This window comes from Puntigrus tetrazona, chromosome 9, assembly GCF_018831695.1.
Source record: "Puntigrus tetrazona isolate hp1 chromosome 9, ASM1883169v1, whole genome shotgun sequence".
Lineage (NCBI taxonomy): Eukaryota > Metazoa > Chordata > Actinopteri > Cypriniformes > Cyprinidae > Puntigrus > Puntigrus tetrazona.
In genome coordinates this window covers 20,234,703-20,306,791 of record NC_056707.1, presented here as the reverse complement: position 1 = coordinate 20,306,791, position 72,089 = coordinate 20,234,703, and the positions used below count along the sequence as shown (strand labels likewise).

General features: G+C 35.5%; 2 protein-coding genes and 1 long non-coding RNA gene across 6 annotated transcripts; all 3 read left to right on the top strand.

The window, feature by feature from the left end:
* Positions 1 to 4,363: 4,363 nt before the first annotated feature.
* LOC122351563 lies at positions 4,364 to 9,862 on the top strand. The gene is made up of 3 exons (XR_006251770.1): positions 4,364 to 4,614; positions 6,118 to 6,231; positions 8,886 to 9,862. It is a non-coding gene; the product is annotated as an uncharacterized LOC122351563 (long non-coding RNA).
* Positions 9,863 to 11,413: 1,551 nt separating this feature from the next.
* Positions 11,414 to 35,572, top strand: tfpia (tissue factor pathway inhibitor a). 4 transcript variants are annotated; one of them, XM_043248699.1, is made up of 8 exons: positions 11,414 to 11,539; positions 23,651 to 23,854; positions 29,311 to 29,481; positions 30,356 to 30,442; positions 30,657 to 30,725; positions 31,644 to 31,733; positions 34,385 to 34,564; positions 34,735 to 35,572. In XM_043248699.1, the coding sequence occupies exons 1-8, from the start codon at positions 11,458 to 11,460 to the stop codon at positions 34,800 to 34,802; spliced, it is 951 nt and encodes a 316-aa protein (XP_043104634.1). In that variant the 5' UTR covers positions 11,414 to 11,457; the 3' UTR covers positions 34,803 to 35,572. The 4 variants fall into 4 exon arrangements, with proteins under 4 accessions (XP_043104634.1, XP_043104636.1, XP_043104637.1 ...); XM_043248700.1 differs by having other exon boundaries at positions 11,416 to 11,539; positions 23,654 to 23,854; XM_043248701.1 differs by lacking the exon at positions 29,311 to 29,481.
* A 687-nt stretch (positions 35,573 to 36,259) lies between these two features.
* calcrla (calcitonin receptor-like a) lies at positions 36,260 to 57,804 on the top strand. The gene is made up of 13 exons (XM_043249235.1): positions 36,260 to 36,464; positions 48,769 to 48,855; positions 49,925 to 50,072; positions 50,718 to 50,831; positions 51,506 to 51,618; positions 51,723 to 51,814; positions 51,889 to 52,015; positions 52,474 to 52,627; positions 52,708 to 52,768; positions 52,991 to 53,057; positions 53,332 to 53,550; positions 54,811 to 54,852; positions 55,493 to 57,804. Exons 2-13 carry the CDS (start codon positions 48,790 to 48,792, stop codon positions 55,703 to 55,705), a joined length of 1,416 nt encoding a protein of 471 aa, XP_043105170.1. The 5' UTR covers positions 36,260 to 36,464; positions 48,769 to 48,789; the 3' UTR covers positions 55,706 to 57,804.
* The last annotated feature ends 14,285 nt before the right edge of the window (positions 57,805 to 72,089 follow it).

Sequence of the window (72,089 nt, the reverse complement as noted above, 5' to 3'; positions counted from 1 at the left end):
TAAGTTGACCACGTTCTTGTAAAGGTACCTATCGTCAGTGTAATGTCTGTTGGGATCATCACGATAAAGGGTTTGGAGATATTAATCAGTCCGCTAATACTCTACAAGTATGGTAGAACCATCACTTCCACCACAAAAGAAAGCTTTCTAAATAACCTTCCTGACTTATCTCAATTCCTTAGTTCATCCAATACGATGCAAAAACTTGATGATGTAACAGAAACTATGCACTCTCTTTTTCTAGCACTTTAGATACAGTTGCTCCTTTGCACTTAAAAAGATAAAGAAAACAATCTGACTCCATGGTATAATGACAACACACGCACCCTAAAGAGAGCAGCCCGGAGAAATGGAGCGCAGGTGGAGAAAAACCAAATTAGAAGTATTTCGTATTGCCTGGCATGGAGAGTATGCTGTCATACAGAAAAGCATTAAAATAGCAAGATCTGATTATTTTTCATCCCTTTTAGAAGAAAACAAACACAACCCCGGTATTTATTCAGTACAGTGACTAAATTAACAAAAATAAAAGCATCAGCAGGTGCTAATATGCCCCAAGAGTATAGCTGCAATGAGTTCATGAATTTCTTTACTTCTAAGATTGATACCATCAGAGATAAAATTGTAACTATGCAGCCGTCAACTACAGTTTCACATCAGATAATGAGCTTTAGATCCCTAAGGAAAAATTACACTCTTTCTCTATTATAGGAGAAGAAGACTTGTACAAACTTGTTAAATCATCTAAACCAGCAACATGTATGTTAGACCCTATTCCATCTAAACTATTAAAAGATCTGCTTCCAGAAGTCATAGATCCTATTTTGAACATTATTAATTCATCATTGTCATTAGGATATGTTCCCAAAACCTTTAAACTGGCTGTAGTTAAACCTCTCATTAAGAAACCACATCTTGATCCCAAAGACTTAGTAAATTACAGACCAATCTCTAATCTCCTTTTCTGTCAAAGATACTAGAAAGGTAGTATCCTCACAACTGTATTCCTTTTTAGAAAAAATGGTGTCTGTGAGGATTTCCAATCAGGTTTTAGACCGTACCATAGTACTGAGACTGCTCTCATTAGAGTTACTAATGACCTGCTTCTATCATCTGATCGTGGTTTTATCTCGTTATTAGTGCTATTAGATCTTAGCGCGGCATTCGATACTATCGATCACAACATTCTCTTGGATAGACTAGAAAACTATGTTGGCATTAGAGGAAGCGCCTTAGCATGGTTTACATCATATCTATCTGACCGCTATCAGTTTGTGGCATTAAATGAGAGAGGTATCATATCGATCAAAAGTGAAATATGGAGTTCCTTAAGGCTCAGTGCTAGGACCGTTACTTTTCAACCTTTACATGTTACCTCTGGGAGATATTATCAGGAGTCATGGTGTTAGCTTTCACTGCTATGCTGATGATACTCAGCTCTATATTTCAGCGCAGCCTGGTGATACACACCAAATTGAGAATCTAACAGAATGCATAGTCGATATAAAAAGCTGGATGATGAGTAACTTCTTAATGTTAAATTCTGAAAAACAGAGGTGCTAATAATTGGACCTAAAAACCCCACATATAATAATCTAGAACACAGCCTATCACTTGATGGCTGCTCTGTTAATTCTTCATTGTCAGTTAGGAACCTAGGTGTGCTGTTTGACCGCAATCTTTCCTTTGAAAATCATGTTTTTAGCATCTGTAAAACTGCGTTTTTCCATCTTAAAAATATATCTAAATTACGACCTATGCTTTCAACCTCTAATGCAGAAATATTAATTCATGCGTTTGTTACCTCAAGGTTAGATTATTGCAATGCTTTATTGGGTGGTTGTTCTGCACGCTTAATAAACAAACTTCAGCTAGTCCAAAACGCAGCAGCCAGAGTCCTTACTAGAACTAGGAAGTATGATCACATTAGCCCGGTTCTGTCAACACTGCACTGGCAGCCCTATCAAACATCGAATAGATTTTAAAATCCTATTAATTACCTATAAAGCCCTGAATGGTTTAGCTCCTCAATACTTGAGCGAGCTCTTATCACATTATAGTCCTGCACGTCCGCTGCGTTCTCAAAACTCTGGCCATTTGATAATACCTAGAATATCAAAATCAACTGCGGGCGGCAGATCATTTTCCTATCTAGCACCTAAACTCTGGAACAATCTCCTAACTCTGTTCGGGAAGCAGACACACTCTGCCAGTTTAAATCTAGATTAAAGACACATCTTTTTAACTTAGCCTACACATAACACACCAACACACCTTTTATTATTCAAATCCGTTAAAGGATTTTTAGGCTGCATTACTTAGATTTGCTGGAACCGGGAACACTACTCTAAAATACGATGTACTTGTGACATCGTAAAAAGAATAGCATCTACGCTAATATTAGTCCTGTTTCTTTCTCAATCTGTTTTCACAGTTTGTATCCAGACTAGATGGTGGATCAGCACCCAGAGATTATGTTCATCAGAGACCAGAAAACCTAGATGCGCCCGTCGACAGATCACCAGATCCTGATGCACACACACACACACGCACACACTAAGTCATTTACACTACCTGGACACAGCTGCGTTTAAAATTGAACTGGAGGTTAAGTGCTGGGCGTCCGGTCAGAGGAAAACTGACCCCAACTGAGTCTGGTTTCTCCCAAAGTTTTTTTTCTCCATTCTATATGCATGGGTTTTGTTTCCTTGCCGCTGTCGCCTCTGGCTTGCTTGGTTGGGGACACTTAACTTCTAGTGACTATCGTTGAATTGACTACAGAGACCGTCTCTGCATTTAATAAGAAATTGGTCACTCGTCACTATATATCCCTGTCATTATACTGTACAGTGCTTTGATGCAACCTGTGTTGTTAAAAGCGCTATATAAATAAAAATGATTGAAAAAAATGATTGATTCATAAAAGACAAATGGCCATTATTAATATAAATGCTTTTATAATAATAATTATTATTATGACACTTAGGAACCATACACATGCAAATATGCCATTAAATTAATGAAGTTTTATAATTAATGTGGTAACAGTTTGAAGTGTCATATTTTTATAGGTTTGGGAAAAATTACTTTAATCTAAATGAATGGGGAATAAACAATTTTAATGCTCCAAATTAATTTAGGCAACACAATATACTGCATCTCATGAAGATTAATTTTTAAATTTGCTAAAGATTACATTTAACAATATACATTTAATTATTATTATTATTATTATTAATTGGAATAATGAACATTTTGAAAAATTTAATTTCTATCAACATTTACTTTACTGTACATTTAGCTATTGAACACAGAAGAAAATTAATTTTTAAATGTTGGCAACCAAACAGTTGACAGTACATTTGACAGTATTCATATTCAGTAATTCATATAATTTATATTACATATTTCATTTACAAATGTAACATATTTTCCTTAAATGTAGACAAGAGACCATAAGTCTATAAGAAAAGCAGCAATGTCTAAAAACCTTTTGAGCTTTATCATCAATGAATAATTTGATCCAGTTCACAAAGCTGTCCTGAATGATTCATTTGTGAATCAATAATCTAATCTGATTCTTGAGTTTAACTCATTGACTTTGAACCCAGCAGTTAACAGCCCTCTAGTGGTGAAGATAATGAGTGAATATTAACTTAGAGTTCACTAAAAGCTTTTTATGACTACTTTTATAATTCACAATATAGCGCACAAGAGAGTTTCTGCTCCATGAAAGAAAAAAAAAGCCATGCAGGTTCAAAACAACATGGGGGTGATTAAATAATGACAGAATGTTCATTTTGGGTGATCTGATCTGTTAAATTCAATTAAAGTACCCCTTTACTCTTACTCTGTATGAAGCAAACTTTATCAGACTTGCTAAACTAGTATTCCAGATATGCGCTGGGCCTGGCAGGCACGCCTTTGTCTTTGCTTCCTTTTCCTCAAAGCAAAAGTTGAGCTCTGAGAGTTTTCTGTGATTATTCCAAGCAAATGTAGAAAAACACTTTTGGCGCTGTCTCCAGTAAGACATCTAAATGAGAGTCGACAGCTCTGTCTTGTGGGTTCCAGCCTCAGCATCGCTATGTTGTTCCTCCCTCCTGCCTCTTCAAAACCAACCCTGAATCAGTTATTTGCTTCATTAGACATCTTATGGGAGTCTCACTTCAATGGGTATCTGAATTTAAGGAGGGAAATACCGAGATTATCCAGTCCTCTGTGGAATGCGGTTTTTGAGCGGTGCTCATCTGGGTGGGCGCTGTTGAGGTGGCAGCCTGCTAAACAGAGGGAATTTAATGAAAAAAACATTATTCAGACATATTGCATCCAGGCAGAACCGTTTAGATATTAACATACTCGGATATTGTGATGAGCACAAAGTGGCGGAGTGACGAATAGGGCCTCAGAGTAATAAAACATTCACTACATCGCTGCCAAACGGCCACGGTGAGCCACTTCCTCATGGAGACACGATTAACAAAAGGAAAACCTCTCAGAAAGAAGCATTGGAATACTTGCTAAAGACGAATCGCACTGCCTGGATTTCTGCTGGAGTTGTAGCGTCACTTTATCATTTAGGTCAAACGAAACTAGGCCACCCAGTGAGACTGTAAGGTATGCAAACCTGTCAGTAAATGAAATGATTATCACTACATTTTGCTTCGTGCATGATTTTGCACGTACAATAACTTCATATTTAAATAGAGAAATCAAGATTTCACATTTAACGTGTCTGTATTGTCTCTATATTCAACGCACACTGTAAAAATGTGCTTGTTTGTTTAAAAAGATCACCTTCAGTGCCACGGCTAGAGTTAATATTTGTTTTAAAGTAAGAAGAAACGGTATATAAAGGCGTTATTTATTATATTTGGCTCAAGTTAGTGTGTTTATTTGCCCCATGAGGTCCAAACTCCAGCTGTTCTTTGCGACCATATGCTGAAATTGTTGTTTGGTTTTCACAATGATTCATTCGCTTTCTTAAAGGTAATTATAAGAACCGTACTTAATGTTCATCTATGCATAAGAATAAGCGCATTAGGCATAATAAAGTTAGAATTGCACAATCATTAATGGCCTGAAACGTCACTTTCCAGTCAAAACAGCAGTCTCAACTCGGTATTTACGAACAAATTAACGTGTAGTATCTGGAAATTACAAAATCTGAAGTAATGGTGATTTAATTTCTAGCTTTACTATTAATATAAAAGAAAGAAGATTGACAAGCCTCTAGCTCAAAATGTTAAATATTTTTTGCTGGTTAATTTGTAGTACAGACATAAATGATACCTCAATTTCCATAGCTTGCTTTGAGAAAGGTGTAGGCCTACCATTACTTCATAAACTCTAAACGAGCTATAGTTAGTAAAATATCAAAATATTTGCATATACTTATTTTTACATGAAAAAGGTATTTTTTTCAATCAAACAAATATCCTTTATTTCAGGTAATATTAAACATGGAGGTGTTAAAGGAAAAAACTTAACGTGTCAAAATAAATGCTGGTAATAAACCATAATACTCATGTGGAAGGAATTCAGCCGGATATGTCTTTAAGATTTGATTAGGTAAATTGATTAGATTTGATTATTTTAGCTGTTTTGCTATTTGATATTGACAATTTGTGTGTCTTATGTTATTTTAATGTGTTATCTTAATCATAAACGCAATTTTATGCATATACAAATATGCACCCATAGGCTTATGAATGCATAAAATACATTTAAATGCTATACTGCATAACAAACACAATTTCTACCCAGAAACAATTTTAATTTAGAAATTACTAGTAAATTTCACAAGCAATATCAGGTAATACATTTAATTCTATATGAAATTTTGATAACGGCAAAAAGAGTTAAGAATTTAATTCAAGTTCTAGTTAGGTTCTGCCCATGATAAGTCTCTCCTCCAATATATCTTCAAGCAATCATCTCAGATTCATCAGTGATTATGAATTTTTATGCAAGAATCACTACTACGGCGGCAAGCCTTTGTTCTCAACTTCCTGTATAGAATAATTGGCAATGAATTAAACCCTAAAGCCTTTTTACATAACATGAACACAAGACCCAAATACATATTAATCAGTTAACTCTCTCAAATTTTGCTTTAAGGAAATCACAGAAAAGTGGATCCAAGGGCCAAAAAGAAAAGCGATCCTTTGTTTTAGACAAACCGTTGCTCAAGGTGACCTGAAGCAGTTTGTTTTCCATAAGATGGATAAGTGGGTAAGTTGATCTGACACTTTATCCTTTATCTATCCTCTATCTCAGTGTACCGAGCTGTTGTTTGGTCTGATTGCATGGCATCCTGAAACCGTTAGCTGCACTATTTTGCATTAAAAAAGACAACACTTCAGAGATAGTGAGTTCTCACACTTTTTTTCACCGGCTGTCTTTTATCAGTGGATTTAAGGGAGAAAATTCTGTCATCGAGTATCTCTTTTCTGTTAGTAGCAATATTTTGAAGAATGTTGGTAACCAAATAGGTGTGGTAGTCATTGACTTCTGTTTTTTCCATCCTGTGGAAGTCAGTGGCTACCATCAACTGTTTGGTTAGTTTTTTCGAGGCCACGACATACTAAGTCGCGACAACATAATAATATGATGTGGCCACAAAATATTCCGAATATAGTTAGAGCATCATATTATGTCGAGGCCACAAGATCGTTTTGAAGCGGTAAAGATATCCTTATTTCATGGCCTTGAGATGCTATGTTGAAGGAACAACATCCATTTCTCATGTCCATGAGCATATTTTGGACACAAGTTTATTTTTCAAAAAAACCTGCGTGACCATAGCAACCCAGGATTATCAGAGACAGATTTTTATTAACATTAAACATTTAATTTGCATATTTTTTTTATTATTATTATATTCACTTGTTAGGTCTATAATTTTAGATTTATTTCATATAAATATAATATATGTTTCCACTTTTAAGTAGAGTATAGCCTACCTAATTAACTTTCTAATTGAACCAAAGACGTCCCCTCCTGGTTAACAGCATTCTTCTAAATAACTTTTTTAATGCCCTTCAGAAGAAGGAAACTCTGCAGGAAATGGTGTTTATCTTCCCAAAGGGGTGCAAGGTCAACTATAAGACAAAATCAAGAGGGTTTTCACAGTAAAGATTGTAAATTATCAGTGCTGTCAAATAATTATTTCTGATTAATCACGTTCAAGATTTATAAATGCACACACATGCACGCATAAATTTAACCCTCATGTAGGTCTACTGTAACCAAGTCCGGGTATTGACTCTAATTAGATTCAATGTAATTTCACAAAAATTGGATGGCAAAAATAATATATCAAAATATAACCAAGAAATTGTATTATTTTGGGTCTGTGGAGTTGCCTTAGAACACAGAATGTAACAAAAAATCTTTTTACACATCAACGTGTTGAGACTTTGCACGCATGTTCATCACCCTAAATGAGAAAAAAAAAATCACAAAAAAATACAAAAGTTAACTGATATTTCTGTACACTCCAAAATTAAAACGGTTAAAACTGACCTGGAACAGTATATAAAAGGTTAAGACAAATATGCAATATTTATATATTAAATATATTTATGATATCAATTAAATAGGTATAAATGAATACATTTAAATACATGTAAATATTTTTAAATATGTATGCTGTATGTCTATGTATTGATATATACATAATAAATATACACAGTACACATATATTATGTAAACAAAACCTTTTATGACAGCTCTAAAATTACTATTCTGTAATCATTTACTTTTATTTTCAAGGAGTTCTTGTTTCTTCTTTCTTTCATTTCGTTTCACACTTCTGACTTTCATTGTATAGAAAACTGACTTTCTTTCCATGGTGAGTAAATGATCACAGAAATATTTACTTTTTTATTTTTGGGTGAACTACTCCTTTATATCAGCATGAAAGGTCAAACATACATTTTGGTATTTTCTAAGATTAAGCTGGAAAATAAATTACCATACAAATGTTTGCATCTGTCTCAAAATAATGTTAATCGACAGTGAGTCAGCAAGTTATTTAACCTTCCTACCAGTCGCTTTACAGTTTTCACCAAACTAAAAACGTGGTCTCAGTGCTCTGATTTTTTTGTAAATGTCAATGTACTGTATAATGAGATGTAACCTACGTTGCCCACAGGTATACTGTGGCATTAAATGATTGCACAAATAATATAATGACCTTTCAGACACTGAGAGGTGATACTTTCATTCAATATCAAATAGCCACCCTGTTTTACAAGCATATAAAACAACAAATGCGATTAATCACAATATTCCACTAAATTAATATTATCATTTACATGTGTGCTAAATTAGCAAATTTTCTATATCTTGACACAGACGTAATGATATAAGGTTAAGGAATTTCAGCGTGGTTTACCACTTGCCTAATAATAAGAATAACTTTTTCAAGTGTATCATCTCCTCTTTGACTGTATTTCTAAGTAAAAAGATTTTTTTTTTATTATGAGTGGAAGGTATGTTGCAACAATGAAGGGCTTTTAAGGATTTGGGAGGTTATCTTGACCTAGCTTTTATAAGAAGATTATGACGTGAAAGGAAGTAGTGAACATGGATGTAAAGGTGGAAACCTAAATGTGAGTCATTTGAAGACTCATTTTAATGGGGCAATTTTAGACTTATAATAACAATAATAACTACTAAGCTACTTTTTCTAACAGGCTGACTTAAGGAAAAGAATTTCAAACTGTATGTCTACAAGATTCACTTGACTTGGCACATATCTTGGAGTAAACTGTTCAAGTTATTGTAGCTGCAGACTAATTGTATGTGGCCTTGCAGGCTGATATTCAAGGTAATCATCACCATAAATGCATGATAGACTGTGATTCTCCATCTGTTTCCAGGCAACATCATCCAGCACAGCACAGGGGAATGAGAGCTCGTCTGCCCCAATCATATTTTCTACCCTGTCTTCACGGTAAACACCAATCTGTGGGACCCATCTAGGACGAACTAGGATGCATTCACGAAGACATTATCCAGACTAAACACACTGCCCAGAATGTTTCAAGCCTCTCAGAAGAATAACTGTATATCAATAACAGAGATTATGGAGGTATATGATTTTCATATAATTTATATTTATATGTATTTATGTCTATCTATCTATCTGGTTGTGTTGTTCTGCAATACCCTGAGACTGTAAAGCATAAATCAATCTCGCGTCTGTAAATTTGTCATCTTTGCATTGATATGTCATGTGAGCAGTACACAATTTCATGAGGCATAAGGGTCTGAACTGAGGTAGCACATTATGAAATGGAATGTTTTGATACACATTTTAGTTGGTCATTAAAAAAATGAATCGTTTTGTGGTATCCTGGGAAACAAGGCCAAGGGAAATTTTAACTTCTCCAGTTTAAGATAAACCTAAAAATGGATATGTAGAATTAAAGGGTTATTAATACTTAATCTGAACAATAAAAATAACCTTTGTATCCAAATATAGCATAGTTGAAAAACTAAAAGCACATACAAAATATTTGTGTGTGTGTGTGTGTGTGTGTGTGTTCTTCTCAGGATATTAGAGAACAACACAACTTAACATGTTAGTTAGGACGTTAGATAGATAGATAGATAGATAGATAGATAGATAGATAGATAGATAGATAGATAGATAGATAGATAGATAGATAGATAGATAGATAGATAGATAGAGACATAATAGACACATTTTGCATGTTTATTTTGTAAACCTTACACTTAAAAATTGTATTTACAGTTAAGGAAAAAGCCTGAAGAAGAATGAAATTGGTATTAAGGTCACCAATAAAAGCATGCTCAGATCAGACAAATTATAAAAACTCCAGTTCACTTGAATAAAACACTAAAGCAAAAAACACGCTGACCTGAAAAAGCTGTTTATTTATCTGATCTGACCATTGTGTCCTTGACTAAAAAAGTTCTGGACATGTCTGGAGTTAGTGAACCCAGACTTGCTGAGACAGGCGCACAAAAACAGACCTGGCAACCATAACAAAGTAGACTCCTTACTGCTCAGATAATGAAAAACACATAACAGAATTACATCTGTGCAATTCTTTGCCTTAAATGCATACTAATCACATCCCACTAATCACAACCACACAGTGTTTTTTTTTTTTTAAAACTATCCCTTTAAAGCTTTTCGTATCTTTAATCTTCACCTACTGCTGAATAAATACTCTGGCCCATAAAAATCCATTTAGAGAGCTCTAGGAGATTGCCGCTGGATATTACTGCAACATTTGCACCTACTTTTTTTGGTTGTGCCCCTGTGGATTTAAGTGTTCAATTTAAGTTTCATTAATACTTCATCCAAAGGTGAATCATCATTTCCCAAAAGACAGATACAGGCCATCTATTCAAAAGGGCAAGCAAAAGCAGTGAGTCACTAAAGAAATCCTGTTCCAGTAAGTGTCATGGCCGCTATCAGGATTTTAACATGACAAATCAGGAAATAAATATCCTTTTTTCGCAAACCATAGAAACTTCTGACTTCTGAATCAGCAGGCCTACTCTTTTGGGTTAACTGATTGATAACCTAAAAATTTTACAATATAGGTCTGAATGATTCAATGGTAAATGTTAGCAAATCAGCCTTAACTTAATTTTAAACATTCAGACTGATTTTGTTGAAAAACTTGAATGATTCTTATGAGCCAGTTCATTTTAGAGAACTAATAATTAGAGCGCGAACAGGGTAGTTCGATTCCCAAATTATTGACTCTTCTGAGTCGGTTCTCTAAGTGAATCAAAACATACACGGCGAACAGCCGAGCTTGATTCTCAAACGAATGACTTTTATGAATCGGATCTTTATAGAATAGAACTGTAAATTGTTACTTTTTATGTCCGTCTCGAAAAAAAAAATAATGAACCGATCGTAAAGCTTAAATAAGTTACCGACTATAGGCTATAGTGTAACTTTGAGATGCACGTGCGGTTTGCTGTCACAGTGTACAGTGTAATTAGACCGCTATTAAAAAAATAACTAAAAGAAATTGAATAAATTATTATTACCACTTATTTAATGATCTATATGAGCAATTGGATTGCGCTAAGCTGCCTTATTACAAGTAATATTACTACTTGTATGGTTTGTTTGGCTTTATTGACTATTCTAGACTTTAGAAATGATATAAAACGACTAGGCTACTGTGGGCAGATAATATATATTTTTTAATTATTATTATATACATATTTTTTCCCTCAAACGAAATAAACGAACAGGACTGTTTAAAGGAGTCAGAACGAGAGTCACGAAATTCTTTAGAACGCTTAACCAGAACGAACGGTCACCCGGAAGTGCGTGGTACTGACTACCGCGCAGTCAATGAATACTTGGAGAAGTTGACTATTTGGAGCCACAAACTGAACTACAGCCTACTTACTTCCACATAACCCTGGAAGCGTGTGATTGCCTCGCCTGCTGGAATGGCTCCATTGCTGGGCTGGTCGTGCAGACCGCTGCTTCTACTGCCTCTCGTTGGAATATGCTTCACAAAATTTGCAAAAGGTGAGTTATTATTCTTTTATTATTGTTCCAGGTATTCTTTATTACATAAGTTCATTTTCACAAAGGTGAAGCACTACTAGAAGCCCTAAAAGCGTTCCAGACGGTTTACGAACAGAAGACTAAACTGTTATAATTATAATACTTGTTGATATAAATACAGCAATGAAAGTACTTATAATATCCCATTTGCGGTTAGAACATAAAGCTTAGCCTATCCTAACACGACTACTGCAAGGAAATTAGACCGTATTGACAATGACAAGTGTTTAGGGGAGCTAAAGCTACTTTGAAGGTAATGTGACAGATTAAGTTTATATTTTAGATCACGGGTTATTTGGAAAGATTGTAGAATTGCATACTAAATACTAAGTTGCTTGCTGCGTCCCGCCAGTGGGAGTTCAAGAGCTCTGGTGGCTCAAAAGTTATATCTCAACTTTGATGATTAATTCCAAAACAAACTTCAGATTTTTGTCAACAAGGGCTGCGCGCTTCACAGCCGCGATTTCTAAGCGAGATGAAACTGGAGGGATCGAAAGGATTTATGGTCATTAAAATGAGCACTTTCTCTGTTTTGTCTGCTGCAATAAATACGAGGAGACTTTTGGTAACTGGAATTTAATATTTGCATCGCTGTGTGTGTTTAATCCCAGCAGTGCAAACAAACGTGTTGTAGATTGTTTGGCTATAGTTTTAGCCTCGAATGATGTCACCTATCACGTATGACGGCGTATCATGATTTAATATTATTAAAAGATGAAAATGTACCTAAATGCAATTTTAGTTGTGGAAATCTGAAAAGTTATACATAGCGGTATCGCTGGACCTAATGCTTAATGCCACCAATTACTTCATTTTTGTTCTTCATTCAGCCCACAATCAGTGACAGAACGTTTATTGTTGATATTATAATAATAGTATTATTACAGACATTGCCTCTTAATAAAAATATTGTGGTTACAAGACATTTATTTCTTATTTTCTATCCATATGCAAACATCAATTTACATCAAATGTTTCATTTAAATCAGTTGATTAGTTCTCAGTCTGTTCCATTAGCTTGAAATATTAAATCAATGTTTAAAACAAACATATCTGTAAATAACATAAAATATTTTTCTTTCCTCATACTTCCAGTAGCAATTTTCCACCAAGCCCTTGTTAATTCTTGACCCCGCGGCATATGCAGTTCTGATATTATAGTTACAGAGACCGTTATAGATCTCATTATGGTTGGGTATATAACATCAGTAAGATGTGATTGCTTGGTTGTTAATGTAATATTTTCTCAGCGCCCGCCCCCTCGGAGCCATAGCTCTTTAATAAGTTACACATGGAAAACGCTTACACTGAAGAAATGTTTTTGTTCCTTTTGGCTGCAGTCCAAGCATTGTGAACTTTTAGACCCGCTTAACTGCGCCAATCAATATGCTGGCTCTCTATCCTCCATAAATCTCTTCAGCGTCTCTGAATGCGTGGAGGTCACAATCTCAACTCAACACTGTTGCTGTTATGATGAAAGGATTTGTTTTAATTAAATGATCTTTAAAAATAGATTGGTGTATGTATGGGTGCGATGAAATATTAATACTGCAGAACTCTGGCTTACGCATATGGTGATGGTCTAAGATCTGGCTTTTTTTTAGGGAGATTTAATTTTGACATCTTATTTGAAAGAAGATGCTTCTTTCCTCTGAAGACTGCAGTGTGATTAAATATGGTTTATAAAGCCCTTATATGACTTGATTGAGTAACATATCTCAGGATAAAGTAAAGTCAACTGTAAGTTTTAATGACATTGTATTTGTGATACGATGTCAATGAAAAAAATATGCGTAGTACTCTCTTTTTTTTTTTGGAAATATTGTAAATGTAAGTGAATTTTACTTGAATTTAATTCAATTCAATTTATGTAATAATATATAATAATGTTATGTATTAAATTAATTATTGTTATTAAAAGATTAATGTTTTGATATTATTAATAAAAACACCTAAATGCAATTTTACTAAAATTTGAAAAACAAAATAAGTGAGTGATATATATATATATATATATAAAGCGAGTATATATATAATATATATATATATATATATATATATATATATATAGATATATATATATATATATATATATCTTGATATATCTTGATAATTTTATCTTGATTTAAATTGTTGTTATTTTTTTCAGACCACAATCAGAACTTTTATTATTATAATAGTATAATTTATTACTATTATTATTGTTATTACTATTATTGTAAGTATTTTGGTTTTGAGACATTTATTTCTTTACTAAAACGTCTAATTAAAACTGTAATTTCTTTCGTAAGATTCTGTCACTTATGCATTTCATTCTGGAAAAATATAGAAGGAAGAGATGTCTCTTTCTGTGAATAATGGCTCTGCACCCTGATATTGGATGTGAAGCTCACATAAAGAGACATCCACTCTCACCAGATGCAACCTCATCATCCTCAAGATGCTGCAATGCAGAGATCAGGCTTCTGATATAGCTTGACAGTTTGTGAACAAATGATTTATTAGTAACCTTTTCGATGAACAAACATGTAATGAATTCTCATTATTCTAATGACATAACTGACAGTATTATGAATATTATATGACAATGATTATGTAAATGAATACATTCTGAAGGATTTTATATTTGTTTATATTTTAAAAAACACTCTCAGCCTCACAGAGTGTTCTGTTAGCTCGGTACATTTTGTTTGGACGTTACGGCTACTTCACATTAATTTTCATTAAGAAATTTTACCGAACCCTGAAAAGCCATCCTAAGCTGCAAGACACATAATCCTCACTAATTTTTTCTTTCTGGGTTAAATATACCACTATTAGTCATGCCTCATTGAATGAGTCATTAGAGGAAGTCTTGTCTGAGCTGATAGCTCTATCTTTTCCTGGGGTTTGACCCTTTTTCAAGACAAATGGCTCATTTCAGTGTTTGTTGAGACACTTCGCAGAAATGCGCAAAGCTCCTCCTTTACAGGAATTTTGAATGGCCTGTAAAATTGAAAGTGCCGTATCTAAAGTTCCAATGAAACATCATGAAAGGTCAGAGAGAAGTGTGCTCTCTTCATTAAACTATGACAGAGACTTTAATTGCGTCTGTCATTCCTTACACATTTACTCTGAAGAGCAACCCATGCAAGGCTGATACCATTAAATAAAGACTTACATGGAGCATGCAGTGGATCCTAAAATGTGCTCGTATGGCAGCTGTATTTCTCAAACACAGTGTAAAAGGACAACGATATATAGAGCAACAACCCAGGATCTTTGTGTGGGCCGTGAAAAGCTGGGTGAGATTACGGGCGCCTACACACTTTTACACCGTGTCGGTGATGTGAATACACTGATTTCAGTAGCGTGTCAAGAAAGCATATAAACACAAGGGTTTATACGAAAGTGACAAAAGAATTAGCCAACGAGAATGTCAGGGAGGCAGGTACAGTTGTGTATTCCTGCTCGATTTCAACTTAAAGCTTTTCCATGCCCTTTAAAGGAAACGTAAAAGTACTGGGACTGCCATTAAATTTTACTGAAGTTAAAGTATAAAGTCAAAATACTTGAGATGTTAAACTAAAGCCAATATCCTGAAACCTAAAATTAGCGGCTGAAAATCATACAGTGGTTTGACATTTGAATATAATCATTCTTGGAACAATCATGAACCGACGGTGTTCACACTCGATGCATGTTCATCTATCAGCCGTGATAAGAAAAAAACACATTGCTTATAAAGCTGTCTGAAATGGATAGAACATTGTCGTTTATTGCTGGTGGGATTTTTATTAACTTGGTAATCATTGACCTGGTACCCATCCACTTTCATGATGGTTGGAAAAAAATCGTGAAGAAAGACAGGAAGGTTTGAAATAAATATGATATAAAAAACTTCTTTCATTTACCGTTAGTTATGTTTTATGTTGTCTTCTAAAAATGGACCAATTACTCTCATTGGTTTAAATAAAAGGCTATTTCCTGAAGAAAAATATATTTTAATAATGTTTTATTACGCCTTATATAAATTAAATTATAAGATTATAATACTAAAACTTATTTTCGTCCATGTAAATGCAATTGAGTAGAAGTACAAGTACTCAGCTTTGGCAGAACTCAAGTAAAGTACAGATTCCCCAAAATAATACTTAGAGAAGTACTATTACTCAAATACTTTATACCTCAGCCTTTAAAACATATGTTATCGATCCTATTCATCAGATGAATCCCTCGTGTGTAGGCGCTCTAAGACAGCTGTTCAGTGAGAATTATCATCATGCCCACATGGAATTTGTGCCCACAGAGCTCCACAGAAAGCTTAGTAGATTTTAACAGAATTGGAACATATGAAGCAAACCCACACTTTCCATATTTGGCTAATTTGATAAAGAATTCCTTTTTTTCTTTTTTTTAAATCAGTGCATAAAATAAACAGAAAATGTCTGCTGATTCTGTCTGGGCTTGCTGGGCCATATCCTTTATCAAATGTTCCACGATGACTCTTTGTTGGGATGACATCATTGGTTTTCATTACAAAGTAGCTTAACAGTAGGGGTAAGTCAAGGCACGTTCTGACATTGTTCTTTGTCTGCTTTTTAAAGGATCATAAAGGAACTGTATAAAGATCACATATCAAGGCTACGGCATTGCAAATAACCCTCCAGCCTGTTTGTTACTCATAGCACTATAGTGCGGTTGAGTAGTTTTAACACTAGATGGGTTTTGCATTAAAAATACACTATATTAATTAACATCAGAAGTACTGGCGTGGGCTATATTATCAACATTATTTTTTCAGTGTTTTTAAAATGGAGAAACAACGTCTTTTATGACAGGACCACATCTTTCTTCCACGCCGAAGTCACTTCTGCAGGGATGGAAACAGTTATTGGAGCGCACTGTTTTAGTGCTTAAAGTCTTCTCATTTACATGCCTTCAAAAGCGTGTGTTATGTGTTTATGTCAATGTCTGCCTTCAGCCATCATTATCAAATATCAAAATATAAAAAAAAATCACCAAAGTTCCTTTAAGGCAAGTAAGTATACTTGGCAACCATGTTAGTAACACCCCCAGCAGCTATTTTCTATCGCAATAGGCATGCAAGTGCAAGTCCTATCTACTTGAATGTGGAACTGCTTGAATGTGGAAACCGTCATATTATGATTTCTTCCATTAAAGGAATAGTTCGCCCAAAGATGTACTTACCCTCAGGCCATCCAAGATGTAGATGAATTTGTTTGCTGCGTGGTAAAAAATATATTTCAGAATCAATAGTAGAGATGTTATGAAGAGACAGCTAAATTAAAGAAATGGTTCACCCAAAATTGAAAGTTTGCGGAAAATGTCACTTACCCTGAGGCCATCTAGTAGATGCTCCTTCGTCTGAACAGATCTGGAGGAGAAATGGAGAAATTACGTCACTTGCTCACCAGTGGATCCTCTGCAGTGAGTGGGTGCCATCAGACAGTTTTGATGAGAACAGATAAAAGCACAACTCCAGTACAATTTACATCTTGTGAAGTAAATAAAGCATGTTTTTAATAGACAAATATATCACTAAATTCAAACCACTCTTTCTAGCCATAATATTGATTTGCTTTCCCCAATGAAAAAGTTCAAATGTCTTAATGATGGATTACACAGCTTTTCACTTCATAAGATGATAATTGATGGACTGAAGTTGTGTTATTTGTAGATTATATTTATGCATATTATACATATACTTACTTATTCAGATATTTTTATCAGCTGTTCGATTCTGACGGGACCCATTCATTGCAAAGTCTGTGATGTAATGATACATTTCTCTGAATCTGTTCTGTTGAAGAAACAAACTTATCTACGTCTTGGATGGCCTGAGGTTGTGGGTGATCTATTTCTTCAATTTATCTGATGATTTAATTTATCCCTTTCGATATATTCAGTATCAGTTATGAAACTAAACTATAATTTTACCATGCAAAATTTTACCTTTGTACTTAAAAGTGCCAAAAGGATAATCGAAATTCTTGCTTTGATTCAGTTGAACAGTGTTTCCAAAAGTATCCACTTGTTTAATGACGCTGTTCCCATGGTAAGAATTATTGTGAATTATCGAGACCTTGTTTGATCTTGTGCATTAACTCATCAGATCATGACATCAAACTTATAACCGTGCTGAGGTTTCTCTCGTCAAACTCTACTGCACTGACATTTCAAGCTCTAAAATGGTATTCATGCATGCATAGACAAATATTGGGTCTCATCTTCCCTCTGACCTTGAAAGCTTTTGTACCATGATTGATGACATTTCACGACTACATTGTGTTTTCCAAGGATAATCAGTGTCATTCAGGGAATAGTCTATACTCCCCAGTAGTACGCGGTGGAAAATATTTTTTTATTACAGCAGGGGTTTTGGACCGTTTGTAGTCTATAAAAGGGTTATCAGAACATTTTTCATAGATTATATGGAGACAGATTACTTACATAATGTAATAGTGAATGAGTTTTCTACTGCTTGCACTTGTTTTATGTATAGCTAAGCACCTGCTTCTCTAAATTCTTCTCCTGCTTAGAATATTCTCTTGAAAAAAAATATTTTCCAAACATAATTTGGAAAATTTGAGAATTACACCATGAATTTAGAGTTGTAAAAAAAATTGTATGAGTACCCTATTACCATTCCTTGCCCCTCCAAGCCTTTCAATGGGACTAAGCGGGTGTCAACAGTTCAGAAGATGTGAAATAATGAGTGTGCATTTATAATAAAATGACCCTCACACTGCTCAGTGGGGTAAATAAAGGCCTCCCTTAGCGAGTATGTGCTGTTTTGTGAGATAAATATATATATTTTTTTATTACCATTCAGGTCTCGTAGAGGTAGATATTCCAGAGGTCCTTGGTACCTGCTTTTGTCAGCCATGTTGTTTATGTAGTCATAAAAAATACCATATAAAGGGGACAGAATTATGAGAAAGGGTCAAAGGTAAATCATCCATAGTGTTTTGAATGTAACATCACACTGAATGGTTAAAAATGAAGATCTTGCCATTGTAAACACATATACCAGACGACTGAACAAGCAACTGACTGAAAAGGTGTGTAAATATCCTTGTACAATACAAATCTGTATTCAGTGTGAGGCATTTAAACCATGCTGATTTATTTGCCCTATATGTATTCCTGCCTGCACACGTTTACGCCAACTGCCTCGTGGTGCTTAATGGCAGATCAGTGCTCTCAATTTCCCATTTTCTGTATTGTGTACAGACTTATTGCAAATAGAGATAGAGATCAACCAGTTACGCCTTTCACCTTAGGCGGTTAACTTGCTGTACAGCATGCGATGCGATGCTGTGGGATATTTTTCCCCTTTAAGCCTTATGTTTAACGTATGCCCACATCAGGTGTCCCATATGGTTGAACAGACCGGTGACCACACACTCATTTAAAGAGCCAGAATCGTCTCATGCAGTCAGTTGCAGACCTGACAATGATTAATTGGGGTGTACAGGATTATTTGCTTCAGCGAGCCTTGCACTGCAGACCTCAGATAATTGCACCAGGTGACAACAAGGAGGATTTTCTGTCCCGCATGAGTTTCATGGGATCCGACACGACCAGGTTTACTAGGTCATCCATTGTTGTTATCTGTGAACGGTAGTAGAATAAACAAGTTTTGACCTATCTGGGATTTGAAGGTGTTGCAGACGTTGGTGGAGTGGAGGATTTTGTAGACAAAGACAATCTGCAATGCCACTGGTAAACAGACCTAGACATGGATCAAACCTGGACCCCTGAAAATATTAAAGGTCCCGTGTAACATAATCATGTGTTATGTGTTGCCTGATGAAACTGAAATGATCTTCATCATGACTAGATAGACACGGCAAGTTTGTTCTTACTATACACGTGGGATCTGATTCAACTCATAGATCCTATCAGATCATCCCTTCTTGTAAAGTTCGACCAAAGTTAAAAGTCAGTATACAACACAAGCAAATGACAAAAGACAAAAAACACCTTAGATTTCTCTTCAAAAAGTTAGGAGCACCCAAGGAAAATTAAGAGCACCACTGGCAACATCCCACCAATTAAAAGCTTTAACAATTAAATCTCACCCTAAATAACTTGTTCTGGCATTTCTTTTTGGTGATGCATTAATCTTGATTTTTTTTCATGGCTCATTTAGAGAGGCAACATTTTACAAGCAAACAGCATTTTCCAAGCAGAATAAAAAAGAGAATACATTTATTGGTTGCACTTTATTTTGATAGTCCACTCTATACTTTCTACCTATAAGTAACTTAGCAACTACATGTCAACTAATTCTCATTCATTTGCAACTACATGTCTACTAGTTCTCGGAGTAGACTGTTAGGTTTAAGATTAGTAGAATAAGTTGACATACTTGCATAATTGCTAAATGTATGTTGTATGTTGTGGACCCATCAAAATAGTGTTAAAGGTTATTAAGCAGACGGTCTATTACCTCTAATGACTGTTAGTTGACATGTAGTTGCTAAGTTACTTACTTTTAGTGTAATGTCTAAAGTGTAATGTGTTAAATTTAAATGAGATCATTTGCAGAATTTAAAAGCTGAAGCAAAACCCAAAATTGACTTTAGATTTTTAAATTATGCTACATAAAACAGATTTGTGCAAAACAAAAACAGCAGATGGACTGAATGAAAATGGAAATTCACTCTCTTGACAGCGGATGAAATATAGTGGTTTCTTGAAAGGTTTCTTGAAATACATTCACATAACCTCCCTTCTTGATTAAAATAGAGTGTTTTTAGGAGAAAGTATCAAAGTCTGAAGCTAATAATTAGAGTTTGTGACCATTATACATATACATTTTCTGTGGAATCTGTCAACTCAAATCTGCAGTCTGGATCTGATTGTTGGCAACTAGCATCAACTTCTCCAGACTGTAAACTGGTGGAAAATTGGGGCAAAAATCATGTAATGTATTTCCGGTTAGGTTGACCTTTAAGGAACAATAGTTTAAGATTATTATTTTGTAATAGGCCTGTCGCAATAATCAATATATATACTTAACGCACAATATATGTACGTGACCTCAAGATTTTTTGGTGATGCAATATATTGCCCATTATATTTACTTAAAAAAAACATTATAAAAAAAACACAATAACATAAAAAAAAATTTTTGCACCCCACTTGTGCCTATGTCTTTTGCAGCTTCTCGTACATAATGTGGTGTAGTCACGAGGTGCTGGTTCAAATTATTTAAAAAATCCTTCTACGAAAATGTTTAATCTGCAGATTTGGCCTTGTCTGGGGATCTGTGCTTTTGTGCAGAGATCTGGCTGCTAAATAGGGTTTGAACGTGTATTTACATTTTTTTTAAGGTATCTAATATTTTGATAGTTTCCATGATCAAACTTTTTTAGAATTAAATGTTCGTTGTCAGTTGAAAGTATGTAGACCTTCTTGCATTATTATGCTGTTATACTACGATTATACATTCAGTGGCATAAAAAGGTCTTAAAATGACAATTATTTATGAGGAAATATATCGTGCAACAAAATGTTGTGACAGGCTTATTGTGCAAGGCCATGTTGCAATGTTTATCAAGATAACCAAAGCAACCTTTCCCTTTGTTTGACCTTACATAAACTTTAAGTCATCAGTCACAATTTCATGATTCAGTTTTTTTTCTTGATGGTATATATCTGTATATGTGCCCATAGACTTTAGACTGCTGACTAAATCAGATAATCCTAAATATGACTCAGACTGGTAGAATCATACCCTCGTACTATAAAACTGTGACTACTCTCTACCACTCATCTGTATTTCTATCAGTGATATTACTTCTGACAAATGGACAGTTCTTAATATGCTGCATTATAAAAAGGGGCTTGTTATAAAACTGACTCACTGGTTACTAATTCACTTTGCCACTCATCCTTATAGTGTCATTGTGCCTACGGTGTTATTAATCATTGCGTTGTTGCTCAGGTAACTAACAGCAAACCCGAAGCAAACATGACACGTTGACACCTGCAAACATTGATATTTACATGCATTGTGCTTTCTGTCAGTTTCTGAACGTTTTACTCGTTTCAGATACTGACCGATGTGCTAAATTCCACCTCGCGATAAAATCAACACCTCTCTTTCATGACGGGTATAAAACAAGCAAGGGCTGAGTCTCAACGTGGGGCAACCTGCCCGAGCTCAGCATCGGCTATGAGGCTGGCAAAGCACCAGTTCTGGGTTGTTCTGACCACTATCCAAATTGAGGTAAATCCAAGTAGAACAGAAAATTCAAGCTGGGTAAAAAAAGCAGCTGGCAGTTGAAATTTTAACAGCCAGATCTCTTTTTTTTCCCATTAGACAGAAGTTCTTTCGGGGGTTGTCTGTAGTTCCAGGTATCGTCAGTGTTATGATACACCGAAATCGCTTGTTTAAATAGTACGCTTAAAAATAGAATTGTGAAGGAAGTGCACAAAATGTGTTGTCTTAAAAGAGCTGCTGTGTCCATGGAAATGAAGAACAAAACAAGTCCTCTGCAATTTTGGCTCACATAATTAATATAATTATCCTGTTTAGAATTTTTATCTTCATAATGTTAAATAGAAAATAATAAAAATGAATTAAGAAGGTTTTGGTTTCTCAAGCTACATATGACAATGCGCAATGTGTTTTATGTTTTTATAGTAGTGTGTGTGTATATGTATGTATATACACATACATACATACATTAGCTCTCATAGAAAAAAAAAATATCTACCTACAGTTTTCAGTACTCTGAGCAAATCACACATGGGAGAGATACAAACGAGATCAGATTTACCACAACATCAGATTTTGTGAAAAGTCTTCAAATGTCAATTACATTATTGTTCATAAATTTGGAGATTCATTTTAAAGATGAATACTTGTATTAAGCAATGACAGATTAAACTGATCAAATAACAGTAAAGACATTTATAATATATATTTAGATATTTGAAATAAATACTGCCCCTTTGAACTTCCTATTCCTCCAAAAAAAAGAATCCTGTTAAATTGTATCAAGGTTTTCACAAAAATATTAAGCAGTACAACCGTTTTCAACATTGGTACTCATACAATATGGTTTTGAAGGGTCATGTGAGTAATAATTCTGAGAAATTCAGCAGTGCATCAGTGAAATAATGTTTTTTGAAAATTATTATTATTACTAATAATAACTGCATTTATAAATAAATAATAAAATATATTAAAATAGAGCACATTTATTTTAAATGGCAACATTTTATAATATAACTTTTACATTTAAATCAAATAAATGTAGCTTTTATCAGCTTCTTCTTTTTTGTCTGCATTAAATAACGATGCAAATACGAATATTGATGTTTTACTTATTTTTCTACAATGGCAAACCCATCAAAACATGTGTTATGGGGTGTGCCCTTCCTGCTTTTGTGCAGGCAACATTTTTATCCAGAGCATGTAGAATACTTCTTTTCAACCCGAGGCCATTGTGGAGAGAGTATTTTAGAGTGGAGAGCTTTGAGGAGATGAACATCAGGATGTGACAGGATAAGTGATCCAACCGCCCGCAGGATGTTGTCACTCAAGTCCAAGACCATCTGTTACTTTAGTCTGTGGCACTTTGAATTCAGTCCTTGTTGCGTGAACAGGAAGGACTGCAGAGTTCACTTCACCCAGCATGCTCTTAGAACAAACTAATACGGTTGGTTCTTGGTAGAGATTTAAGAACCTATTCCTGTGGAAAACTATTTGATTTAAACCATCCAAATTTACATTCAAGAAAGAGTGCTTTATCTTTCTCGTTGGCTGGAGAGCGGAAAAGTGTAGGAGGTTCATCCTGATTTAACCAAGCGTTAAACACCAAGGGCAAAGCTGTCAGATTCCTCAAATCTACAGATTGTCATGTCAATGAGATCTCTTTGAGCAAACGCTTTATTAAAAGTAGGTGTATAGTAACTTTGCAGAGCCAGAAAGCTCTTTCACCCCTTACAAAGCCTTGGGTGAGAGCTTATAGTTGGCTTAAATTTACCACTCAGAGTTTTGTGAATTATGTCCGAAGCAAATTATAACTTCTGGCTGCCTTCCACTTTCAGCAGATGGAGTGAGGTCTGAACTCCACATATTCCATCACTCATGCGCCCTGAAGAAAGACGAAGGGCCGTGCAAGGCAATAAAGGACAGGTTCTACTTTAACACTGACACAGGTCGCTGTGAATTCTTTGAATACGGAGGATGCCAAGGCAATGCTAACAATTTCGAGACCCTGCAGGACTGTGAGGAAATGTGTCTTGTGAAAGGTAAGGCAATATTTACCTGACTTGTGTTCTTCTGTGACAAAACAAAAACAAAAATAGCAGAATTTATGTATAATAATATTTAGATTCAGTGCATCATTCGGAATGAGGATGTGTCCTGTTAGTCAATTCCATTTTCGCTCAGTCAGTATATTGGATGGCCTGACCTTGACTTATGTGTCATGGCAATATTCTACACACCCATGAAACAGCAACCCAGATAAGGGTATCTTGGGTAAAGTAAAAGCAAAGATTACTAATATAGTATTAGGCAATAAGTTGTGAGAGACTGTGCTATACTGTGAACGAGTCAGAGCTAAGAAGTGTTTTTTAAGGCTCAGTGTGTAATTTACTCACAATGTCGTAAGGTCTTGAGGGGTTTATTGCTTTTATGAAATGCCCACTACATAAAAATATTAGTTCATTAAGCAAAAAAGCGCATATACATTGAGTCCCACAAGTCTAGTAAAAGCGCTGCTGTATTACATTTTCACTTACTGTTAAAAAAAAATTATATATAAAATATGTATATATTAATAACGGTTAGTTGTATTCCTTAAATTATGTGTAACCTCTACTGGCGTTATGTTGCATCTTTCATCTTAAATTTTGAGACCACGCCCTTCCCTGTCTAATAATCATTTGTCATGTGTGTGCGGCACACTTCTTTGCAACAGTCTGCTGTTTTTCCACGTGATTAGGGAATATTACTGTATCTAATAGTTTTCTGTTTTTGGTACGATTATAAATGCCCATATGTCCATCAGTTTACACTGTAATGATGCTTGCAATTAGTTTTAGAACATAAAGACGGATAACAGACGTTTTCTGAGAGATAAGCAGATGTCTATGTGAGAGAAAACATCACATATGGTATTAAAAAATAAATGATGCAGTGGATGATAAGTTATTCTCTGTTTTTATTTAAGCGGCATTAGATGGGAGGAGTGTTCGGAACATTTGTTGCTGTCAGGGACTATTTTTTAGCTAAATTATTGAAAGCCAAATAAAACTCTATTATAGCTATACATATTTTAAAAAAATATTAAAATGAGAAGCACACAACAAAATTACTAATTAACAACATTAAATAAAATTAAAAAGTACCATAAAATATGCTTACTCAAAATATTTCATTATATACTGTTATTGTATATAAAGAAAATGTATTCAAATTGAATCTTGAATCAACATTGAATTATGTTGAATCAACATAACTGAAAATATGATTATATATATAACTGATTAATCAGATCCAAAATAAAAGTTTGTTTACATAATATATGCACTGTCTATATATTATGTACATATAATTGCACACATACAGGTATATATTTAAGAAAATATATTTATATATATATATATATATAATATAAATTGTATAAATGTACATTTAAATACGTTAACTAAATACATACTGTATGTGTGTCTAAAACATAGTAAATATCCACACAAGCATATATTATATAAAAGAAAAGCTTTTATTTTGGTTGCGATTAATCGCAATTAATCGTTTCACAGCACTAAATATGATATAATAATTTAATATACATTTAAAATGTTATTGTTCCTTTTTTAATCTTATGAATAAAACAGTTTTCTTTTACAGTTTTTACTGTTATGTCATAGTTTTGGACTACAGTGAAGTCACTGACATGTAAACAATAACAGCACATTAGTGCAGCACAGTAATGTGGGTGTTGTGTACGTCATATCCGTACTTGTATACAGCTGGAATGCCGTATTGACCAATCAGCATCCAAACCCGTTTTGTTTTATAGCCATAGAAATAACACGCATTCCACCATATACTTTTATGATAAGAGTGAAAAGTTCACCATGAGGGAGTCTTTCCCAACGACTCATTACCAGCCCATAAAAAAACTATAATGTAACGCATTGGTGTGGTACTGCAATTATGGATCAGTTTAGACGGATGTGCAAGCGTTATAATTATAACCTACACCATATTACCTTGTAGAAGGTATGACAGATACTTTAAAAAGCACAGGGCCACGTTAAGTTATAGTTTTTTTATAGAACAGTTTTTTTGTTCAGAAAACCTTTGTGCTTTTAAACAAAGACATTATTGTGTATGTTAGCTATGTGGGAAGCCATACATGGAATAATGCAGGGATTGTAGTCTTTCAAAGCAAAGCTTTGATAAATGCAAGGAATTCTAATGGGACTGTTTCATCTTCAATATTGGCATTAAATTAGTGTATATATATATATATATATATATATATATATATATATATATATATATATATATATATATATATATATATATATATTTACAGAAATGGAAATTGCCAGAGGACGCAGAGTCAAATTCATGGCAACAAGCCAAATCTGAGATGAGAGAGATGAAAGATACCTTTTAGGCAATCTGATTATTTCTACAAGAATAATAGGGAACTCTTGGTCCTTTTCCTGATAAAACGAGGAAAAATGTGCAGTTCACAGTAAAGTCAGGCCACATTGGATTATTTACAGCACTCTGGTTGGTTGGGTGAGTCATATCTCATTACGCTTTCCAGTGGGGGTCATTGTGATTTGGACAGGCCCCTGCAACGTCGCCTCCTGTGAGAGGTCATCATAATAATCAGCGCAAAACAGACTGTGTCATGTGACTGCTAAACAAGCCTCAGTCCCATCACAGGCACAGAGTGGGGAAAACAGAAACTTTGCGGCTCATTTGGACAAACACCTCCAAGGGCATGAGCTCTCGTAAATGCCTGCGAAGTATTGCCAAAGATCCCCCGTGGAGGCAGAAGAGGAAATTGACTGCTGTGTTTGGATTCATTTCTTCTGCACTCTTCACCACATGCCCCTGATTATTTGCAGCTCTGCCAAGTCAGTTTCTAATTTCTGTGGCCACCAAACTTGCTTTTCTAGTAATAGAGAGAGCATTTAACTCTTTAAACATAACAACCCTTCTAACACGGCATCTGGTCCTCAATGAGCCAAAGAGGGTTTATGTCACACTCCTCTTGGCCAATGCTCTGATGTTACTGCCTACTTAATTCTTGAAAAAAAATTCCATAAGGGCTATTTTTTGAGGAACCTATCGTTGAAGAACCCATTTATTTTTGTCTTAGAGTGAAGAAGATTTTAATAATACAGAGAAGCTGTTTTTCTAGACAGTGCATATCTCAAGCATAACCCCTTTTAAATAAAAACTCATCTTCCTCCCTGTTTTCTCGACACTGTAACTGCATTGCAGTGCTGTGAGTATTTTTGTCCTTGCTTGTCACGTTCCTAATTTGTTAGTCACTTTGGATAAAAGCATCTTCTAAATCAAAAAGCAACAATTAAACAAGCTTTCACTCTTTGCATTTAAGCACTCAAAATTCAGATTCAAAGGGAATCGCTGAATTTATGGAACAAACATCACATAATAAACCACTGCGAGAAATGAATGACAAATGTCTCCATCTAGTGAATCAAATCATTGGTGCAGTAGTTTGTTTGTGTTTTTGTGTATAAAATATGAGATAGAGAAAGAGGCGGATCAACAGGGAGAGAAATATCTTTTTTTATCTTTTATTTTCCCTGTTTTTTTTCAGAAATATTTTGTTAAAAAGTTTGATATGTGTATTTTTGTGCCTCTGCTGGTAGTGGATGGTATTGCAATTTGTTTGTATAAGTCAATGAGGTGTGTTATGTGTTGTGAGAGCTATCTGTATATTCATCTCAATGGGGGTTGCTCAGCTGGTGCAGAACATACTTGAAAGTAGCTGTCTTGTTGCCATCTTTTTTAATGAGCACTCGGTTAAACATATTGCGCATAAGTCCTGTCCTTGTGAGTAAATGATACATGGAATGAGAGACACTAGCCTGGCATCAAGACAATTTCCTTTCCTAAAAAGCACCCAAGAGGTTGTTCGGTTGAACAGCAGTTTTGAATAATTCATTTTGGTAAGTGTTTTAGATGCATCCCCTCTACACTTCTGCTAGAAGTCGAAGTATATTGACTATGACCATTTAAAACTGCATAATTCATTTGTAGCATTTCAGTTCAGTAAATTTAATTCCGTTTATTAAGTGTCCTTGTGAATGTGAACTTTTGATCAATGCTGTATGCGAGTGGTCATTTGCTAAGCTTAATTAGCATTCGTCTGCCGCTCTCGGTCAGGACGAATGTCTGGGACGTGGAGTATCAGAACAGAGTATCTAATACAGTAAGTTTAGCTGCAGCCTGATGAATTCTCATATATCAAAATGTGTGAAAAGGGATTGTTTTTCTCTGTCATTTTGCATGCAAGTTCGGTCATATTCAGCGGTTTTTTAATGACTGAGATAAACTAGCAAATTAATTAATTCATAATTTACTTTGAAAAATTATTGAATAGAAAAAGTTATGTTAAAGTTGTGTTTTTTTGCCCCATTGAATTTTCTGCTTACTCTAGTTTTTGTTCTGCCCTTAATTTAGTTTTAATCACTTTCAAGCAGTAAGTGAGATACCGCAATTAACATTGACTTATATCCAAAGACAGCAGCAGGCTTTAATCTGTATGGTCACTTTGTGACATTTATGATCAGGTTAGTGAGATTCATCATTCTTACTAAATCCGAAAGAAGAGAGAAAAACAAAACACCCTGATGATTTCTCCCAGCTGATTGGATTAAAGCTGCCTTTCTCCATGATGAATAACCACTTAAGTGAAATATTTTAATTAGCAATGCCCATAAATAAATTCTGCATTACAGGGCAAAAACGTGGCAGGAAATTAAGTGATTTTTTTAATCCCTGGAATTTTGGAATCCAGCCATTCATTTATCAACGGCATGTGCTATGGATGGAGCTGGAATATATCAATCACTCCTGCCTGTCTGTGGCTTATGGCCAGGGTGTTTGTTAAGGGGACGGTAAAGCTGGTTCTGCTGAAAGCTGCTGCTTTAGAATTCAATTCCGATATGTGTCTAATAGTGATTTTTGCATCAAAAAACTGTAAATAAAAAAAAGGGCTGTAAATTCTTACCCTGTAAAAAATTAAGTAATAGTTCACCACAAAATGATCAATTTGCCTTTATAAAGGAATAGTCGGCCTGAAGATGAAAATTCTGTCATCATTTGATGATGAAAGAAAGTTGATAACCAGGCTGTTTTGGGTCACTTTTGACTTCCACAGTAGGAAAATAAAAATACCATGGAAGTCAATGGTGACCCAAAACAGCTTGGTTACCAACTTTCTTCAAAATATCTTTCTTTGTGTTCGGCAGAACAAAGAAATTCATACAGGTTTGAAACAACTTTAGGGTGAGTAAATGATGAAAGAATTTTCATTTTTGGATCAACTATTCCTTTAATACCCCCCTCCCTCCGCTACTGTGTATGTGAATGAAAAAAATCACTTTTAATTTATGTTCATGTCTACAGTTGATGAAAGAGAAGCTTTAAATAAGGACTTACACAATTTATGGTCTGTCCCATCTTTTTCCTTGTTTTTTAGAGGATAAGAGTCCATGCCATCTGGAGGATGAGCCGGGGCCATGTCGAGGACTGGTGCCGCGTTATTTTTTTGATTACAAGATCCAGGAATGCAAGCGATTCTTTTATGGTGGCTGCTTTGGGAATGCCAACAACTTCAAGACCATAAAAGAATGCCATGAGAGATGTCTGCGTATGTACCAGCAACATACCATTTCTCTTCTCTGCAATTTTCAATAATGACATATTGTTTTTGTACAAGCCCTGTGATTAAAGTCATCTGCATGACAAAGGTTACAGCCCTTTCGTATTCTGATCTCAATAACCTTCCTTCCATAGTGCAATTAGCACTTTTAATTCAGCCTATTGTAATTCAGTACACATTCTGTTTTTTAGCAGTAATTTGAACAGTCAGTGCAGAATGGCAAATGCAGAAAAATTTCTCAGCACATTTAGTGCTAAAGGGGTCCTATCATTAGCAATCAAATTATCCTTGAAGGATAAGGAGGTTACAACTATACTGGACCCAATGGCAAACAGACAGCTTGTATGTGTTAGAGCAGCTCTGTATCCAATTTCACATGTGAAGAGGGCATTTACACGGATGCCTTAAAGAGACAGCAGCCTGTTAAAGGTCAGAGAGAAGGTGAAAACAACAACAAAACTAAACTGAAACAATAGTTGTAGTTGACTATTCCAATATACGCCTATTCAAATTAAAAATACACACACACACACATATTTGCATTGCTTTGACCATTCCTTGCAGATTCAACCTTATTGCACACCAGGATCGGTCGAATATATACTGTTGCCTGCATACTGTGTCAAACCACTTTTCATAAAAACAATGGGAAAACTATGCCAAAACCCAGCCATTTTATGCAATTTAGAAATCTCGGGCAGGACATAACTGGCAAAAAAGGAGGCCATCCAAGTATTAAACTGGAAAAACAGATTTCACTGACAGGAAACATGTTAGAAGTGCTACCTGAGAGAAAAAGACTTCTTTGTAACAAAGGGACAACAAATATGATCATATTTTTCATTTTCTTTACACTTTTTAGCCGCCTCAAACCGCATGGAACACAATGCTCCATTAATGCCAGAAGAAGAAGAAGCCAAACCCAAAACAGAGCCTCTCACGGAACATGGTGAGATGAGTCACACAGCCTGCTTGTTCATAATATCAGAAAATCCTTTTTGCAGTGATTTGTAATTAAAGGTGTGTCTAGCCATTTTTTTTTGTTTTGGATATTTGTTGGACCTTTTAATTCACCTGCAGTATCACAAAATTTTTTCGTAGAAATACCATTAATATCTTTTATATGAATCATATTCGTTGCTTGTGTATTCGGTCCTTTTTAGTTGAAGCTTCATTGAATGCATCACATGTGTCACTGCAGAGAATGTCCCAACCATCTGCACAGGAAGCAGGTGAGAGTCACATCTTACACACGTGTACAAACACACACACTCAGGCAGAGGGTTCTAGACAGCTGTGCCTTCGTGTCAGAGAGTCTGTTTGTCTGAGTCCAGAGGGCAGCGTAGCAGCCATTTCTTCTGCCTCCTCCTGCTTATTTTGACAGTTAAGTGCTGCTCTCTGCTCCACAGCCCCAGGGCACATGACATCCTTGTCTGGCACACAGATTGCACAGAAATCTTAAGTCAAATATATGATTTTGTAATAACAATACTCAGTTTTGAAAAGTAAAAAACTGAATATCAACTTCACAAGCATATTTTGCTGTTAAATGACCTCTTCTTGGGCTTTATGGTCTTTAGGGGAATTGCAAACAAACTATTAAAGACTTGCAATTTTCCAAATTTACTTGGTCGTGTTAATTAGAGCTACATATTACTCCACATTTGCCTCTTCTTGCCTTAATCACAGTGGTTAATGAAGTATAGTAAGAGACGTTCACCATCCTGTCAGCGTTCTGCTGTACTAATTTATCATTGGCAATTTACTTCCTGGGTTAAAAGTAACTGCAAATTAATTACAATAATTGCTTTTGGGTTAAAAGGGTGACTTGGATGCACACAAGCTCAGTGGTTTCACTGAAGGACAATGGTTAGATTTTACTGCCATCTAGTGAAACAAATATGTAAAGGCCAGTTGCTTTTGTCATTCCAGCTAGAATGAATAAAGCACTGCAGTCTGGTTTCTAAACATAAACTATGAAATGAACCACAGTCACAAGAAATATAAAAATTTTTTAACACTTAACCTGTTCACATCCTATACAGTGGAATAAAACGTTGAATAATCAATAAATAAGAAACAATAGGGATCAGATGAATCCTCTGGGCAACAAATATGATCATATTTTTCATTTTCTTTACTTTTTTTAGCTGCCTCAAACCATATGGAACAAAATGCTCCATTAAAGCCAGAAGAAGAAGAAGAAGCCAAACCCAAAACAGAGCCTCTCATCAGACATGGTGAGATTAGTCACACAGCCTGCTTGTTGATAATATCAGAAATTAGTCTTAAACTAACATAAAATACATTGATGTAGCCATTTGGATCCCATTTTAAACAACGTTAAAGAACAAATAAAGTGTAACACCTTACCTGTTAACATCCTATGCAGTGGAATAAAATATGCAGTGTACATTGCATATTGTACATAAAAATATGCATAGTGTTCTTTGCAATAAAATTACAGTAATTCGTACTTGGTTGCAGAGAGACTAAAAATAACTAGTTAATTGTTTAATTGTGTAGCAGAAAAGTAGAGCAAATATTTTAAAAAACAAATTATAAATATACAAAAATTATAAATTATGTTACATGCTGTTTTTTGATTATATGTGTGGGCATATAATCATACTCCGAGCTCCTCACCCTATCTCTAAGGGAGTGCCCAGCCACCCTATAGAGGAAACTCACCGGGATTTCATCCTTTCGGTCATTACCCAAAGCTCATGACCACAGGTGAGAGTAGGAATGTAGATCGAGAGATTTGCCTTGCATCTCAGCTCCTTCTTCACCACGACGGACCAGTACATTAACCACATTAAGCTGCACAGATCCATCTGTCCCAAAGATACTTAAACTCCTCCACCTGAGGCAGGAACTCCACACCAACTCCACAACCATGGCCTCAGTCCTGGAGGTGCTGATTCTCATCCCTACCACAGGTCCTGGCTAGATGCAGCCAACCGGACATCATCATCCACAATCTGGCCTTCCCCTCCAGCCCCCGGCTGCGACTAGAAATCTTGTCCATAAAGATAATGAACAGGGCCAGTGAGAAAGGGCAGCCCTGCTGGAGTCCAACATGCATGCAACCATGGGAACAAGTCTGATGGATGTACTGCTGGCAATGCAAACCAAGGTGCTGCTCCGATCATACAAAGGCCGGACAGCCCTTAGCAAAGGGCCCTGGATCCCATACTCCTAGAGCACCCCTCGCAGGACACCGTGAGGGACATGGTTGAATGCCACAAATGACAGTGAGAGACCTCTTCCCAAACCGAAGGCTCAGGGAGGTGACCCTCTTGCTCACCGGGGTGAACTCCAGCACATGGCAGCTAAGCTGGGGGGCTATGAGCAAGCCCACACCAACTCTCTGCCTCTCACTGCAGACAACATGAGAATAGTAGAGAGTCCAACCTCTTTTGAGGAGATGGGTTCCAGAGCCAAAGCTGCGAATGGAGGTGAGCCTGGTCGGTACCTAGTTGGTACCTATCTATCTCATACACAACTCAGGCTCCTTCCCGCCTAGAGAGCTGACATTCCATGTCCCTAGATCCAGATTCTGTGTCCAGGGATTGGGTGGCAAAGTTCCCCGTCTTCGGCTGCCAATGCTGCCCCAAACCCCAATGCTCCAGCCCTTACGGTCCCTCCGATAAGAGGTGGTTGGCCCCACAGGAGGTTGGCCACACATCGCTCCATCAGGATGAGCCTGGCCCAGACCCGTGGGATAAGACCCGGCCATCAGGCGCTCACATGTGAGCCCCACCTGCCCCAGACCATACCGGGTGATGTCACAACCTCATATATGCTTTTTTTCTTTGTAAGGAGGGGGTGGGGACAGCTCTTTTCTGGCTTGTTATCTAGGACCTGTTTGCCTTGGGAGACCCTACCAGGCATATAGCCCCTAATAGTGTAACTCCTAGGATCATTCAGGCACTCAAACCCCTCCTCCGGCGGTGACAAGGCTAAATCCTTCAGGTGTGCCTCGTCACACGCCGCCAGACCTGGCGATACCACGCGTTAAGGTAGCGGTCCAAGGAGAGATACTGTGTGTGTGTGTGTGTGTGTGTGTTCCTCCGTCCGGCATGGGTACCAGCGAGAGGGGATATATATATATATATATATATATATATATATATATATATATATATATATATATATATATAAAAAAACAGTCGCCGCCTGCTGTACGGGTCCCCGACGCGCTTAACTAGCGGCTCCTGTTCCTGGACACCAGCTGCGCACGGGGGACCGTCCGAGGAGAGGCGCCGCAGGGCATTTCGTGTGACAAGCAGCTGAAATGAGTTGCCTCCAGAGAGAGGCCAGCTGAGGTGGCTCGGCATCTCTTCCGGATGCCTCCTGAGGTGTGAGCTGGAGGTGAAATGGAGGTGTTCCAGGCATGTCCCACCGGGAGGAGGCCCTGGGGAAGACCTAGGACACACTGGAGGGACCATGTCTCTTGGCTGGCCTGGGAGCGCCTCGGTGTTCCCCGGAAGAGCTGGAGGAAGTGTCTGGGAGAGGGAAGTCTGGGCGTCTCTGCTTAGACTGTTGCCCCCACAACCCGGCCCCAGATAAGCTGTAGAGAATGGAATGGAATGTTTGTGTGTGTGTGTGTGTGTGTATTTTTATGGAATATATCTTCCTTGTCTTAGAACATGATGATGAATATATATATATATATATATATATATATATATATATATATATATATATATATATATATATATATAAATTCAGGTGTTTTTAATACATTTTAACACTTTTTATTGATTTATGGAGAAGAAATTACAAATTTATGTACTGAAATACTCATTACATTTCATTAAAAATTACTTTTATTATTATTTTCAACTGCTACTGATATTGTCAGCCTATTGTTATTGCATTTTAGAGTTCAATCCCCCAGAATTCTGCTTGAGTCCAGTTGATAGGGGCGATTGTGATGAATCTGTGAGGAGATATGTTTACAACCCCAGGACTGGGAGATGCCAGATGTTTCGTTACAGCGGCTGCGGAGGCAACAAAAACAACTTTGTCCACAAAAGACACTGCATGAAAATGTGCACGAAAGGTACGTTTTCTTCAGCCCTTGAATACTTTAGAAGGTTTGATATTATAAATGAGGACAACTGCGCAGTTTAGTGTCAATAACGATGATGCATACAATTAGGCTGGACCACAAGAAAATGTAAAGCAGGAAGATTTGTGTCTGTTGTTGATGTTCAATGTTTTCTCTTTCAGATCACAGCCGGAGGAAGCAAATACGGATAAAGACAAAAAACTCTAATATCTTATTCCGATCTATCTAGGACAATACCAAATCCTAAACCACTATATAAAGAGGAAATAAGAAAAAATAAGAAACAGCAGCATATAGTACCTCTCTGGCCCAGAAACTGTTCTCATGTATATAATTATCACAGTTAATGGAATTTTAATCTGGCCTTCATATATATATATATATATATATATATATATATATATATATATATATATATATATATATATATAAGACATTCTACATACTTTAAATGTAAAACATAATCTAACGCTCTATGTTATGTTCTAAAATACTAATTAAATTGTATCAAAATATACATATAATAAAATATACACACAAACACACACACACGCACACACGTATATAAAATGTATCTTTTTTTTTCCTCTTTTTTTTATTTCCACAGTTCCACTTATGGATCTATTTATAGCTATTTATGGTTGTTATATTTGCTGGCAATTCTAAACCCTTTGTCTTTCTTTCCTTTATTTTTTTCAAACCTACCAATTTATTATCATTTTATATATGATTAATCTTTATTATATGTTGTTTATAAAGTACACTCCAAATGATGTTGTCAAATGTTTTTATGCCCTTGCACTGTGACCTTGAACTCTTGAGGAAACTTGAGGCAAATGTATTTTTTTTCTTCATCCAGGACACGGCGATTCAAAGTTGAGTCTAACATAAAAATTATAGAAAACGTGACCAGCGGATCATCGCTAAGAGCCACTTAACCCTATATGACTGCATAATTTACTAACATCTTAAATTTCCAATAAAGTACCAGCAAATCAATTGTGGAAAGTATTGTAGGACTTCTTGTTGGTTTAAAAAAGGACTCTGTTTTCTACACAAGATGGAGCTGTTACTCTTAGAAGACATGAAATCCACTACTAGTGGTTAAAACGTCTTTATATGCACTCATAATAAAAAAAAACTGTATTTGAATTAATATACAATCATGGTTACATCTCATTATGTTAATTAAATCTGCCTGAAGAGTTTTTCTGCCCTGCTTAACATTATACTGGTTTTTAATATTTTTAATATTTATGTATTTAAAAATGTAAGCATTTAATACAGTGTACTTATTGTTTATGTACTGTTTTGTTAAACTGCCATAAGATGGAGATCATCTTCACTCGAGGCTCTAATTCAAAACAAGGTTGTTTACCTCACAAATTTTAATTAATTAATGAGTAATTACAAATATGCACACACACACACAAAAAACATACATATAAACTTACAAAATGACATTTAAAATATATGTATATACATACACTGAAAATAATTGTAAACCAAACCCTAATCCTAGCTTTAACCCTATAACAAGTGTACGTGTTAATTAATATTACTCCGTATTAATAACAAGGACAACCCTTATAATTTTGAATAACAAAGCGAACGGTGTAAGGAAAGCTCCAGTGTGCCATTGAGGCGGGGATAAGCTGTGATGATGTAACAGGAAGCTACTACACTGAATATCTTACAGCCTGACAGCCGTCGTCATTCACACTCCGCGCGTCTCGTGCGCTCTTTCATCTCGCGCTCTGATATTGTTACATTGTTTCGTGCAGTCGTGACGTCGCGAAGGAAAGTAATGACTGTACGCGTTTTTAAATAACAAGAAGACGCGTTTGTTTTTATCCGAACATCCCCAGAACACCTTGGATTTAATCTGCAGGTAAGGACACGCTTTATACAGATGAACGACTGGTGAATTATGAATATGGTCAGACGGAATTAATTTACCAAGTGCAGCTGGAACCAGTCCTGTCAAACGGGCTTCGTGCTTTGTTGTAATAACCACTGAATGAACGGAATCCAAGACTTCTAATGAATTAATTAGAGCTTTAGACTGCAAAAAATAAATAAACAAAACACGTTTGTTTTGTCTGTTAGACCATAAAAAACGTCTGTAAATGTAAAACAAAATTTCAGAAATATAACGGGCAGTTTAGTTTTTGTTTTACCTTAATAGATTAACTATTAAGATACGATGTGTGAGTGTATGTAAAGTCTATATTTAATATTAAAGTGATCAAAACTGAACTACACTTACGAATTGATAACAATTTGTATGTACAAACTGCAATATTTTATAACAAAGAATGACTGTAGCCTGCCTCCCACTGATGGCATCACCATGTCAAGTATTATAGAGAAACTTCAAATAAATAAATACTTGTTTTATTTATTTGAATTGTAGATGAGCTTACAATATAATACTCAACATTTTCGAAATCCACTTAAAGGCTGAATTTAAGTAGCCAAAAGTGGCAGAAAAATAGTTTGATTAATTCGTCTTGCTTTGATATAAAATGTTCTTGTAATTCTTTTGGGGAGCGCAAAATATATTTCTTTTCCATTAAGTCTTAGAACTGTAGCTCTTATTGTCGAACTTCATCATTATTCCAAAACCTTACAGCCTACATCGGTGCCAGGAACTGAGAAGATAAAATACCAGTATCATGAAGCAACTCGAAATACCAAGGTCTGTTGACACCTAACCTGACAGAAGGGGTCTGACAATCTCTCCAAGGAGGAAGAACTGTGATAATTAGCCAACAGATAGTCTTGGTATTTGTGTTTTTTGGCCACATGGTTACATAAGCAGCTGCTTGTATGTGATGAAATACTGTGAAGCTGATGAAGGAAAGCTTGCTAAAATGATTTTGCTCATATGATGCAATGGCACCATCTCTGTTTGATGTGCAATATCTTTCGAAGATCTTCCGTGTGAAATTCTTACCCCTGTTGCTTGACTCTAATGTCAAATGCAAATATCACTTACGGTTACAGATCCAAATGCAAAACTTCAACTGTATGGCGTATAATTCATGCAAAGTTTGTGCTGAAGACATGAATAACACCTAAATCCTGCAGCTATCATAAAGCAACCTACAGCAGCAATACAACCACCCGGAAACCCCATGGCATGGTAAAACCACTCAGAACACCTTATCAAAGGCACAGCTAAGCTCTGCCAACCAACCATAACATCCTAGAATCATGGCAGTCCATTTTTCGCGAACAAGCACTCTATGATATCGCTTATTTTCATAATCAGGCCTTATACATAGTGCTGAGGTAGGAACAATTTGGGCTTATGGATTCGGCGCCATCGGTTGCGAAATTAAAAGGTTAGTGACCGTACGTCTCTAGGGAATGCAAGCTGGCAAGGAGACCTAACGAAAGAGGATTTGTTACTTAGAGCACGAAAAGCCAATTAATCCTCACACAGAATATGTTAAAGAGCATAGATTATGTTTTTAAAAGGGAATCAATTATTTAGCCTCGCCGTTTGAGAGCCTTTTATGTGGATCTCAATGCAGAGCCCCAAAGCATGCATGTGTTTGTCAGGGTTGAGTGCAGCTTTCAAGGAGGATTTAATGTCAGTGGAACAAAACTGTGTTCCTGGCCTGGCGACATTGCGTTCGGTTACTGTGCCATTACCATGGTTTACCCCTTACCTCCGTCACGGAAACGTGGAGAGCAGACAGTAAACCATGCCAAAATACAGCTATCACAATCCAGTCCTCAGTGTAAAAGCCTGCTCTTGAGCAATATACTTTACAGTCCCGCTGGTTGGACTAATAGAATTTGTGCACACTGGTCATAATTAGATGCATGTGAGCTCAAAAAAACCCCTGAGCATTTGCAAAGTAAATGTTTTCTCTATCTCCACCGCAAGACAAGCCATGATATGCCTTGCATTTTTCATTACATGATTAGATGCTTCGAATTAATGCAAAGAAAAAAAAAAAAAAGATTTATCACAGTCAGGGATACGGTGTCTTGTTTCAGGCATTAAACTGGAGTCGGGCTAATAAGACCATTTCATTTCCTCTCTGCAGATACATTAGGTTTTATGTGCGATAAAGTGCTGCAAGCCTTTTATCGCAACCCCGCTACCTAGCTGTTTTTTCTATCACATCTATTTCATTCCCTAATCAGTATTATCGCATTGCATTAAACATAAAATCACGAATTCATAAATGTTTTATTTCTAACGGTCATTGAGATGCTTATTGCTGTAATCCTAGCCTTGTGAAAGATCTTTGTCTGCTGTACATGCAAGTAGTTTGACCTGTATGCAGCTTTTTATTTTTTAGTGGAAACCACAATAAACAATTTAAAACTTGGGATAATCCAGGGATCCTCAAATCTTGCTTGTGAGATCCGCTTTCCAGGAGTATTTAGCTCCGACCCCCATCAAACTGACCTACCTGTGATTTTCTAGTGATTCTGAAGACATGCTCAGGTGTGTTTGAGTAAGGTTCGAGCTAAACTCTTCAGGAAAGTGCATCTTGTGAGCCAGAGTTCAGAGGTAAATTACTTTCAAGAAAAAAATATTGTCGAAACAAAATACTTCAAGGTCTCCACAAAAATATTTAGCAGAAATTTGTATATTAGAATGATTTGTAAAGGATCATGTAAAACTGAAGACTAAGTAATTGCTTCTGAAAGTTCAGCTTTGCCATCATAACAGACATCTTAATATATTAAAATATATTAAAACAGAAAACAGTTTTAAATCATGATCATATTTCACAGTATTACTGCTGCTACTGTATTACTGTAAGTAAATTGTAGCCTTGCTTAGCAGGCATCTTAAAAAAATAATAATTAATGTTTTATCAGTATTAACAATTTTATTGTTAAAGTATTTTATTGATTTTGGACAATTAATGTTCATCCATTTTGTAAAAATGTTATTAAGTATTAAATGCATTCATTTGAATGATGTAATATATAAAATTTTTTATTAATTCCATTTAATTGTAATTAAATAAAAATAAGAAATGTCTAAAGTAGTATTAATTTTTTTCAGACCCTTTAACCACTTTGTATATTAACTGCACATCCATTATCAGACACCCTTAAATCTATATATCAGTAACAGTACAAACTACAAACATCAGATTTCTATAAATATTCCTATGGATACTGTCAGCCAGGTTTGTCCTGCAGTATGATCAATCATGTTCAAACATGTCACTGATGACACAGAATGAATGGGACTGTAGTATTTTAAAAATGGACCCTAGAGATGAAGAGCTTTGTGGGTTGCTGGACAGTGGAAATATAAACAGAGCTTCATAATGAGTGTCTAAAGCTGATATACACTAAACAAACTGCCGTTGGCGGACAGAGCTTTAAGATTTAGTGGCCTCTGCCACCACTCGGAGTGCGGGGGATCCTGGGAACATATGTGGATGAATCAGAGTCCACCCACTTCCAAGTGGGTCAGTCTTGGGTTATCATGCGTCTGCCAAACACTTCCTCTAAAGGATTTATTATTTCACGGAATGATTTAGGAGCACCAAGTGGAACTGGATCTTCCTCTGCTAATTTTAACACTCTTCTCTTTTCTTTTGCCCTTAATCTCTTGCTTTTGTTTGCTTCTCCTGGAGCGCGCTGAAAGTGTTACCTGAGTTGCATAACTCATTGGACCGCAGCCTTTCACGCTAAGCCTCCAATGCCGTTCTCTCCTGTAGGCAGTGAAGTCGACTGCAGTTCAAGTTCAGGACCTCTAACATGCCTTCTCTAGTCCTAAAGGGTACAGGCTGAAGGCATGCCGGTTTAAAAATAGGAACGAATGTTATCAGGTTCCGAGTTTTATTTTCATAGCTCAGAGGAATCCTGGGAGCACAGACTGTTGGCCTGTGGGGGCAGAACCTGGGTTATGGTCTGCAGAGGAAGTGGTTTTACATGTTAGACACAGAACTAGCTGTCTATACACAGCACGACATCTTGGGGAACTTCTATAAACACATCCCCTCTGAGATTTTTTAGCTGTATAGTAAAAAATGTGTTTGCATGTGTTTGGTCAGATTTCCTAGCAGTGAAGTAGATGGCTGAATAGCAGTTCATTTTGGTCGCCGAATTAGGAATAACAAAAGGGTCGAGGTTCTATGTCTGTGGTTTGATAAAGTCCTAATTGTCTCCTCAGTTTGTTTAAACATCCTTAAAATGTCATGTGAAATAAAAGGAGAGCTAGTTCGCGTTCCTGCAAGAATATGCAAAATCGGTCATTTTGGATGCTTTATTGAACCAAAAACTTTCTTTATTGCACGAGCCTGAATATGGGTATCTGCTACATGCTTTGAATAACGCATTTACTGTCAACTAAAGATGTTTTTAGCATGCAGCTGTAAAAACACTACAAGTTGCAATATGCTGTCAGCTAAACACTTCAATATCTAAATCATGCCAGCCGATAACGCTTTATTTACATGCAGCTGTTTAGCATCCAAAAGCTGCAAATCAAGTAACAACACAAATTAAATGGAAAATTTTACAATTATAATTTTAAAAACACAGATACAAATTTACTGAACAGCTCAACGAGATGCAAAGCGTCCTAAAATGCACTGGGGTTATTTAAATATTTTTATGAATTTCAGTTTTTAATTTGTGCTGTCATTTTGATGTGCAGATTTTTGGTAAATGCTTAATTAATGGAACTTAATCTACTCATCCTCGGACATAATTTGCTCAATAATGGATGCTCTGCGGTGAATGGGTGTCGTGAGTCCAAACAACTAATAAAAACGTCACAACCTACACAACTCCAGTCCGTCAATTAATGTATTGTGAAGGAAAATGCTGCATGATTTTAATAAACACATTCATCACAGATGTTTGTAACTTCTAACCATTTCTATTCTTTAAAAAATGATCCCTATCCATATTATTGCTTTCTTCAGTGAAAGTCATCCTGTATAAAGGAGAGAAATATGCACAGGCGAAAACAATCCAAAACAGTTTTAAACAGATATTTTGGTGGATTCTGATATAAGTCATCCACATCTTGGATGGCCTGAGGGTGAGAAAAAAAAAAAAAAATCATATACATGTGATCTATTCCTTCAAACAAAAATACCTTTATTGCAAGACCAGCTACATGATTCCATATAGACATTAGTGTTAAATGTTTTAAATAATGCAATATAATGCTTGAAAGAACTGTTTTAATAGGCATATTTTCAAAGGATGTTCTTTGCCAGTGCTAAACACTATGTATGAATATGCTATCAGCTAAGCACTTAAATATTTTAATCATGCCAGGATGTACCACTTTATTAACATATCATATATTAATGTGTTTTTCAATCATCGAATTAGTCAAAAAATCTAAATAAAGTAACAGAGACCAAAAAAATAAATTTTATATATATATATATATATATATATATATATATATATATATATATATATATATATATATATATATATATATATATAAATAAATCACCCCAGTCCATCTTGTTGAGCTGTTTAGTAAATTCGCCCATGCATTTTCATCATGACATGCAACACTGGAAACACTTTGTGGATGGATTATGATTTGAGCCCTGAAATAGCTTTAAATATCTATTTACTCCGCAGGTGTTAATCTGGAGCGGCTTGCGATGACTTTATTTTTAAATGTGTATTTTTGTAACTAAATATGACCGACTTTGCCACCCTGTTTTATTTCTGTTCTCCTTTGGATGTTTGTATCAGTAGGCACACTAGAGGATAATGGTCGCCCCTGGGGTTCTGCATATTCAGCTGTACTAGGCAGGAAAGGGTGGTTCATATTACCGAGCATCAACATTAGCAGATTTGTCCAGGTAGTTAGCTGCTGTGTTTCATAACAGCAATTTGCTGACCTGATTTGGCAGATGCTGGTGTAGTTTTCGGTCTGAATTAAACATTTGTACTTTTTTTTTACTTAGTCCTCAACTTTTTATATGCCGCTTTTCATACTCTCTGGCTCTATTTTAAGTTAAAGTACTGGGTATATTCATTAGATTGTGTTGCAGTGTATGTTTTCACACCCTCTTTTGTAATATCCTGCAGCTAGACGAACCTGACGCTCAGGTTTACATAATCCCTCAAATTGTCACTGCATTAGCTGCTTTTGTTTAACCATCATAGCCTGACATTGAAATAACCTTATTACTCTTATTTCATAGAAAAAAAATGACAAGCTCGTGTCTGCTGTTGTTTTCAGCTGGTTCTCAAAAATGAGTCTCAGGTTGAGAATAAAAATGCTATAAATTATAAATACAGGACTGTTCAAAACTTTGGCTGAATATAGTATGTGGCCCTTTCTTTTAAATAGTGAAAAAGTGTCAAAAACAGCTTTGAACAATTGTATTAAAGTACTGTTAGAGACGAGGATGTTAATGCACATAAATGTGATTCAAAATGACTAATTGCATATACTAATCTAATAACAAAGGAACACTAAAAATGTCCGAAGCTGTTTACCTGTAACAGGCATAACAGCAATTACTGCCTATAAAGCAGAACTAAAGAACATAATATACATTGCTGTGCACGTGACGGATAGTTTTACATGGGTCTGGAAGGACATAGAGATCAGACAAAGTCAAAACTTGGTATTTTGGTCTGTACAACCCACTCTCCTGCTTAAGCCTTCTAAGACAATTTAGAGCAACTTTTTTCTCTGACAGCATTGCTAGTCGTTTTCTCCAGCATCTGCTTGACTTCATTATGATTTGCTTTGTAAAGCTCAACATCTGGTTGTGCCCAAGGCAAGCTGTGAGCCAATGCTGGCTTCATTTTCATGTTCAGCTAATACACATCAGCTGCAACCAACAAAAAAAAATCCACAAGAGTGGAATCACATGAAAGGGCGGTTTGAGGTGCCCTGAGAAAACACTGGAGTGAGTGTGTGTAAAGGAGTGAACTGCACCTGAGGGCTTTGGGCTGTTATGTGCAAATCAGGTGACAGGTTACAGCTGAGAATATCTGGTGCAAAGACAGCTGTTGATCTTTTGTTTTTTTATACAACACATATGTGGTCTTGTTCCTATTTATTTTATTTCATTACATTTTTTTGCAAAAATAGACAACGGTTGCTAGTTACATGAAAGAATGGAATGCATTTAGGATCAGCGTTAAATAAAAAAAAATAGTTTGTGTCTTCATCAGTATCAGAGATATATATATTATTCACATCACTTTTGAATGGTTGCAGTCAGAATGCACAAACGTACATACAATAAAGCATTCAACCAAATTACTTGCTTAATTCATTTGTAAAGTAAACTTAGTAAGTATTATAGTAAATATTATAGTATTTATCCACTACTACTAACTTTAAACCTTTCAAGTTAGGTATAAAAATATCTGGTGCTAAACTGGAGTTATTCACTGTTAAACACTTTTTTTTGAAACACAAAATAAGACACTGTCCACTTTTTACACACAGCTAGCTATCATATGACTTCGAATGACTCGAAATATAGAGGGCATGACTAATATGGGCTAGTTTTATGGTGTCCTTTTCAAAGCCTAAAAGTAGTGTATGAAGCTGTGTGAAATTCAATTAAATAGGTTTATTTGTATAGTGCTTTTTAGGATACCAATCATTGCAAAGCAGCTTTATGGGAAATTAAGTTCCTACAATATGATTATATATTTCAGAAAACTTCACATATTTAACATATTAATTTTGTATGTTGTCTGAGGGTTGGCATCCTCTGATGTCCTCTGAGGGGTTGGCTTTATCTCTTGTCAGGTGTTCGTTCATATCAGATCATTTAAGGGTAGGAACCAGACTGAAGCTTGTATAATTCCTAGTTACTTAATCTTGTGGCGGGAAAGTGAAATAAATAGACATATTTAGCATAGCTGCTTTTCAATCCAAGAAAAATTATTTGTTCAACCCAAGCTAAAGAATAATAAAGAATGCTTGGCTAAAGAGATTTCTCTTTTAAAAAAAGCTCTACTATCCTAGGTACTATCAATAGTCCAGAGTTTTGTGATCTTAGGGAGTAGGATTTTGGAGCAGTAGAAGACTAGGTAGGTAGGTAGGTAGGTATGCAGGAGCTAAATCATTAAGGGACTTAAAGGTGAGTAATAATATTTTGTAACTGATACAGAACTTAACAGGTAGCCAGGGCAGAGACTGTGAAACTGAAATAATAATCACATTTTCTTGACCTCTAGCCGCTGCATTTTGTACTACCTGTAGCTTGTTTATTGAAGATGCAGGACAACCAGCTAGCGGTGCATTGCAATAGTCAAGTCATGAATACATGAATTAGCTTTTCTGCATCAGAAACATGATTCATAGCTTGGGATGTCTGGACAGAAGAATGCAGTTTTTTTTTTTACACAGGAAATATGATTTTCAACGTTTCTGTCTAATATAACGTCTCTTTTACTGTTACTGTAAAGGGACAGTAACATGACATCCATTTAGTTTCAAATTGTAATCCAAGAGATTCTGTGTACTGTTTTTTAGTCCAGTAAGTAATATTCCTGTCTCATCTGAATTTAATAAGAGAAAATTATTGGTCATCCAATTTTTTACATTTCTAATACACTCTGTTAGTTTCATTTGGTCTTGTTAAGATATATAGTTGAGTATCATCAGCATACCATTCCAAACTAATCCTGTTTTTTCTATTAATATTACCAAGGGGTTACATGTATATTGAAAATATCAGAGGACCTAGGACAGATCCCAGCTGTACTGCTTTATTGGTAATAATAGAGATAACTCCCCGTTTAAATAAACAAAATGGTAGCGATCGGACAGGTGGGATCTAAACCAGGAGTGGGGAATGTTAATCCTGGAGAGCCAGTGTCCTTGCAGAGTTTAGCTCCAACCTTAATTAAACACACCTGAACCAGTTAATCAAGGTCTTCAGGATGCAGGTTTTTCTCCCTCAGGGTTGAAGCTAAACCCTCCAGTAGAGTGGCCCTCCAGGATCAATGATCTAAACCACCTTAAAGCCTACCCTTGAATACCCATATAGTTTTGCAATGGATCTGTGACTGTCATGATCTATAGTGTCGAACACGGCACTAAGATCAAGTAAAGCTGAAATTCTTCAAAAACACTCTTTTGGTTTTCCATGTTAAAAACAGCAGCATTTTTGCAGTAACATTTGAAGTAAATATTGACATAATTTTCTTGGATTTCAGTTCAAGAGTCTTTATCTTGAATGCACAGTTGTAATGTTTACATTTGCGTGATGGAAGCGGGATTGATACAAATTGTATGCAGGGCATATTTACCTCCATATGTGCCATTGGGTCTGAGTTATGTAGCTGAGCGATAAGTCTAATCGCTGCAGATCACATTGTGGGAGTTCTGAACGAGCTGGGGTTATTCTAAAAATAGAAAAAAGTAATTATGTATGCTCAGGAGGAACTTGGACAGAAAGCAAACATCCTTTGGTCACTGTAGGATGTTTACAAGCTTCAACTGCATTCAAAACAATAGCGTCGATAAAGCAGAAAGAATTCTTTCAAATCTATACACAAGTACACAGTCCTGTGCAAGTTTTTATTTTTTATATAAATACAAGACTTCACACATTATCAGTAAATGCATGATAAAGTATTACCCAATGAGGTATAAAGGGAGATTGCCTGACCAACAAGAGTGACCTTTTTGTCTATTGATTGCAACTGTAATAAGGTAACACCCAAGTGAAATAGTCTGGAGTGCTCAGCCATTTATCAGATTGCATGTTTGCAGGAAAGTGTGTCATTCTCGCTTATGAATAATGGCCCCAACAATTGTTATTAAAAGGAAACGTTATTGGATTTCCATTTGTTGGATAAGTAAGGATGGAGATGACTGCTCATTACTCAAAGAAGTGTGTGTGCCTTCGCTTATTTCCTGCTCATTCTGAATTGTTCTCCACTTGATGTCGCACACGAATGATTTAACTTTTGAAGTGACCAAAATACAAATGCATTTAGATTACAGCAATAACCGTAAGATGTTCATCACAGTACGAGTATGCACATGAATATTAGGATAAAAATAAAGAATTGATGACTTGACTTTTAAAGATAACGACAGTGCACGCTTAGAACAGCTTAAACTAAAAATTATCTGCCATTGTTGTGGATATTAATAGTTTTCAGTGTAGTTTACCTAAGACAAATTAGTACAATGTGTCAAAGTTTACTCTAAAATTAGGCAAAAAGTAATAAAACAGTTTATTAAATAATTCTTCAAATTTTCTCAAATGCAAACCAGTTTGCTGACAGATTTTATCATTCATACAAATGGAAAACAATCTAATGACTATAAAACTACATCATGGTAACACAAGCACACGAATATAGAAAATACTGCTTATTGACTATATTCTAGCCCAAACCAGTTTGCACATTTTTATTGACAGAAAATTTTTTGGAAATTATAGGAATGATGTTTCCTAATCCACAATTTTAAGTTCAATCTAAAATTCTGTAAAATATTTTTTTATTTTCTTTATTGTAAATTCTGAAAAAAAGTTGGTGTCACATGCATAAATTGGAGTGTTTGTTTTAAATTACGTAATTTGTTTATGACGACATTTTTGTGGTAACTTGTTAACTCATTGGTTAGAAAAAAAAGCAACCAAGTCTTATGTATCAGATAGTATTTGGCATTTTTTAATTCAATAAAAGATTTTTTACACTTTTTTTAAGGTGCCCTTGTGACAGTGTAAATATATACATATAAGTACGTAGTACTATTAATTAACTACATGTACTTACTATATGGTTAGTGGTCTGTCTTAGGGTTATTTGTATGTAATTATATTTAATCTGTTATTATAATACTAAAGTAACGTGTAAGAAGGACGCCTTAAAACAAAGTGTTTCCATTTTTTTAATTTCAAGTTTCATATTAATTATTTCTAAATGAGTATATAATATCATATTAAACTAAATACTTTGTAATACATTAATATTATTAATTTAAATAGTGTGAAATCATATATCAGCTTCTTATCAGCCATGCAGCTCTCAACAAGGAACATTAAAAAAAAATAAATAGAGGTTGACCACGAGTACATTGTGCAGTACATGCAGTCTGTGTCAGTGCATTCAAAAACTTAAACACAAACTCTTAAAAACAGCTATGGTGCAAAACAAAGGGTATTTAAAAAGCACAAATTGAACTTGCTCCATCTGTCCTCATCCCCCGAGTACTGAGATGATTTATCTGTGTTAAATTCAAGCCGTTTAAATGACCATTACATGCATCCAGTTTCCTCCCATGTGCTTGCACTCAGAGGTTTCACCGGCAAGGGAAAATACTGCTGTTTGTTCAAGTAGTGCGATCAACAGAAGATAAAAGAGTGCGGATATCAGTAGAGGACAGATATCAGCACGAGCAGCCTGCAGAGTGGCTCACAAAGGCTCTAACCTGCATGTTTATTCCCCCAAATGGAAAAGTAAACATCATTATTTCAGCTGCAGTCAATGACGCAGCTACAAGCAGTGGTCCTTGAGATCTGCCAGTGCTGTTTCATGATATGCTGCATTGTGGGTAACATTTCGACTGTCTTTCACCATCTGTTTCTAATTTGCAATACCCCCCTTTGCTTTCCCCCCGACACTCCTGCAAGAGTGTGACCCAACATGAGCAACAAGTCCATGCCATAACTTTCACATGAGCAGTCAAGGGACATTATTTAGTAATACGTTTCTCCACATCAGCTACTCTTTTTTTTTTTTAAGCAATATTTGCTATTGCGTATGAGGGTCCCTCATTGACTGAACCATTCTTCGCGAACTGGGATTTGAAGAAACTACGCAATTTAGGTTAAAGTGTTTGCTTGGCCTGGCTAGAATCACAAAACGATCATTCTACGTAGGGCTTGGTAGTCAATATTCAAGTTGTATGTACAGTGGTTCTGCTAGTGATATAATTGAGCAATATTGGAATGGTTTTATTTGTCGATTAAGCTAACGATTCGCAATTAGACTAATTTGCCCACGGGTTATTTGATGTGAGTCAGTCTGTTTAAGTGAACTGAATCCAGTTTATAAGAACTGAAGTAGCCATCAAATATTACAAATTTGTATTCTGCGCATGTGCCTCTGTGTGTTTTCGTGTGGGTGTATGTTTGCAATAAGTTAGAAGACAAGTACTGTTTGTGTCGATAACAGCATTAAGAGCCCTTAGAACTGTGCACAGTGTTTTATTGACACAACCTTCCTTGCAGATCGATAGTGGGTCATTGCAAATGCCAAAGAAGATGACAGCTAGCTGCTGGACGATCTGTCTGTTTCTGCTGGGATCTGTCACTGAGGTGAAAGATTACTTGTCACACTTTTTTTTTTATAAAAATGTTTCAGAATGTTGTAGTTTTAAAATACAGAGTGGTGTAGTGGTATTTTCGTAGGCCAATAACCTAAAAATTAGCATCACCCTGGTTCCATCGACAGGGGTTTTTAACTGGAAATCTGCTCTGACTTTCTGTGGCATTTTGTTCGTCTTGATAATCTTCAGAAACGAATGTCACCATCACTTATGATGACTATCTGTATTTATTAAAAAATAAAATAAGTAATTACCTGAATATTTGCGTTGCACAATCAGGTTGTGAAAGCAAACGAGTGAGTGAATGAGATTATCTATTATCTATTTGGAGCAGGTTTATTATGCAGTAGTTAACTAAAGTAAAAGTAAAGTAGAATTAAACCCATGTTTTAACCAAATATTTTAGTTACTTAAAATAATAACTGAAAATGAAACTAAAATAAAATAAAATAAAACTATAAAATATAACTTATCAGGTAGTTACAAAGGCAAAACTAGATGTACTAAAATAACTAAAACTGGAATAAAAATGTAAAACTATACAAACATATAAAAAAAAGTAAATGAAATTTTTTTTTACCATTTTTAAAAGCAGGTTTAAAATATTATTAATTTCTTTGGTTAGATTTTTTATGTACCCGACTATTTATATAGTCCTATATAACCCCTTGTCTGCAAACGCTTTTTAGGTTCTAAGCCTTAAAAATCACAATTGAGGATTAATGAAGTAGGTTATGTTACAGAAAACAAAATGAATATATTTTACTTTTGTGTTAACCACAGAGCCTATTTCAGCCATTTCACCAACATAAAAAACATTGACTTCAGGATGATGGAGCCAGAAGCGCTAAAATGCTAACTCATCTCAGAGTTTTGGGTTACAAAACAACAACAAAAAAAATCCTCTATTACAATATAGGATGATGTCTTTAACCACATAAAGTAGTACTTTAAAATTCACCTGTACATCTACAAAGAAAGATACTTGGTTAAGATGATTGTTTGTGAAATCAGCCTGTTCTCAGACATTACTTTCCTAAAGTGCCTGTTGTTTGTAGTTCGTTGTTCTAGCCAGTCCTGAGGAAAGCCAGCAACTACATCCCCAAAACGTGTACCATGACATCAGTGTTACCAGAAACAAGATTGTGACGGCACAGTTTGAGTGCTATCAGAAGATCATGAAGGACAGCAGCCAAGACAGAAGAGGTAGACACTTTACACTTTAAGAGTTTTTACAAGACATAGGTCAGGTTGTATTATTCTGTATCTTGACAATATATAATTCTCAATGTTAAAACATGTTACTTCACAGATATTTATTCTGCAATTATAGGTTTGAAGCAACTGCAGCTTCAAGCCAGTTCATTCTAGCCAAATATCCTTAATTTTCAACAAGCACACACAAACGTCATGCTAAAATAATAATATATAATAATAATAATAATAATTCAATCCGATTTTCAATAAGCCTCCCACAGAGTATGACGGCAACGTTGACAGCAGTTTTTGTCATCCTGTCTAATTAGTACAGCAAGAACACACAAAGCCTCAGGTGGCTCATATTCATTCTGTTAGGAAGAGTGCATTTGGCCCCACTGGGTGGCAGGACAGCTGTGAAATATTAGCTCTGTTGCAAAATCTAGTAGACTTCCTACTTAGCATCCCAAACAACACACAACAATGGTCGATTTGGAGCGCTTTCCACAGGCTGCAGCAGACCTATAGCTCACAGGGGACGGGGCTTTGGAACAGGCTGGTAAAACTAAGAATAGTGATAATGAAAACAGGAAGTTGCAGTTTCCCAGTCTCCACAGAAACCAATAAATGTTTTGTGCTTTTTTTCATATTTAGTTGGCCCGGTTTGTAACAGGACCTGGGATGGATGGTTGTGCTGGGACGACACAGAGGTCGGCATCACTTCTGAGCAACATTGCCCTGACTACTTCCAGGACTTTGACCCTACAGGTGAATATTCAAGTTATAAGTTTTAGCGTATGTGCTTTCTACTCATCTGCCTAATGCACATATATCATTGTCAGTTCTTTCACTCCATTGTCCCTCATTATCAAATTATGCTAAAGTCATAGACTAAATGGCTGTTAAAACTTTCATATGACTAATTTTCTGGCCTGAGGTAAGATAAGGTGAATGGATGAGCATGTTTTCAATATTAAAGACATAACTTTAATAAATTCTGCAGTAAAGTTATTAATAACTAATTTCTAATGTTAATCTTAAAAAGGGTTAGAAACAGCAATAAAATATTTATTTTGGTCTAGTGTTTTTATTATTGTTATAAACAGAGCCAAATGAGCATAGCCAGGAAATTACAGCAATAGAAAAAAATATGACTATATATATATTACATTGTGTTCAATACATTTTGCATTAGTCAGTTACTTTCTAAAATTATTCTTAAAAATTCCTAAAAAAAAGATGTATGTTCCATAATTGTTCATGCTATTATACTTGCAACATACTGTATACTGTACAGAGCCAAAGAGCAGATTAAAATACATGAAAATGTAATAACTATGTATATACCTATAAAATTAATAACATACATTGTGAGATTACATGTTGCTAAGCGACAAACGGATGAAGCTAACATGTTTGGGTTTACTTCTGTTTCTTTGCAGAAATGGTCACCAAAATATGTACAGAAAGTGGGCATTGGTTCTTGCATCCTGAGAGCAATCGCACATGGACAAATTTTACCAGATGTAATTTGCACACTACTGAAGGACGCAGGGTATGAGCGCAAACACTATAAACACTTGAGATGAATATAAACACACATTTGAATTGGCTTGCAGAATAAACAGAATAATGACTCTATTGTTTGTGTGATTGCAGACTGCAATGAATTTGTTCTACTTGGCGCTAATTGGTCATGGGCTCTCTTTAACGTCTTTGTTCATCTCGCTAGGCATATTCTTTCATTTCAAGTAAGTGCAAATTTCTCTTATTCTGAATGGGTTATAACAATTATTTCATCATTTTGTCTTTTTTGTACCTATAGGAGTTTGAGCTGCCAGAGAATTACCCTGCACAAAAACCTTTTCTTTTCCTTTGTATTAAACTCCATCATCACTATCATTTGGTTAACAGCAGTGGCAAACAACCAAGAACTAGTTCAGGAAAACCCAGTAAGTAGCACGTATTGACAGTAACTCAGAATTTTTTTTTTTTTTTACTCACGCATTTAGCTTTTTCTTTGCAAAAGTGAGTTCACAATTCAGACTTTTTTTCCTTTCGAACTGCAAGTTGTAAACTGGCAATTTTTCCCTTTTTTATTGTTCAATGGTTACCTTTATAGAATAAGCTGAAAAAACATTAAAAGCAACTTTTTATCTTTTAATTTTCTCTCAAATGTGAATCGAGAATCTCACAATTCAGACAATTCTAATTGTGAGAAAAAAAGTCAGAATTGTCATTCAATTATTTATTTTCAAAAAACAAAGAGGCATATTTGAGTAATAATTTTGTAAAAATTGTAGAAACCTGTTATTGAACAAAAGTGTGAATAAATAATGATAAAGAAAAGCATTACAGCATGTCACTGCGGTGCAAGTCGTTATTGAATGTCTATTTTGATTCTATTCAGATCAGCTGCAAAGTATCACAGTTTATCCATCTATACATCTTTGGATGCAACTACTTCTGGATGCTCTGTGAAGGCATTTACTTGCACACACTCATTGTTGTGGCGGTTTTTGCTGAAAAACAGCATTTAATGTGGTATTACCTTCTTGGATGGGGTGAGTTTTTGAATAAATCAAACCTATTTATTTACAGCATGAATTGCATGAACTAAATCTTACCATTTTCAATCTCACAGGTTTCCCTCTTATACCCGCTACAATACATGCAGTGGCCAGGAGTTATTACTACAATGACAAGTGAGTCTTCTTGTTCTATAGCTTTAAGTTAAATGCTCATGTAGGATAACAGTGTAATTAGTTTTTGTAATTTGTACTCGTGAGCTACACAAAAAAAACGCTCTCTTTTTTTCTTAAGATTCTTACCTAAATCCATTCGAAGCAATTATTGTACAAAATAATACTCCTTTTTAAGGATCTATATCAAAGCTTCGGCTAATCCTTTTCTTTTCCAATCCGCAGTTGTTGGATCAGCTCAAGTACTTCCCTGCTATACATTATTCACGGGCCTATCTGTGCAGCACTGCTGGTAAGACATCTGGATGTTTTTTGTCCTTTTCGTTTCCAAAACACATCTTTTTGTGCAAGATTAATTACAATCCTTGTGTATTTTTTGCACAAATTACATCCAGAAGTTTGTATTCGCCAATCTGAATTTATTTTCGAGTTTATATGTATCGGTACATCAGAAAGAACACTGTGATCCTAAAATCGGTTACCTACATCTTTCTCTTTGACATCTGTCAGCCAGCTGGGATCTTTTAGTTTTTTGCTTTTGCCATTCATCTTGCCTGTCTTTTCAGGTGAACTTGTTCTTTCTGCTTAACATCGTACGAGTTCTCATCACCAAACTGAAAGTGACACATCAAGCAGAGTCCAGTCTGTATATGAAAGCGGTCCGAGCCACCCTCATTCTGGTTCCACTGCTGGGCATCCAGTATGTTCTCCTCCCATATAAACCCGGGGGACGCGTGTCTGCCGAAATCTATGACTACATCATGCATATCCTAATGCATTATCAGGTAAGCAGTCAAATCTCCTTGTAATCTTACAGATACTTTTAGGGCCCCGGAATTCAAGTTCTGTCACATCTGTCAATGCCTAAAATAGAATTGTAATAAAAAATGCATGCAAAATATATATTATAAATTTGTTTAACATGCATACATCTGAAGTCAGTAAAAAGGTCTCTTAAATAAAATTATTATTATTTTATATTATTATTTTATAACAACTCACTTAAAATGTTATACAGTATATATAATGAAAAATTATTTATTTTCACTAATGGTCTTTTGGAACATGCTAGAATTGCTGCCAATGGAGTTCTAAAACTTTAGGCTTCCAAAATCTAAAAAAAAACCCAAAAAACAGACGATTAGCTTATGATTTACGTCTCATATCACTTACAACAGAAATTGTCAAAATATCATTCTCAAAATTGAAAACCAACATTATGTTTTAGTTCCTAACTTTGAATACTTTCCATTGCCAAGTGTTTACTTGTACTTTTCACTTTTTGAATTGTTTGATAATAACCATGGTTGTATTTATTATTACTAGAAGATATGATTTTCCCAATCTCTTTGTCTTTTTGACTGGCAGAAACTCAACAGCCTAATTAAGTTTGCCATTAGTGACTTAAAAAGCCTGTAAAACAAATGACAACAATATCTTGCGGCTCTGTAGATTAGCGACAGGGGAAAACCCGTCACTTTACAAATCCTGCTATTAATCACATCCTCATATTGTTTCTAAACAGTGTTTTTCCTGTGACAAACAAAAGAACATCTTTCACGCAAGCCTTTTCCATTGTGTGTCATTATTCGCAGATATTCTTCATCTCAATTGGGCTATACTGAAAAAACAAAAAGCGTAAATAACAACTATTTATTTGCAAGTTGTTAGGGTCAGGTCACTTGCCTCATAAATGTCTGACTCCTGAGCATTTATCTTGAGATGGGTAGGTGTTCAGCAACAAGAAAATAATCACTTGTAGTCTATTGTGAAGAAAACAGCAAAGTGAGAAGCCTTGGACAGCTGGTACTGCTAGACCTAGCTGAATCGGCACAATGAATAATGCAGCAAAACAGGCTTGTCATCCCAGATGACTCTCTGTGCACATCAAGAGCACTCGCTCTGGCAAAATGTGTCAAAACACAAGGGAGAACAGTACTCAACACCATCCGAGAAACGATTAGTGAAGAGCTTGCGATATAGGAGATTATAGTTTAGCAGTTTATGCTGATTTGTTGCTGACGTGCATTTCTATTTTTTTTTAGGGACTGTTGGTGGCCACAATCTTCTGCTTTTTCAATGGAGAGGTAAGTGTATACCCAGCTGAAATGAAAAATTTCCTGTTTATCTGCAAGGAATTATGGATTGTGCAACATCCCTTTTCCTTGAAAGCAAAGCACAGATTTGGAGATTTTGTACTGGCTGTTTAAATCCTAAAAACATTGGCAGATGTCCACATGTACCAATATGAATGCCTGACTCAGAAGGAACCTGTCCAAATAATTTGTTTTTTTTTGCGTTTAGCTGCTTTAGAGGCACATAGAAGCTATTATGGATAATATCATTCAGCAATTAACACAGCCTATATGCATAAATGGATGGCTGGTCAGTATGACCATATGTGTGTCAGCTTTTCAAACTGTCAAGGAAAAACCTATATTGAATATATAAGAAGGTACATGTGACGCTCATTTTTTGATATGTGATTTGAATTTTGTCGGAGTGCTATTTTAGCTCTGATGCCAGAAATAATTTGACATTTATTAAAAAAATTTAAGTAAATTATCACTTGGTTTGTGTAGCAGAAATAAAAAACACCAATGTAATAATTTTAATAAAAATTATTATTATTTTTTTTGATGGTTAAAAGGCCCGGACCAAGATGCTAATGGATTATTCATGCTGCTTGATTTCTGTTGGCTGATCATCTGTCTGTTTCTTCCTCAGGTCCAAGCGGTTCTGAGAAGGTACTGGAATCAGTACCGCATACAATTTGGAAGCACTATCATACAGTCTGATGCTCTGAGGTCTGCATCGTACACGGCGTCCTCCATTACAGAGGTGCAGGGCTGTTACAGCATCGACGGACACACAGAACACTTGAATGGCAAAAACTGCCATGACATTGACAACAGCACCTTAAAGCCAGAGAATCACTGAACATTGCAGTATGCTGCTTAAAGAAAACAGCAAAAAAAAAAAAAAAAAACTGTCACATGGATAAATCGGACCATTTTACCCATAACTCACTGCTCATTCTTTCTGAAGGGTGGAGAAAAGGCATTTCTCCTAGAATTTACACTGAAATACATTTTGCTACCTTCATTTAATGATAAATGGACAAATATAAGCATTACTGGCCCTGTCTTTGTACTTTGCAGTATTTTGTTTGCTCGAAGGCTGTGCGCAGTTCAATCAAGTGTAAATAGCTCTTTTTCAGATTTCATGTTTAATGCACTTCTTTGTCTTATATTTGTCGCTGTGATAAAAAAAAAAAATAGATATATTTAATCCAATGACCACGTTAATTAGAAATTTATATTTTTACTTAAAAACAAAAAACAGTATGTTGTAATGTAAAAATGTAAAAGTGCCCAAAAGCCAGTGCTGTTTTTTCTTTTATAATGATCATTTAGTATTTTAATGTAATTCTGGTATTTTAATGTGAAGTCAGTAGTATAGCCAATTTAGACAACTGACAAATATTTGTTAATCTGGACAAAAACTAAACTGAAGATTTTGTATTTTTGCTATAGTCAATTTTGGCCACTAATGCTATTTATCGGAAGGATTCAAAGTAAATCCGTTATTTGACTCAAATGACAGATATAAAGATTGGTAAACATGTGCTTTAGGGACCCCTAAAAATGACACTGGAGATTGGACCATGATTTATTTAACATTTCTAGGTTTAATAAGAACTCTATGTGAAGCCTTACAGTACCAAAACAAGCTTACCACTTTAAGATATATTTCTTAACTTTTATGCTTATTTTTTCACGATTAAATTTATACTACACGTGCCACAATCTCAGTGTTTTTGACTTCATATTTCTTGTAGTGTTTTCCTGTCTTGCTCTCGTGTCAAAGGCAGGGATGTCTTTCACCCACTCTACCTAAATTCAATTACATTCCATATGATATGAATAATGTACCCAGTGTTTATGTCGCAGCGTTTCTTAAACTCACTCCATTTTAGACTTCTCTGACAATCAACAAGTAATCGTAATGCCTATAAGGGATGGTTTACCCAAATATGAAAAATGTCTTTATTTACTCATATTCATGACGATCCTAAATCGATGATCGTAGGTCATAAATGCAACCCGTATCTGACTCATGCACTATATTCAAAGTCATACAATATTTAAATGTCAATCTGTTCACTTTACATGACAAACAGACTGAAATGCGAGTCATTATTAACTGTGAGTTAAATTATTATTTTTCGATTGGTTCTGTTCAGGGAGCCAATTTATATGGTTCCCAAATACATACGTGAAAAATTTTAGGGTGAACTATTAATAATTTCTGCTTTTGTCCATATGCATATTGAAAGCATGCAAACAGAATTGTTGGCAATGCTACAAATGCAGGAATGTGCTTGTATTAATTATGTAAATATTATGTTCTTATCTGTAATCACATTTGAATATTTTATAGGGGTGTGCATAATATCGCTTTGTACTGCAGACATGCCGTGTGCGCATTTCTTCTACCCTAAACAGCAATGTAACTCATTCTGGGTTCAGAACAAATCAGTATTAATATTGCAGATGACGGCACTTCGCAGCATGTAAACAAATGCCAATCATACATATTGTCTCATTTCATCAGGTTTTTAACGATCAGACTCAATATGCTTCTCCTTGAATGTCATTTATTTTTCATGAATGTGTGCCAATTACTGTTGCTCATAATGCTTCCTGATGTTTTTTGTTGTGTTGTTTTGTGATAATTTGTGTGTTTTAATGAAAACAAGACACTCACTGCAGGACGGTCTCATATGTTTCATGCATACATATGCTTGTCGTTTTTTGACCTTGTATTTAAGGTTGTACTTTGTGTGAAAGTAATCAGAATTGTTGTATCGTGCATAGGCTGCACCTAAATTCGACCGCTTCAGATGTTCTTTTCTGTATGAATGTAATTTGTCTTTCGTTTATTTGAGGTGTATCCGTGTAACATTTATTTCATAAAATGTGGGGAGTGTTGCAATCATGTGTATCGTATTCTGCAATTATAGAAGATTATTTCAAGTGTCCTGTTTGCATGTTAATGTGTGTTTCATTAAAAGGCACTGGGTGGGGATGAGACATTGGTCAAAACATAAAAGCACATCAAAGGGTTTTCATTTTCACATTGAAATCAGTCTACTTAAATTCCAAGGGCAAACTAATGATCTCTTCTCACAAAGTCCAGCTCAGCATCACACATGCCCTTTAACAGCATTCAGTCAAGTGCGTTTTTAAAACGGACGTACAATACTTCAGGAACAAAAATGACTTTCCTCTCTAAAAGCTAAAGCCAATCAGTTTAGTTGAAACAGAGTTAGAGAAAATCTAACAACTGTAATGTTACACTTCAAGTATCTGTCTGCCTATTAAAAGAGAAAAACTGTATATAGATTTATGTCAAAGGACTTTCAAGATATAGATGGGTTATAGATGGGCAATTTAGCGTTACATCACTTGCTCAGCAGTGGTGCCGTCAAAATGTAATGAATTCATGACAATAATCTATACATCTCCGACCCATCAATTAACAGCTTAAGATGTGTGTTTATAAGAAACGAATCTATAAAGACTGTTTAAAATGTCAGTTATGTTTAAAACACCACCCCATAATTCACAATAATGCTTACGTTAGTGAAAAAGACCATACCCTGCTATCTTCTCGCATCACAATCCACAAGCGTGCTTGTTGCGAACTTTAGTTTGCTTATAAATGGTGCTTGATCTGCGCATATTTCTCACCTGACTCAAACTTGTCAATTGGAGAAAGCAATATTATGGATAGAGGACTTAGAAGCAATATTAAAAGGTTTAAAAAGTCTCAAGGATTGATTTGTTTACAAACGCACAGCTTTCCGCCTCACAACACATTAAGTGATGGACTGGAGTCATGTGGGTTATGGATTATTGGAATGTTTTCATCAGCTTTTTGCACTCTCGATCTGACGGCACCCATTCACTGCAGAGGATCCATTAGTGAGCAAGTGAAATAATTCCAAATGCCTAGTTTCAAATCTGCTCTGATTAAAAAAAAAAAAGCCTGAAAGATTTACTTTTTTAATAATGGTAACAATAAAATAAGATGATGTAGCTGCTTCATTGTCGAATTCCTACCTGCTTGTGTAAATTTACTAAAGTAAATGTCCGAACTGAATGTCATCAGAAATTTATGAGAACTAAAAGGTATCATGCTGTGAGTAAAGACTACAGAAAAAGTTCTACCAAGGAAGTATTGGTCCACCAGATGTTTCCTCTGACATGCCACAATGCGGGATCAAATTGAGAACATATGTTGTCCACCATCTTGGAAAGCATTAAGTAAACCGGGCAAACCCAAAGAGCACTGAGCACTTTACTTTGCAAGACATGACTGAAAAACAAACCGTGAAACGTTTGTATTACAGACTGAAACAGAAAAAAGGCCGTCTTCGGGACATCAGTATAAATCAGTCTGAAATGTTATATTTTGGTGCCCAGCTTGAACACAGAAGAGAAAGTGTTCACACGAATGAGGTGTTTCATTTATTCCGTTCCAACTCAAAAGAACATATTCGGCGTTCAAGCTAAAAGATGAAATCTCTCTCGACGCGTAGCGACACGTGTGTAATCAGAGGGAAAGTGAGAACCTGAAACTGAGGGCTGGTGAAACAGGTGGGCTAACATATAAAAGCACTTGACAAACAGGAGATAAGCATTCATTCCTCTGCCCACATGAATGTGTGTTCACCGTATGTTCTGCTTTATCCATGATTTTCAACACTGCCCTACGTCATTGCCTTGAATAAATAGCACACATCTGTATTCAGGGAGATACGGCAGGCAAGATGAGAGTTCTGCCAGGTGAGGAATGCACTGGAACAATTTTCCAGTAAGAAGGATAAGGGGAGGAAAAAAAAAAACCCAAAGGAACCAACATGTTCAGTTTCAGGTTAAAAACAAAGTCAGAGCATTAAAAAATATCACATTGACAGTCATAAATAAAATAAAACGGTAAGAAGAGTATAGTAGAAATCAAGGTTTTCCCTTGTATAGAACCTGAAGCTCAAAACCTCTAATTATGAGATCAAATGTTGCATTTCAAGGATGAAAATAACAAATAAAAAACAGCATGGTGAGTAAATGAGGTTTTTCATTTGGGAAAATTGGCTTAACGTAAGCAGGAATCATAATATTCAATAAAGGTCAGTTAGCTGTAATGAATCATTTCCGTGTGCTTAATACGCTTTGTACTGTGCTCAATCACAGTCTATTCCAAATGCGTTTTGTTGGCAACTTATGCAATTTCTGAAATCAGTGGCACAGACAAGGCCATATACAAAATGTCGGAAGGAAAGGGATAAATTATGAAAGACTAAATCCAGCTCCTTCTCTCTTGGGAGACTCTGCATATCACACACGCTGACTGCAAATGATGATGTCGCTACATGGGGGAAGGAATAGGAGCGGCTTTACTAACCAATATCTTTTAACCTCAAATAAATAACAATAATATACACTATGTGTTTTTTTTAAAGGCTAACTAAATGAAATGAACTGCATTAGGTTTATAGAACCAGTAAAAAGGTGTGCGGGTAATATTTCACTACAGAATCATAAGACAAGTTTTTGAAAAATTCTCATTGTAATGAAAACCAACTATAGAACAAAAAACTTATAGAGCAAAAACGTATTTGGAAATAATGGTGGCATTTTTATAAATCATTGTATTACAGTATTTTGGGGAAATTTGGATGGAAATAATATTAAATGTCATTAATATAAACAATGAAAAGAGACAACTGGACATGTTCGGCAAGATTTACTAATTAAACCATTAATAGAATATATGAAGAGTTTATTTGCAATAAAATAAAATACATTTAAAAAACTTAATTTTATTATCATGTTTTGTTGTGTTTTACTCTGTTAGTTAGCTGTATTTTTAGTCAACTTAGTCAAAATAACCAAACTGCCCTTTGTTTGAGATAAATTGTAATGCACAAAAAAAAAAAAAAACATGATTTCTGAGAATTGTTCAAATCTGAGTTACCTATATTTGCAAATGACCTCTTCATATAGATGTAGAATGACTGTAAATCATATTTCGCAGAAGAGAAATTCTGATGGAATATGAATTTAATTATTAGCATTGCTTGATGGTTTCTTTACCGTCATCCTTTAAAATGTTTAAACACGCAGCACAAGCCTTGACCTATACAAAATAAAATCAGTACCACTGCTGGTATACAAAGCCTAAACAGTATAGAGATCGGTGTTGTAAAGCCGACTTCATTATGGATACCTTTTACAAAACGAAATGAATGGAAATTAATTTAAAAAAATAAAAATAAAAAATAATCTATATAACCCATCTATACTTTGCAGTAGCAGCCACATGACAGTATTCATCTCTAATTAATTAATTAATTAATCAACGTTCACAATTTTAACATCTCGAACCTCTCTTAATAGAGATACAACAGCATCAGCATTTGTATTTCAAGATTACAGTTAGCCCTAAATGACCTAAACAGCAGGCAGGCCAGACTAATGGAATATAACACAGGGTGGAGGCTGCCCGAGGCCGATGTCACCTGCATTTAGCTTCAAAATCTGATGAAAACATGCTTTACACCAATTCACAGATGGGTGAGTAACACACTCCCTCGTCCTCACACATTCATGCGCCTTGGGAAAGACGAGACCGAAGCCCAGCGCATGGAAAAGCCTATTCTTCCAGTTGTTTATTTCACTAATTCCACATAGTTCTTACATCACCACAAATGATTACGTTGTTGAAATGATCACGGTAAAAACAACATTCGCGGTTAAATGAAAAGCGCATTAAACCGGCATTACGTAGAAATCAGCTTTATTTCATTTCGATAGCGTGAACATTGCCATCTAAGCGTCCAATAAGAGCGATCGCATCATTTCCATGAGCAATATTCTGATTGACGGGATAACTTTCAATACGGCGTAACGTTACACAGAGAAGCACAAATAAAAAGACTCATCTGTGAGGACATCCTTGGGTAGGAAATCGCAATTTAGCTCCACTGTTAAACTTTGAACTAGCGTTAACCTGCTGACTTATGACCGAGGTAAATATGTGACTGAATGAGAAACTTGAGGACATCGTTCAAAAAAAAATTAAACGATTCAGAATCACTAAACTAAAACAAACTGTTTGACTTCAAAAGTACATATACTGGGGTCCTGAACCCCACCGCAGCCCCACAGCACAGTGACCTGGGCAGCACAGATTAAGTTTCCGGAAACAGAGGAGCCAAACGTGTGTTTGTTCTATCTAATCTAGCCTTGTCTTTGATAATGCAGGAAACGGGCAGACTCAAAAGACAACAATCACTATTTGACCATTCAGACTGCACCAGACCCTCCTCAGGAATGCTACCAGGATTTTATGGGAGTTGACTGTTTACTCATTCAATTTCCAGTTATCTGCAAAGTAAATAAGGCATTTGAATAAGACCCTATTTCAAGGGAATAAGGGATTGTTGTGCTTTTGATGTGATAATGTAGAGTTACATCACTTGTTCTACTTCAAAAAAACACACTGTTTTCCAAGCAGGGCAAACTGATATGTTCCTGAGGCCCAGAACTATTTTGAAATGTTCTTCGCACTTCATTGTAAAGTTAGTGACATCCAGTTTTGAGTTATTTCATTTTTTTTTACAGCCACTTTTAGAGCTGAATAAACTATGCGAATTTGTCAGAAGAAGTCATGATTTCTGCCAATTTACCTAAAGAGATTCGTTTTTAGTTGCTCTACTCTGACGTTTAGCTTAAAGGGTTACTCCAAACCAAAATGAAAATTGTGTCATTAAAAGCCAAAGCCAAAGCTGCTGTAGAAAGGGGTTCACTCCGTGATCCAGGAGACAAGTGCTAAAACTGTCATATTGGGCTGAACCACTCCTGGAAACGTTTTTGATGCAGACACTTAATCTTTATTAACAATCCTTTTATTTCTGGCATGAAAAATGTATTTTATTGAGGGGGTCTTCACCCCAGATTTCCATAGTCATTACGTGGATATCCCAGTTGTCAGCTATATTCTTTTAAAGAAACTACTTTTTATCCAGATCATAATTCTGGAGACTTCTTTTTTTTTTCTCTGCTTGCTTCAAGAGGACTATAAGCCATTTTTCTTTTCCCTTTTTTTATGCAGTTTTTCTTTTACTTATTCTGTCATGTTTGTGAACAATTAAACGGTGATATATATTTTTTTACTTGATTTACTTTTCTGTTTGTTCATTTCTGTTTTGGACATTTTTTGGTATATTTGAAAATCAATAAAGATAAAACAATTCAAAATTCTCAAAAAGGCATATTTGCGTTTGATGACAATAAATAAATAATTTACCTAATATTGTGGAGCACCACAAGAAAAAACAAAAACAATATACACTGATATTTTTGTATGTACGCTGATTAAAAGTATGTACGTGCATATTTTAATACATTTAAGAATTTTTTATTATTACATTTTTCAAAATGCACTCAGTTCTCATGCCCCTTGTCTTTCCTGAGAACTCCAAGAAAAAACCCAAGAAGTGGAAGTATCTTCAAACCCTTGAAGATATTCAGAAAAAAGACAGATGTCCCCTACAGAGGAAAAATAGTAAAGGGTTCCCAGTGGAATATGTGATTTCAATTAGTTTTTTATCCTTGCAGTGCCTGTTGGGCGTTCTGCTCAGTTTTAACAATTTTCACACGGTACAAGAACGGAGCTCGAATGAGTGAAATTATGCAGAGATTCTCATAAATGTTTGGAAAGCAACAGAATGTACACATTACTGCAAGAGAGTACTAAACGCAGCATGAGTACAAGAATGACAGTCTGGAGTGTCCCATTTTCCGAACCACCACAAATGATCCTATTTGTCGGGATGAACGGATGAAATATAAGAGGTGCTGCGCTGTAATTTCACAGTTGACGTCAAGAGACGTGAAAATGCGTCACACATGGACTGTGCACATAATTAAACCTCAGCCATTTTCAAAGTGACTGAAGCATGGTCCCACGGCAACCGATCCCCCCCCCCCAACCCCCGTGTCCGCACCCTCAGTTTAGTCAGAAAGTAATAAACGCAGAGTTCACGCTGTTGTCAGATGTTTGACCTGTGCATTCAGAGAAATCGTGCCTCTCTCTCGCACTTCCCAGGAGAGTCCGAAGTGGACACAACAAGGACAGGTGCTGTTATTTGAGAGCCTGGGGTGTACAGGCCACAGCTGTGAGGGAAAGAGCCCAGTGAGCATGCCATGCCTCTGGGAACATCCTGTCAAAGCTGTCTGGGCGCAGCGGGAGCAAAATTAAACTCAGACAACCAAAATGTTAGCTATATTACAGATCCATTTTTTTTCGCAAATCCACACTGGGCCGGAAAATCCATTGCAAGTGGTCAGTGCTGTGCTAATGTGTTTGATAATTACGAAAAACAGAAATCAATTAAAAATATAAACATAGAGAAATACAATTTAAAAGATCAACTGAGAATAAGTTAGAATAAACAGATTATGAATAACCAAATAAACAATGTTTTGAAGAAATAAATGTAGAATGCATTTTAGGATTGATGAACATTTAGGATTAATAATGTTATAATGAATAAATACTTTTAGAATGAATAAATACATAAAATGCATACAAATAAGCGTACATTAAGGATGAAAAAAAGAATTTAGGATTAATAAATAGTACATAAAATCAACAAATAAAGAAATAAATACATAACACAACAAGAAAATGCTATAATTAATGCTATAATTAATGCATATATATATATATATATATATATATATATATATATATATATATATATATATATATATATATATTGGAAAGATTGACTAATCTAAACTAAAGCAAGCAAGCATTGGAAAATGCTATAGTAGATATATTTATAAATTAACAAATGAATTCAATTATGATAATAAACAAACAGCACTTGACCCTCTAACACTTGCACTTCTTTTTTAATTCCTTAAACAAAAGGCCTCTAACACTAGCCTTTTCTATTCCATTTCTCTCTCTCTCTCTCTCTCTCTCTCTCTCTCTCTCTCTCTCTCTCTATCTATCTATCGATGTATCTAAATATATTTATACTTGCTATGTGAACTGTGTTAGGCTAACAAACACTTGTCATAGTACCTTCATATTACTTTTTTTGGTCTTGTTTGTTCTATTGTCCTCATTTCTAAGCTTCTTTGGATAAAAGCGTCTGCTAAATTACTGAATGCAAAGGTAAACTCACAAAAGACAATATTAGCAAAATAACGATTATCAAAACAGCAATTCAGACCAAAGACAGCTATACCTTAATGGTAATGCAGAAATGGGGTCATTCAGCTGTCAGATGTGCATGGAAAGTCGTTCCATCGTTGGTGCCAACATGCGTCAGCCAGCGAGCCTGGTGACGATTGCTGGGGTTAGACCCCGAATGGAGACAGGTGTATCGTATCTGACACTCTCTAACGGGAAGTGAGAATCCCTGGATAAAGCCTGCACATGTAACCAGAGCTTCTCTCATATGTGTGATTCAGTGTGGCTGCTGAAGCCTTTGTGCAGGAGGTGCATTATTATGCCCTCATGCATTTAAAAGGCTGATGGGAATCAGACACAGGAAGAGCAGTCTTCTGTAAGGTCCTTGAGAGCAGCCTGAGCTACATTAATGTGTCCTCACTGACTCTAAAATAAACCTGTCAACCGCCCACTCAGAGGAACTCATGCTAATGCTTCCCGCATGTAAATCCATTAAAATGGACATTACTAGCACAGACAGCTTATTCAAAAGCACCTTGAAGTAATGTTATTGTTTGTTCACAGTGCAAATCAGATCGTTAGGACAGACTGTCCAAGCTGTCATTATGCAGGAGACGAAATCGAATGCATTTTTACAGATAGTGTGGTCAATATCCCCTTCATCAACACTAGTTGCCATAGTAAATGACAGCAGTGAAATAAGTGACAGCAAGAGACATGAGGAAAAACTGCTATTGAGAGGATTGAAAACTGAACCGTTGTCTCTTCTCATCATGTTTCAGACTACATAAATAGAAAAAGCTTTACTGCACGATTTACATATTTATATACTATGTTGATCACTATGTGATCGGCGCATGTGAGAAAAACAAAGAATAATGCAGATACTATGTATATGATACTATGACACATTCTCAAAAGAGAAAAAAAAAATTCTACTCAGACGGACAATGGAAAGATTGACTAATTGATTTGATTCAAATTAATCAAAGAAAAAGTTCTAGTCAAATTTCAAGTTTTATTATATATATATATATATATATATATATATATATATATATATATATATATATATATATATATATATAATATATGTGTGGTATGTATATATAGTATATGAGAACTATACTTTGTGAATCAATTAATGTGAATCATTCAAAATAGATTGTTCAAATTCATGTGAATTACGATTCAAAAGTGTTTTAATAGTCCCTCTTTGTAAAAGTTTCCACAACCATTCATTTCTACCAAAAAAACAACAACAAAAGAAAACAAAAACATTTTTTAGACAGCTAGACAGAGAGACAGTGCAGCTTCTTCCACCACCATTTTACTACAATAATAACTTTATTGACTTTGGTGGAAAATAAGGCTACCATGTGAATATTACTTTTCATATCCAAATTTCTAAAATGGAGCGATTTTTTTGACAGTTTGAGAATCATATCATGCGAATCATTCAAAAGAACTGGTTCAGAGAACGACTTATTCACAAATCACTAGACTAGGAACAACTAAATGGATGCGAGTCGGATCAGCCAAAACAATCAGATTTTTTTGCCGCTTGTCTGAACTAAGCCGTAGTCTCTAGTTGCTCAGACCCTAATGCACATCAGTGTCTGGATGCTGAGGCGAGAAATGGGATGCCTGTGGGGATCCTTGCATAACTGAGAGCTGAAGAGCTGTCAAGCACATTTGAGTGCTCTCTCACTCTTTCTCTCTCTCCTCTTACATTGTGAATGAAACAGAAGTCGAAAATGTGCTCTAGATCAGTACACGAATCCTTGAATCCACTTATTTTTAATGACTTGTGCTCTGTGACATGATCTACATTACGATAGTATCAGCTGGGCCTCAAGTAGGGTCAAGGCTGGGAAAAAAAAACCTGTGTCCAGGAGGACTTAAAACCATTTCTGCAGTTTATTTTTAAAATTCAAAATAGGCCCAGAGTTGCACAAACAAGCCCAAAATGACCTACAGTTCATGAATTCCCCATTTGCTAGTGCTTGGTCTTCAGATTTGACAAAACTACCCTTTTTCTGTATACATTCAAGGTCAAAATTATTGGCACCCTTGGGAAAAATGAAATGAGGCTGTGAAAATAAATCTGCAAAACCTTATCCTTTAGATTTTTCATTTAAGACTGCACAAAAATCTAACCTTTAAGTGAAGCAAAACAATTAAAAATGGAGGAAAACTACTTTATGAAATAAGTTCTGCCCAGTACACACTGATCGCAGTTATTGGCCCCTTTTAGTGCCTTTAAATGAGAGGGTTTTTTGACCCTATTGGACTAATTTCTCTAGCTCGAAATATCCTTTTCGCTGTTTCTCCTGTTGACTGGAGCTCAATCATTGGAATCATTTTGGAAACAGGAATTTTCAACGCTTTCAATGTCTCTTTCATTCTTTACCAATCTATTCCCATTTTGTAAATAATCTAAATCTGGGCAGAAATCTAACGCTAAAGATGGTTCCAAAGTCCACAAAACGCTGAAAAACAACACAGTTTTTGTATTGCCTTTCTTATGATCCCAACATTGGAAAAGAGTGGTTGAACTTTATGAAATAAATCTGGGCAGAAATCTAACACTTCTAATAGGTAAACAATTTGGTTCCTTTATAATAAGTCAACAAATCATTAGCTGTAAAAAACAAAACACAGAATTTTTTGTATTGCAAAAAAGTTCTTCAATGATGTGTAGGTGCCAATCCCAACACCATTTTAAGGGAAAAATGGAAAAGTCAACAAATCCCAAAAAAGTTGGGACAAGTAGCAATAAGAGGCTGGAAAAATGAACTTTATGATATAAATATAATATTTATAATATAATATATAACTTTATTTAAAATAGCCTAACACTTCTAATAGGTTAGAACCAATTTTAGTAACACTTTATAATAACTAACTTTGCATCTATCATCATCAACTGTGCATAACATCATCCAAAGTTCTCTGTGAGAAAGGGTCAAGGTCAGAAACCATACTGATGCCCGTAAACTGTATATATACACAAACAGGAATGCTACTGTAAAGGAAATCACAGAATGGGCTCAGGAATACTTCCAGAAAAAAACACTCCACCGTGCCATCCGCCGTTGCCAGCTGAAACTCTACAGTGCAAAGATCAAATTTTTAGCAAGATCCACAAGCTCATTTACACTGGGCCAGGGATTATTAAAATGGAGTGTGGCGAAATGGAAGACTGTTCTGTGGTCAGGCGAGTCACGATTCAAGTTCTTTTGGAAATCTGGGGCGCCATGTCATCCGGACCAAAGAACAAGGACAACCAGCTACTTTGGAAGCCTGCATCTCTGATCGTATGGGGTTGCATGAGTGTTTGGGCATTGCATGTCTGGAAAGCACCATCATTTAAAATATATATCAGTTCTAACAGAAGATGCTCCCATCCAGACGTCATCTTTTGTGCATTTTCAACAAGATGGCAGCATTCTGCAAATAATAGTAGATCCGGGTAGCTTTGGCCAGTCTGCAGTCCAGATCTTTGGTCAGTGCCCAAGTCACCTCTTCAAGTGGGCCTTTTTTGATACTAGACGACTTTGGTTGTCAAATGTGAAAAGTCCTTTCAAGTTCATGCTGAATCAACATATTTTTTCCCTTAAAATGGTACATTTTCTCAGTTTAAACTTTTGTTCCGTGACATGTTCTATTCTGAATAAAATATTGAAGTTGGCACCTACACATCATTGCATTCAGTTTTTATTCACGATTTGTATAGTGTCCCAACTTTTTGGGAATCCGGTTTGTATTAACAAACCAGCTACTTTGGAGTTGTCAGTGTTTATTAAGAACATTTAACATAGTACAAAACAAACCTAACATGCATTAGCAAGCCCTAATAATGGAACGGTACAAACAGTGTGAAAGGATTTGCCACAGTATTGTGTATGGAGTGATCGTTTGTTTTCTTAAGAATCTTAAGAGTCTTTCAAACTAAGGAGGGCAAAAAAAAGAGGAAACTTCTGTTCAGTTTAGTTTGAAGGAAATTGCATTACAGGTTTCCTGTGATTGTGTAAAATTCAGCAGCAAGTATCTTTTCTACCCACTTGTGATGACTGAGGTTTTCAGAGATCATCTCAACCCCAACTGAAGTTATAAAGATGTAGTTTAATTACTCCAAAAAATGTAGAATGTCAATGCATTTGTTTATTTATTAAGGAGCATATAGCAAGCAAATCCAACTGGACTCCTGGTCTGCCTTGTCATGTTTTGATAAACTGTTTCTGGTAAGCGGAATGCAAACATTTATAATGAAGTTTAATTAAAAGGGTTTTGAGGATGAATTACGCATGACAGTAACATCAAATTCCCAAGTTGAGCAATGAGCAAAGTGCACAGCTGTCTACACATCTATGCCAGAGGGAAATAGAGCATATTTACTAAACCTCATGCTCCCTTAAGAAAATCATTCCTTTACAAGGTTGTCTCTTCAAATATTGCTGTGGTTGCCTGATCATCCTCTCATTCATTGTCTCTGTGGTGGGAATGTATTCATGGGAATATATGTCTATCTGAATTATTGCCAAAAATCATAAATGGAAGAAGACCGTTAAAAAAACAAGGGGAGAACAATTTTCCCACAACATTTGCTACCTAGCAACTAATAACTAAAAGGTTTCCCAGAATTGTTGCTGGAAATCAATGTTGTGGTGAGCTGAATTTCCAAGACTACGTGTAGGATAACAACCAGATTGACTATAGGGAATGCCAGGAGGCATTTAAAAAAAAAAAAAAAAAAAAATCTTCATTTAGTCACCGACATAATTCTCTTGTCATGTTCTTGTATCTTAACTCTATGGTTATTTCAAGTCTGAAAAGTCGGAGCACTATATGCAAAATTACATAATATTACTTAATAAAATAATCATTACAAAACCTCCAGTTTTTGGCCAATTACATCCAGAATTTTTGGTTTCCGTCTAGAATTTATTTTGTTGTATCCCTAATACATCCCTAATAAATAATACGCCCCTTTCTCAAATCAAGCCATTCTCAGCTTCTTTCAGTGTGATGTCACACAGACCCAGGCCCCTCCCACAACCATTGATTGACACTGGCATTTTACCTTGGAAAAATGTATCATTTTACCATTAAGACGTTTGATATGCATCAAAGTATGATAGATATTTTTTATTAAAGACCCTAAAGAATAATATCAACTTGTAGAAAATGGGCATCCAATGACCCCTTTAAATTATGCACATATTTAAACAGATCTGAACACCTAACAAGTGTTTTTATTTCTCCAAAATAAAGAAAACATACAAAAAAAATCTATTGCTTTGGCACTGAACCACTGAAAAATTTCCTCAGTGGGTGAGCAAGTCCATTTGGGAATGAATTAATGCTGCTGTGCAGCCTTGGCCTTATTATGCATCAGGAGGGTTAGAACATGTGATGCATTGTGAAGAGGATGAATCACAGCAGCAATGACTAACCTGGCCTCTAAAAACACTTGAAGCCTCATGGCGGGACACACGTGGGTTTAGTTTAAAGTATCTAGAAAAAAAATATTGCACTGCCTACATGAACAATTTATCTATACAGTTATGTACATTTGGTCCAAAAGTCTGAGGCCATTTTTCATCAAAAGTTTGAAATAAAAGTTACAATAAATAAACATATTCTGCATAATTTATAGATCATCCAACTCACTCACAAGGAGGCGCGTATGTGTGCGCGTGTATATACATACACTCACACACACACACACACACACACATACATATATACATACATATTTTAAATTAAAAAGTGCATTTTAAAAATATAAAAAAATTACTGTAGTTGCCTTAAGATAGCATTAAAGTCTGACAAGTGTGTATGTGTGTGTGCGTTTTATATTTTTAAAATGCACTTTTTAATATAAAATATGGATTTACCTAGTGACCCCATTTATTTTACACACAATAGTATCTTAATATGGTTTCAAAAATAACCCAGTCAAAACATGGTGAGAAACATTCATGAGATTTCAGTTGTAAAGTTCATACTGTTGTTTAAAGATTTGGGTTATTAAATTTGCTATTGTCTGTACCTTACACCAGAACAATTTATGTAACATCCTGAATGATGCAAATTATGTAAATATGACCCTTGTCTCGAGTAAGCTTTTAGTTATGTCATTTTGATGACCAAGCTTCAGTTTTGACAGAAAGAAGAGAAGCCACTTGACTGTAAATCCCACAGTTTTGTCGATGCACCACGCTGCCCTTTATTTTAATTCTGCTCATCATATCCAGTCCAATTAGATTAATCTTTGTAAATGTCACTGTTTCGGTTCCAGCTTTGAAAGCACAATATCTAAGTCAGCCAAGAATTACACTGTTTGGCACATGCTGCAACTATAAAACAGAACATGCAGAGCCCATCAATTAAGACTTTCACACTAAGAGTGCCATACAGGGGACAGGCAATGTGCCATTATAACTATTATTATTAGTGCTCATTTTATAATGATTCACTTAACTGGTAAAATTAATCTTATTCTGATTTGAGTCACCATTTATCAAAAGTACCAGATGTCATCGCTTTGGAAAACAAGGCAGGTTACAAAGCTCTTTGAGCATTTCAGATAGCAGTGACACAGTAGTCAAATAATGAGAACCAAATGACAGGGTATTACATGCCTTAAAATCTTTTTTTTGATCTGATGACAAACTGGAATTAGACCACATCTCATGAGACATGAACGAACATTCAAAAGTGTGGGAGCCCCATTTACGGGAATTCCTTAACTATATTAGGTACTGCAAGGTGAAACTAACTTATACAACGTCTGGGGGTTACCACATGTCCTCTGAAGCAGATAAATAGGTTTTTGTAAAGAATATTTCTAGTTATGAAATTATAACGTAAATAACTGACGGCTAAGGATTTCAAATAAGTGATCTATGGGGTTTCATAGATGGTAGGTTTGTTCAGTAGCTCATTGAGTACGAAGACAAAAAAAAGTGCACATAAGTACATATTTTTTGAGTTCAGGTTGGCTACTTTTGATGACAGAACTACTAACTACCAGAAACTA

Bases quoted from the DNA above. Each gene is read 5' to 3' on its own strand.
- calcrla (XM_043249235.1), top strand. From the start codon at position 48,790: ATGCCAAAGAAGATGACAGCTAGCTGCTGGACGATCTGTCTGTTTCTG. The intron at 52,016-52,473 runs GTAAGTAGCACG...GATTCTATTCAG, and splicing joins AACTAGTTCAGGAAAACCCA to ATCAGCTGCAAAGTATCACA. The intron at 53,551-54,810 runs GTAAGCAGTCAA...ATTTTTTTTTAG, and splicing joins ATATCCTAATGCATTATCAG to GGACTGTTGGTGGCCACAAT.
- tfpia (XM_043248699.1), top strand. From the start codon at position 11,458: ATGGCTCCATTGCTGGGCTGGTCGTGCAGACCGCTGCTTCTACTGCCT. The intron at 11,540-23,650 runs GTGAGTTATTAT...TTCCACTTTCAG, and splicing joins CTTCACAAAATTTGCAAAAG to CAGATGGAGTGAGGTCTGAA. The intron at 30,443-30,656 runs GTGAGATGAGTC...GGTCCTTTTTAG, and splicing joins AGAGCCTCTCACGGAACATG to TTGAAGCTTCATTGAATGCA.